The sequence below is a fragment of the Panicum virgatum genome, chromosome 9K, assembly GCF_016808335.1.
Source record: "Panicum virgatum strain AP13 chromosome 9K, P.virgatum_v5, whole genome shotgun sequence".
NCBI classification, from domain to species: Eukaryota; Viridiplantae; Streptophyta; class Magnoliopsida; order Poales; family Poaceae; genus Panicum; species Panicum virgatum.
The window spans coordinates 63,711,633-63,763,321 of record NC_053144.1 but is presented as its reverse complement, the minus strand read 5'-3'; the positions used below and the strand labels follow the sequence as shown (position 1 = coordinate 63,763,321).

Sequence of the window (51,689 nt, the reverse complement as noted above, 5' to 3'; positions counted from 1 at the left end):
TCTTGGACGCTGCCGGTCGGGATCGCCACGAGGCCATTCCCATTATTTGCGCAACATCCCTATCCGCTGCCTGCCCCCCTCCCTCCTCTCTTTTTGTTGGTTACTAGTACCTCCTGCAGCAGCGCCATGCGACGCTAGTACTAGTTCGTATCGTACGTGCCACTGGGCTGGGCGATAGGACATGTGCGGCGCCCGGGGCAAGCGGCGGCTGCCTGCCGGGAGAAGCTGGCCGGCCGAATCCGATGCCTGCCCGTGCGCGCGCGCTGCCGTCCCGCCCTACGCCCTGGGGGCCTGCGCGCCCGGGGCCGGGACCTACACCTACCTGACGGCGCGATGCCACGGCCGCCGCCGTCGCCGTCCGCTGTTGCCGAGAGGATTTTTTTTTTACCTCGCCGATCGTGGTGGCCGTGCGCTCGCGGTTCGGATAACGCGCAAGTGGAAAAGCCAGCTTTATCGAACAAGTGGAAAGGTGGCCGGTGTCCCGTAGCGCGGAGCGGGGTAGCCGCGTGGTTGGATTCAGTTTCGCGGCTGGCGGCGTGCGCAGCTTGGGATCTTTCCACGTGACGCGGACTCGGTCGGGCCCGATGATTGGGCTTGGCTTGGCTGAATGGAGCCAGAGCGATGCTGGCTGGCTGGCTGGCAGTGGCAGGCATAAAACGAACGAAAGCTGCAGAAACGGCAGAAAGAGGCGGGCGCGGCGCCGCCGGCCGCCGTTTCAGGTAACGGCCGCGCGGCGAGATGGCGGCGGGGGGATGAGGACGCGACGCGAGACGAGGCCCCGGACGGACCCGTGGTGAGCGGCTGGGCGCCAACCGTCGCGTAGCGCAGTTATGGCGGGGGCACACGTACAGGTGAGTGCGCGACAGACAGCCGACCGGAACTGATCCGGTATCGGCGCGGTGTGTGGGGGCGCCGGCTGGCGAATCTAAGCTCTGCCCTAGCGTCCGGTGAAGCGAGCAGGGGTGGCGGCTGGGGCAGGCCTTACGTGTGGCACGTTCCGACGTCGACGTGGACGCGCTCGCGCGCCCGAGGAGGACCGCGACGGTGGCGGTCGAGCCTAGGGCGGCGGCGGGCCAGAGCTCCCCCGCGTCCCCGTCCCCGGGCAGGTAGCGACCGCGGCGCACCGGGGCCGCACGCCGCGCGGCCAGATGATCACACGCCACGGCGCGCGTAGAGGGCCGTGGAGGATGCGCGGCCAGACATGTGGGCGCGCACGCCGACGGCGATCTATCGCTCGCTGGTGGCACGCGAGGGCGGCGGCGCGCCGTGGTCGTTGCCTCGCCGTACGCCGGGTTGTTACGTGCGCATTGTACCATGTGTCGCCAGGGGTGACAGAGCTCGTAATTGGATACTACTGTATACTACTAGTTATCAGTAGGTTGAACTAATTTGCTAGCAGTGGCGTCACAACTCGATCGAAGATGCTTCCGGCTGACGTGTGCGCGGTGACGAAACGCGAAGCGGGGTCTGAGACCGTGAGACGTAGCTGAGCAGTCGACCAGAACGCCCATCACGCGCGCGCGCCATGCGTGGTGCCACCTAGCTGGTGCTGGTCCCAAGCACCACCATTCCTCACGCTTGCTAGCTAGTTCAACAGCCATGCCATGCCGTGGTCACTGGTCAGACGGTCGGTGGTCACTGGTCAGGGTCACCAGTGCAACTCACCATGGACGACCGCATGCCACGCGCAGTGCCCACGACGAGCACATTGTGCAGGTGCTTGCTGCTCCAGTGGCCCGCGCGCGCGCCATGCGTGGTGCCACCTAGCTGGTGCTGGTCCCAAGCACCACCATTCCTCACGCTTGCTAGCTAGTTCAACAGCCATGCCATGCCGTGGTCACTGGTCAGACGGTCGGTGGTCACTGGTCAGGGTCACCAGTGCAACTCACCATGGACGACCGCATGCCACGCGCAGTGCCCACGACGAGCACATTGTGCAGGTGCTTGCTGCTCCAGTGGCCCAGTGCCAACTAATCGTGCGGCGCCCAGGCATGTCAAGTGTCAAAGTAAACGTCGCCGGGGACCGAGTTTACTGTCAGGCACCGTCCAACTAACTCTCGGTCCCTTCTTCTCGTCACGATCTTCAGGTGGAAGGCGTTATGCGTGCCGTGATGAGCAGAGCAGGCTGGCAAGGCGTGAGCTCAACTCGCCGGCCATTGCAACCGCCAGGACGCTTTCCAGGTCGTCACCCGCGTCACCCGTCCGTTGCAGCAACAGAACTGTATAACCGAACGCGTAGTACGAGCGTTGCTGTCGACCGTGGGGAACAACCGCGCTGCAGCATGGGGTCGACCAGCGCATTCAGTTATCTCCTTCAACTGACAGAAGCCCGGAGTCCAGAAGAGTACAGCGAACATAGGAATTCGTGGAGTCAGTCAGTCTGATTTCGTATTCCGAATTGCAAAAAAGCTGGAGGGGGCGAGGTCGTCGGTGCATGGGACCGGGAGCCCAAGTCCCGTGTGGAGAATGCCCATGTCTGCTGTGCTTACCGCACTGCTCAAGTCAATGCGCATGCAGATGGGACATGGGTGATGAGTTGTGACGTAACCGCTAAATTAAAACTCTAATTAAGTGTAATGGCCGTCATTTGAACACATCAGACGCATTAGCTTAACGGTTTAATTTGGCGATCCTTTCTCAACCCACACCCGATCGAAACAACACCGGCAGTCCCACGCGAAGGCGGACGCAGATAGTACAAGTACGATAAATACTTGAAAATACAACAACACGACATAAATACTACATAACTTTTACAATCTAAACTCCAACTACAATAGTTTTACAAAGTTTACATAAATAGAATAATTTACAACTTTACAATAGGAATGCCAAATTTAAACGAAAAAGATACCACAACACCTCTAATGTTCAGCCTTTAGACAACCGGTCAGACCGGTTCGACCAACCGATCAGACCGGTCTGCATGAAGCTCCCCACGTAGCCACCGGTCAGACCGGTCCAACAAAACAGACAGGGTGCGCGTCTAGCCCACGCATGCGCAACCCCTCAGCCTCCTGACCTACTGGTCTCGGTCCATCACTTCCCACCCCTCTGCATCTCTGCGGATAAATTTGACGCAGTAAGGGCAGAAATCGACATCTGGGTGCCCTGAAATAAAATATGGCGGTAACAAACCCTGAGCAACTAATACTCAGCAAGACTTACCTGACCAGTGGGTATAACTTAGCCCACATATCTAGACATGTGAGGCTTTTGGCTGGTGGTTATTTTGCAGAAAAGCGACTAAAGTAATTCCTTAGTTTCAGTATTTTAACCTCAGATTATATATGAATTCAATTAACTCTAATCTAATATTTGCAGGGATCAACTATAGCAAACATGGTGGTGCAATCCAAATATCTCAATGTGTCCAAGATTATATATATATATAGACACACATAAATAACTTACATTCTAACATTTTGCTACGATGCAACAAAGAGATCAAGGCCCTCATAACCGCGAGACACGGCGAATCGATTCGATTTAACCTTGCAAGGTGGACCTAACCAACACGGCACGCTAAAGCCCCGTCGGACCCCACGCACCGACCTTTCCCCTCCCTCGCCTCGAACTACAGGACCGCCCCACCATCATATGGTCAGCCGAGCTCAACGTGAGACCACCAAAAGTAATATATGCATCCCCGTTTCTCCGCGACTACTCGACCACCCTAGGAGGTGAGATGGAGTCCTGTACTTTCGAAGCAAGGCAGTACTCGGCTTACCGGTTTCGACTACCTCCTACTCCCGGCATATGGTTAGTACAATTCAATCCCCGATCAGCACTGCCGACAACGACCGGTCCTTAATCGACACAGACGGGACTAAGACACCCAGGAACCCTGTCATGTTGCCATTCCTATGTATCCTCATCATTTCCCGTCCGGTCTCAATTCTCCATTTATTCCATGTCAAATTCAACATCTCATGTACTGGAATATAATTATATCTCATATCTCGCGAGTAACCGGAAATTACTCGACTTCTAAACATCCTATATCTCGCGAGTGCAAGAGATCACTCATCTTCTACCGGAAAACCATTAAGTATAGCACTTATATCGTCCTATACATACTAGTATAACTCAGGGAATCCTATGGATCATGCAACTAGGGTTCCAAACCATTCATAAACCTAATGCACAAGTATTAGTTATGTATATAGGTGTCATAATTTAAAATAATAGGATGTGTACCGGGGCTTGCCTTGAGTCTGCGGCTCAGTGCTAGGGTGAGATGGGCCTTGGGCCGACTCCCCACGATCCTTCTGCTGCAGGGCTTGCCCCTGCGGCTCCTGTGGCTCCGCAACCACCTCGTACACAACCTTCTCTGCCGCGGCTGCTACACATATGCACATGACATGAGAAGGCATGCATGATTTACAAAAATTATGAGTAACTAATAACCCAATTAATTTCTAACCATTTGTACCAACTACCCCGTATTTCACCCACTCAGCCAATACCCCACCGGTCAGACCGGTCCATCCGACCGGTCAGACCGGTCACACTTAATTCAACCATGCCACCGGTTAGACCGGTCACTCCGACCGGTCAAACCGGTACTACCCAGAACAAAAGCTAAAATCCATATCGTGGTGAAATCCGGCCACTAATCCTAAAATCCTACTAGGAACCAGTTCAGGGATACATTGGAACGTATATGACCGGAGGGAATCACCTAATACCATCTAGAAGAGGAGATCGACCATCCCTAGCAAAATACCTTGAATGAGCCTCTTCCCCATGAAAAACTCGGATTCCACTTCACTCCGGGAAGGAGCACATGGCAGAGATGATCCCCCACGTGGATTTAGAGCTCTCCTCGGCCTTGGATCAAATGGAGAGGAAGGATTTGGGGAGTAGGGTTTGGAGAAGAAAAATGAGAGGGAGAGAGCTCAGCAGGCGACCTGAGCATGGTGAGGGTGAAGGAGTCGGTGAGAGAGAGAATGTGGTTTAAATACTGTGGGGCCCAAAACGGTTGAAACCCAGTTTAATCGGTCAGACCGGTTGTCTCGACCGGTCAGACCGTCCGGCCCAGGCTGACAGGAGAAGTTTTGGTTTTGTACTTTGTCGTGTGAGTTTGAAACTAATGACCTTAATTGAGGGTTACATGAGTCACGACCGTTCGGTACCATGCACCCTGTCTGAATCTCTGGCAATTTCGTTACAATTGCTGGGTCAACAAAGTGTGCGAGGCTGAAGTGCACGCCGGCATTTAAGGGTTTTGTTCAGACGTTTTGCGCCCTGCCTTTTTTTTTCAGCAAGCTTGCTAGAGAGAGAGAGAGACCCAGCAGTCTCGTCGTCTCTTTCGGCAAGTGGGCTGATCAAAGTCAGATATGGGCCAAGGAGGTATCTCATGATTGAAGCCGCGATTTGCAGCTCGCTAGCCTGGAAAAAACTGAGCGGCCGGCTGGCTTGCTAGAGTGAACGGCGAAAGGCTTGAACTTTTTTCTTTTTTATATTTAAAAAAAAATTAAAATTTCAAAAATATATATCCGTTTTCAAAAATTTCAAAAATATACCCCGGTCGCCCTCCCATAGGGCGACAGGCCCAATGTGTAAATTTTTTTTTTCAAATTTGCAACGAAGTCCCTGGAGAAAAAAAAACAAGCCCTGTCGCCCGTTGGGGGGCGACAGGGGCCTGTCGCCCGGCCCACGGGCGACCGCCGCTGGGCCCGGCCCACAGTCGCGACAGGGGGCCTGTCGCCCCCCCCCCCCCCCCCCCCCCGCGGGCGACCGGGGTCTCCCCCCTTATAAAAGCCCCAGCCCTCCCCTTCCCTCCTCATTTGAGCCCGAAAATTCCACCAAAAATCCAGAAAAAAAAGAGAGGAGTGAGGAGAAGGAAAGCGTCAGCACTTGTGATCTGCAGGTTAGTACATTTAGTTTAAATATTGTTATATTTAAGTACTACGTATTTAAATATGAGTAATTTAATTTAATTAGTGCTATAGTAGATCCATTTAAGTAGGAGTTCAATGATACTTTAGTTTGTAGTTACGTAGTAGTAAATTAGTTTAGAAAATTAGTTCTACGCATTTATTATTACAATTGCAGTGCTATTAGAGACATGTTTATAAATTAATTATGATTTAGAATAGAATTTGGCATATGCAGTATAGAATTCGAGAGTCATCACGTAGTTATGAATACTTATACGTTATAGTTGAATTCCATACTTAGTTTTTACGGATTATTGAATAAGGTAGTGAAGTAAAGAGTATAACTCGATAAGTATTATGTGATATACAGATATGTCGAGCAAAATGCAGTTTCAAGTATTTTATGGTGAATACAATGTTATGTATGGGCCAAATGGAGTAGATCTTTCTGCCTTTAAGCGCACATCTAGCGGCATAGATAAACCTCTGGAAAGGAGTTTTGGTTCCATATGTAAGTGGCTGCAGCGTGGGTTCCATGTTGATCCGTTGACACATGTGATCACTGTTCAGTCTCTTGTTAATTGGGAGGTAGAAAGTGAATTATGGGAATTAATGATGATACACAGCACTGATGACTGGCAGAAGTACATGCAAGCAGCTCTAGAGCGTGGGTGGCCTCTGGCCATTCTTATTCAAATCCGGGATAAGACACAAAATGAAATCCAACATTGTGCAGATCAAGGAACTCCGAGTATTCGAAGAGAGACCAATTATGTTGAGCAAGATGAGTCAGAAGAGACAGAGAACCAAAACATGAGACCACAGGGCCTTGCTGATGAGGGAGAGAGGATACATAGCATTGTGGACGAGATGGAGGCAGAAGACCAAACCGCAATAGAGATGGAAGAATATGAGGACTCATCTGATGACGAGCAGTACTCATTGCCAAAAGAGTGGAAAGAGCATGGTTTTGGCAGACATATCGCAGAAGATGTACGAAATCAGGAGTGGGAGTACAGAGGGAATGAGGTAGTGCAAGGTGCAACATATCCAAACATTGAAGCCGTAAAAGATGCTGTGAGACTATGGGCAATCTCATTGAAACGAGAATTCAGAGTCATGAAGTCTGGCAGTAAAGAATATGAGGTGAAGTGTGTGAATGCTGGATGTCCATGGCGAGTACATGCATTCAAGGGAAAATGGAAGTCAAACTGGAAATGTTCCATTGTCACAGAGCACACTTGTTTGCTGTCAGAAGTTATTCCCTCGCATCGCAATATATCATGCGACTTTGTTGCAAAGCAAATATATGGGTTTATTATGGACAACCTAAATTATGAGCCAAAAATGATTATTCGACACATTGAGCAGACTTACCAGTACACAATCAGTTATTTGAAGGCATGGCGGGCTAAACAAAGGGTGTTCGAGATGCGGTTCGGCACATACGAGGCATCATATGATAACCTATCTCGTATGTTATCCCAGGTTGCTGCTAGAAATCCTGGAAGCTTTTATGACACATACCTTTTACCAGCCGTGACTAGGGGACAAAGAATTATGCAACGAGCCTTCTTTTGCATAGGTGCTTCTGTTAGAGCATTTCAGTTTTGTCTTCCGGTGATCTGCATTGATGGCACATTTTTGACTGGAAGGTATAAAGGTCAGATACTCACCGCAATCGGTGTAGATTGTAACAACCAAATTGTTCCGCTCGCATTTGCATTTGTTGAGAATGAGAACATAGACAGTTGGTATTGGTTCCTTGAACGAGTGAAGAATCATGTTGTTGCTGCACGTCCAGATGTGTGCCTTATTAGTGATAGGCATGCAGGTATCCTGCAATCAATACTGAAATTGCAATGTGGAACTGCGACAACGCCTCCATTATGGCCTGATGTCCAAAACAGGTGGTGCATTAGGCATATGGGTGCAAACTTCTATGAACACTTCAAGAACAAGGATCTTAAGAACCTGTTTAAGAGGTTGTGCACCCAAAATCAACAGAGAAAATTCAATGCATTATGGCAGATGCTTGATCAGTTGACTGCAGAGCTAGTGAAGGTAAGGGCATCAGGAGCAGGCACGAGTCAGGCTGCAGAGGCTAGGGATTCAATTGAGAAGCCATTTTCACACTGGATTCGATGTGCACCTAAGGAGAAATGGTCATTCCTTTATGATACCAACGGAATACGGTATGGTATTCAGACAACGAACCATGCAGAGTGTTTCAATATGGTTATGCGTTCTTGTCGTGCCTTTCCACTTGTGGGAATTGTTGAGTTCATCATGTATGGGTGCATGAAGTATTTCAGAGAGCGTTACACGGCTGCAAGCATAAACATCAGCAACCCCTAAATTCAGTTTTGCAAAAGAGTGACACAATATATGCAAGAGAAGATTGAAAAGGCAAAACTGCACCGCGTCATATCCACAGGTACAATGGAGCATAGATTTGAGGTTCTATGTAAGGATAGAAGTGGTCGTGGTATCCGTAGAGATAGAGTGGTACAGGAGAGTTTGATTACAGTTGATGGCAAAGCATTCTGCTCCTGCATGAAGCCTAAGTTATTGCATATGCCATACTCCCATCTCATTGCGGCATGTGCAGAGTCTGCGTTACAGCCAGGACTATTTGTTTCACCGTACTTCAGCAAGGAAGCAGCTGTATCCACATGGGGACATGAGGTATACGGGATTGGAATTGTGGGGCCTTTCACTCAGGATAATGAGAATAAGATGTTTATTCCTGATCCAGCCACTAAGAAAGGCAAAGGCCGCCGTCAGACACGTCGTATTCGGAATGGTATGGACGAGTCGGAAGCAAGCAAGGCACAAAAACGTTGCAGCCAATGTGGATCATTGAGTCACAACTACAAGAAGTGTCCTCAGAATGCACTTCACGATGCTGCTGACGTCGGTCCTTCCGGAAATCCCAGAGATGGAGCACCTCCTACGTTCAGATGAGCATCGGCGAGAATTGCTCGTGGAAGGCATTCGGTGTCATGATCCACAATTGTATTTCATTATTTGTAATATGTAGTAATGAAATATGGCAGGTATGTAATGAAGTATTATTGTATTTATGTGTCTAGTTTGTATGAAATATATATTTAGCTATGTGTTCTCATATATTTTTGAATGCAGGTATGGAGATGGACTCCTTGCTAGACCCAGTGATCGACTCGAGCCACAGGTCTTACTTTGCAGCTGTTGAGCACCGAGCCCTAGAGGTGCTACGTCCTCGTCCACCCGGCGAGGCGATCTCTATACACAACGATTGGTGTGACCGGTATAGTAATGAAATATTATTGTTTATGACTTATGTATTCGCCGGTATTCCTTTGTTTCGACATTTTTTGTTTTTTTGCAGGTTACGTGAGGCCGGCCTACTGACTCTGAGCCGTCTTGTCGAGGTTGGGCCTATTCAGCTCGACCGATCCCTCCTGACGGCGCTCGTTGACAGATGGAGGCCGGAGACACACACGTTCCACCTCCCGTGTGGGGAGATGACTCCTACGCTGCAGGACGTGGCCTACCTCCTCGGCCTCCCTATCGTCGGGGAGGCTGTAGGTCCGCGTGTGGTGGCGGCCTCATGGAAGGATGAGCTGGAGGCCCGTTTTGCCCTGGTTGACCGCGTGGATGAAGCAGGTCCGATCAACCCGCACCCGCGAGCAGCAGGTCCTTCGAAGACCTGGTTCCTACAGTTTACAGTACGTATTCATTCCAAATATAAATTTAATTGTTACAATTCACATGTTCCATTGATAGTTGAAACTATTTATCTTAATTGTTTATGCAGCCTGCCCTTTTGGCTGCGGATGCCGGCGAGTACAGTGTGATCAGATCGCTGGAGGCGTACCTACTTTGGTTGTTTGGTTACATCATGTTCAATAACACTCATGGCAACTCGGTCGATAGGATTCTCCTTCCGTATGCACGGGAGATTGCGGATGGGGACGAGGACGTACCGCCCTACAGCTGGGGTGAGGCGGTACTTGCAGCCACTTACCGTGGACTCTGCGATGGGTGCATGAAGACACATGGGAACGCTATCCTATCAGGGTGCCCACTACTGCTACAGCTTTGGTCGTACGAGAGGCTAGCCGTTGGTCGCCCCTTGGTCAGCCACGAGCCTTACCACGGGGGCATGTACGGCGACGAGGAGGACGAGAGGCCCACTATGGGAACTATCTGGATCTGGCGTCAGGTATGTTCGCAACAAACCTAATTTTGTTATTCATTGTTACATGATGTATTAGCGCACTTTTAATTTTACTTATTCGGAATGCAGAGGTCCTGGGCACATGCGCGGGTTAAACGCGCATATCCTGAGTTTGTTTCGGAGCTCGACATGCTGACGCCCGAGGACGTTGTCTGGGAGCCTTACAGCCCAGAGGCTGTGGCTACCCGTGCACCAGCAGGCCTGTCTTCGCACTGCTCCGCGAATGCGAGCCTGTGGCTTACTTCCGCCGTCCTGGTTTATGACATCGCGGTTGAGGCATATTGCCCCTGGAGAGTCAGGAGACAGTTTGGGCAGCGCCAGGAGTTTCCGGTGCCCACCGCGTTGGAGCGTGTCAGTCGCCAGGACCACAGGTAATTATGAATGAAGTTGGCTCATACATTCGTGTCGATTCTAACGATTCTTCGTGGTCCACTTTGTAGGTTGTCAAGGAGTGGCTTGCCGTGCTCTGATGATTGGCTCACCAAGATCCAGCCGTGGGTGGACCAATGGGAACAGGCAGACGAGCACTTGGTCCATCCAACAGGACCACACACAGATAGCTCCTTTAGGGCTTACCTCACCTGGTACTTACCCCGGACTCGGGCTCGTCTGGTTTTTGTTGACACTCACCCGCAGCCACACCAGGCGAAGCCTCAGGATGGCTATGCCCGGCACCACGTGGAGGCACTAGCTGGCGCTGGTGAGTCTCTTGATCATATTTGCATATATATATAATCATATTCATAAGATAATTCATGTGTTTGTAACTTTACTGAATTGATGCAGTTTCGCCTTTGCAACATGATGGAGACGGACTGCTCGACTTACCTGACGAGGGTACGTGCCGGATCCCCAATGACCCAGTTTGAGCAGATAGAGGCATGGTCGAGGCAGCGTGATCAGTTGCGTCAGGTAACGCACAACTTCGGAAGCCGTGTGCAGTACGAAGACAGCCACGGGTCGTCTCAGGCGTCGTCGTCGTTCCCGTGTCCGTCGACCATACACGGGCCGACGTCGCAGTTCTTCCCAAGTACAGGTAACGTACATATCTCTTTAAAATTACATCAAGTGTTCCTACATATTTACTAATATCACATACAGGATACGATCCAGCTACTGCGTTCGGCCATACTGGAATGTTTAGAGGGACAGCACCAGTTGGCGGACCGTATCCAGGGATGGTACCGGGGCCACAGATACCGGCGTGCACAGGTTAATTTATGTTTCGTATTTCAGGTTTCTACATGTCATTACGAAATATACGAGCGTACGCTAACATCCATATTTTTTGCGTAGGATTCTACCCCGATGCGGGCGCCGGACCTTCTTCTTCCTCCTTTCGACCAGATAACGAGACATTCACCTTAGACGACTTCGACAGCTTGAGTCCAGAAGAGCCTGCCGCGCAAGGTGACCCCGATGTCTTGGGGTATTCACAGCTAGGAGGAGCACCACTTGGGATCTCTCAGCAGCAGACACCGCAGCCCCTTGCGCGTCCTGAGCGACAGGTGAGGTCTCCGGATGTTCTCACCTACTCCGAGGGACATGTCCGTGCCCAGCAGAGGGCTAAGAGGGTCCGACGCCCTAGGGGTGGTTAGATGTATATGATGTTTATTTGTAATGAGATAGCTGTGGACCGCTTATTTGTATCCGATGTTTATGATTGTGGTAGGTTACTTGTCATTTGTTTTTATAGATATTATTTATGTGAACTTATTATGTTTGTGGGTTCCATAATGCTCGTGAAATAAGGGAAGTTCTTGCGATTTTTTTCCGTGATTTAATGAAGGACAAGTAACGTGCGGTAGGAGTTAGCGGCCGAGATCTTGCCGACGATGATGACGAATACACGCTCGAATAGCTCAAAATAGGTCCCTGCAAAAATAAAAGTCCGAGAAAAAAAAGGGGGGGCCTGTCGCCCCCCAACGGGCGACAGGGACCTGTCGCCCAAGGGGAGGGCGACAGGCCCCTATCGCCCGTGGGGGGGGGGGGGGGGGGGCGACAGGTCCCCCGCCTTTTTTTTTCTCTCCATGGACTTCGTTGCAAATTTGAAAAAAAAAATTACACATTGGGCCTGTCGCCCTATGGGAGGGCGACCGGGGTATATTTTTGAAATATTTGAAAACAGATATATATTTTTGAAATTTTAATTTTTAAAAAATATAAAAAAAGAAAAAACTTCTTTCCCTCGGAGAATGCAGAAAAGAGAGAGTGGGCTGACGGGTGTTAGGCAAGCTCGGCAGTTCTTTGACTGGCTGAGTGCCACTGCCCACTGGCATGGCCCATGGGAGCGGTTTGAGGCTGAGGCTGAGGCTGAGGTGGCAGCATTTTTTCTTTTTTCTTTTTTTGTTTATTTTGACAGGATCTTTGAAAAGGCATAGTAAATCATAAAAAGAATATAAAATGAGAAGTCTAATTTTGTTAGACTCCACATGAGTAGATATATGCAGTGAAAATATTATATGGTATACTTTAGTACAATTTTTTGTTGTACCTTTAGATATATACTTCTCTGTAATTAATTTATAGCTACAGTTTCTGTCATCCAATATTGATGAAATTTCTGTAATATATTCACTGCATGGATCTACTCAAGTTGGAGTGCAAAAAAATTGGATTTTCTATTTTCTATTTTTTTTTATGATTTTTCAAATATTTAGTCAAAATAAACATAAAAGAAAAGGAAAAAACCACTGCCACATCAACCTCAAAACTGCTCAGGAGGTCACGTGCCCGGTTTCAGGAGTTAAGGGATTCTGATCAGACGATTTTGTTGTTGTGGGGAAAGATGGATTTTGCCCAAAGTCGAAAGAGGCAAGAGGGACTTTTTCCTCTCTCTTTTTCACAAGCCAGCAAGGCCGCTGGGCTTTTTCTAGGCCCAAACAGGCGACGAGCCAGGCCCGCGGGGAGCGGCCCGACGGAGTTTCCTCGCGCGCGGTGGTGCCCGTCCCGTCGGCGGACGGAGGCGCGACCGACGCCATGGATGTGCCTGGGTGTGGCGGCCTTGATTCACCATGTTTGTGCGCGAGCACGATGCGACGCGACGCTGCAACGGCGGCTGTCCGTGTCCTCTAGACCTCTACCAGTGTACCACCCAGTAGCAGTCTGTCTAGCGCCGCCCGCGCCCGTCGGCTCGCGTCGCTCTCGGGCGGGAGGCTGCCGATGCCTGTGTGGGTTGCCGGCAAAAGGTAACGCGGTGGCGAGTTGGTTTCGGCCGCGTCGGCTTCCAGGCGGACGATGTCACGGTGATGTGACGAGGCACCAAACGGACGCCCACTGGACCTTTCTTTCTTCACGTATTTGAATATGATGACGCCCCGTCTCTAAAACTACCGAGATGCCATTTCTAAAGAAATTTTCGAATAAGCTTCATCTTGCATCCCAACCGGATCGGCATACCACAGCACAACACGATGAAAACATCCGCAGCAACCACGGCCCTAAACTTGGGACCAACACAGCAACACAAGTCTGATGGGTCATTGCAGCAAGCAGAACCTTTACTGCGCTAAGGATATTTCCACTCACAGGTACAGGAACAGGATGCCACTGACTCGTGAGTCGTGACTCCGAGCAGCAAGTCAGGATAAACAACCTCCGTGTTAATTTTGCCATGAAAAACACCCTGTATCAAGCCAACAAAATGTCTGTCATTCACAATACAAACACTCGTCACCACTCGAGCACTCCACACGCAAGAGTAAGCACGCAAACGACAAGCTTTTTTCATATCTACAGGAAGCTTATCTTTGGGTCAAGGCTAGGGATTTCTGTATACACCAACTGCAGCGACTGCAGGTAAAGAGGGGGCCGCTTCTATGGGTTGATATGCACTCAAAAAATTACATGAATCAGCTACACTCAGGTGAGGTCGATCGAGCAGATTAGGACACGCTTCACACCCAACAAATGGTTACAGCTTTTTATTACCTGTAGCACAGTCTCCGGTGAGAAAAGGCGAGGCCGTGTGATGTTAGTGACCACCCAACGTGGTGAGGCAAACTGATCTACAACTCTGCTGGGCTCTGCTTTTGGTTTCGTTGTAGCATGTGAGCTTGCAAACTACACTTTTTGACCTGTTTTCCAAAACAAACAATTAAAAAGGCGAGCCAAATAAAATTGAGTAAGAGTAGAATTGAGCAAAAAGATCATGGAAGATCTTCCTACATGTATTGCTGCAACCGTGGACAAGAGATCCTTCGATTGGTCCAGCAACATTTGTTCTTGTGTGGCAAGTTTAGCAAGCTCAGACACTACGGAGCTTGTTCCCTCAACCTGAAGATGAATAAATATATCATTCAAAGATTTCCACAGAAAATAAACACCAAACATGTGAATGCATGTCCATGTAGGATTAAATTCTATGTGAAGTTCATGGCGCAATAAGTCAAATCGCTAACCGAATAGGCAACCAACTGAAAAGGTTCACTATGGCTTGCTACAGTTTCAATGCAAAATCTTGCATCTCTCACTAAAAACACAAGAATGCAGTCCAATATATTGCCAAAGATTTCAAGATACTGGTTGTCCAGTGGGTAGCTAACGTAAGCTAATTATTAAGACAGAAAACAATGATATCACATTTGAACGTGTCTACGCAAATGTTACTGTTTCCATTAAACCTATATGAAAACTTGTTCGCTTAGAGCAATTTCCATGTTGCTGTCCTGTTTTTTGTTTGCCGAAATTAGCAACACCACCCTTGTCTAATTTGCAATTGTTAAACTTCAGAAGGTACGGCATAGATCAGTCCGTATCAAGATAATGAAGGAATTAGAATATCAACGCAGCTCGTTACATCCATAGAGAAGAACTAACACTGGCTATTGAAAACAAAACACATCTTCAAAAATATTATCCTCGTAGTTACTTTATACAGCATAACCATGACGTGTTTAATAAATACTAATTTCTGTTTGAACACAGGCATGGAGCATACTTGTTTTATCTGGAAGCATCTTCCAATTTGGGATTGATGATTTTTTTGTTATTGGTATATCATGCTAAAATGAAGAGCCAATGGGGGAAAATATGAATTCAAGCTCCGTAGGAAGATAGGGTATATATACACACCTTAGACAGCAAATTACATATCGAGGATGTCATCGTGTGCATTACATCCACAGCTGAGTTAACAGCTTCCTTCACACCTTGCACATCAGCCTGTGCACAGATAGGTGACTATAAATTTGTGTGTATCAAATCAAGCCACATAGCAAGATCTTATGAGACATTTGCCAACCTTTGCACCATCAACAACCGGAAGACGAAGAGTACTAGCCTTCAGTGCTTTGATTGCTGCTGATAAAGCACTTGAATGGTGTTTTTCTATATGAGACCAGTCCTCTAGATATGACATCTGCACATGTCAAATGGCATAGATACATTAGCTATACAGAGGGAACCAGCAACAAGAAGTCCTAGTGCAAGCCACATAAACAGTTAAAACAGCAAATATATCATATCACTTACTTGACCCCTAAGAATAGCAAATAGCTTGAGTTTTTGTTTCTGAAGTTGGAGTCTGCATCTTTTGGAACTGACATTGTCACGTAATCTTGATATTTCTTTCCATGCGCTGTGAAGGGTTTTCTGAAGAATAGGGAAATAAGAAACTTCAGTTCAAAACGTTTGACCCTTTTCTGCTTCTCTTTCACAGCATTATTAGCACAATTTGACCAGGATTAGTTGTATATTTGATGTTTGTGTACTGCAATGAGAAAAAATCTACATATTTTAGTCGAGTTCCTTTGTACTTTAAAATATCACCATGTTTCAACTTTCAATATAAGACTTGAACAACAATTGAATCTAGCAAATATTTGAGTCATGAGCACACTGTGACCACAGAGGGGTTTGAGGTGGGTAGACTTGCATAGATTTGGTCCATGTACTGCAAAGCACTAAAGTAGGACACAGATCGTGCAAGTATTCACAAGACATGTATCACAAACAGATTGCTGGGTTGTGTCATTGATGGTGCCATTAATACCGTTATTCAGTAAATTGCTGCGTACAATCTTTTCTTTTATTCCGATACCAAGTTATCAGATAATTGCCAAATGTTTGTATCAACAAGAGCATGTGCTGGCAAATGAAATGAAACTTGCAAATTTTGATGACTCGGCATAACCTCTCCCCACCTACCGATGGCTTCCCTATCATTTCATAATCTTGTGGTAATGGGTAGCAGTGTAGCACCAAACAATATTAGGGATTGTACTAATGGCAAATCAAAGTGGCACTTATCAATGTTTGGGTTCACATAAGTAAATACAGAGGAAAAGCATGGACATGACCAGATATTGCATTTTTCATATACTTCATACAATATAAGTCTAGAGGTATATACTAAATCTATGCACATTAGATGACAGGTAATTTAAAATTTCTTGCCAAAAATTCAAAGGTGCCAAATTTTATCCCTGCTATTTTCATGAACGACAAATTACGGGAGCTTGCGCATGACAACTGGTCCATACTGCCATACATAGTTCGCAGATTCCCATTTATGATTGCTCACACCATCTACTGTTGCTAAAATCTATTCTTGCCAAATCTGTAAGCAAGCCATTGATAACACCTTTGTTCTCTTTTAGTGAAGACTTGCAACATAATTCACCCCAATTTTCCAACACAATAACTGTAAGAACTAAGCAGTATCAAGCAAGGCTCAGTCTTAGTGGTCCACAACCATCAACTTTCTTCTCAGGCTACTACAGCCTTCTCAATAAACACAGAAACTTCACATCATTTCTGTTGCCAAATTTATCCATGCGATGTATCGAATACTATATCCTAAAATACCATATCAAGAAAGCACTCAAACTAACCAAAAAGAAACAGAATGTTAGATTGCAGATCATAGATACCTTGGATGTGCCACAGATTTGCAAGATTTAACCACAAATCACACAAAACAGATTTTGTTATCTAGTACTAGAGCACTAGATGTAGGATAAATAGAGTGAAATGCATGGGTAAACTTAACACCAGCATCAAAGTTTGATTTACCTCAGCAGTGAAGCTCTGCACCAGAAGTGACGCGTCTGTCCGTGCATTGATGCATCGCCACTGCAAATGCCGATTGTCCAGCAACCGCAACCTGTGTGCCTCTTCGATTCTGTTTTCCCCCTTCTTCGCCCTTCTGACTTCTGCAGCAAAGCTGATGATAGATGGCGCATTTGCTGGAGCTTGCACCGCATGCCCATTTGGCGATGCCTCCCCACCACGTCCTCTTGATGGGCTGGCGACGCCCCTGCTTCCACGGCATGGAGATGGGGACCGCCTCGGCAGCCTCGGCGACATTGGACTGTCTGAGAACGACCTTCGACCAGACGACGGTAGTGGCAGCCCGGGCTCCGGTAGGCGGCGCAGGCGGCTGTTGGTTTCCTGCCAGAACCTCGCCGGCACGCTGATGCCACGGCGCGGGGGATCACCTGCGCCCGAGTTGCTACCAGACGAGACGCTGTCGGTGTCGGAGGACGCGGACAGGTCTGGAGCGGCTGCAGCTGCCGGGTCGGACGGGGAGAGCGATGTGGTGGAGTCGAAGGCCATGGAGCGGCGGAGCAGGTGAACGGCGGCGAGGATGGAGTCCTTGCGGTCGAGGCTGCAGTCGAGGCTGCGCGCGAGCGGGTCCGACGCCTTGGGCTTGGCCGCGGGCCATCGGCCGTGCGGCCGCGCGTTCTCGGCCTCCGGCACGGAGGACACGCTCTTCCGGCGCTCCGGCGTGGGCCCGCGCCGCGCGGCGGGTGAGGACGGCGACGAGGCCCGCGGCGCGCGCGACGTCTTGTAGAAGAAGGACTCCCCCTGGAACGACACCGAGAGGCTCCGCATCGTGGTCGCGGTAGCCGTCGCCGCCGCGGCCGCGGCCGCTGCCGACGCGGTGGTGGTGGGCGACGTGGAGTGCTGCGGCGGCGGAGTGGACGCTCGGGTGCGCTGCGCCGAGAGGGAGCGCCGGGACGAGGACGAGGAAGACGACGACGTGGAGGAAGACGTGGAGGAGGTCGGGGACGCGGCGGCGGCGGCGGACAGGTACCTGGAGGAGACGGGCTTGTTGGAGCGCGAGTTCCTCCGCGCGGCGGCGGAGTTGGGCTTGTCGAGCGCCGGCGTGAGCGGAGGTCGGGCGGGGTGGGCCGGATCTGGCGCGGTGGCCGCCGCCGCGGCAGCCACCATGCCGTGCCGGTGCCGCGGCAGGTGGGGAGGGAGATCTGGCTACGCGCGGCGGCTCCGCAGCAATGCAGGTCCCCGGGGCTCCAGATTCGCCGCCCCCGCTCCCGCTCCCGCTCGGGCCTCCGCTCCAGCAGGCGGCGGCGGGCGCCCTCCGGATCGACGCGCCTGCGAGGACGAGGGGGAGCCGCAGCGAACTGGTGAGGCAGTGTTACAGTTTGAGGCAGAGGAGAGGCAGGGGAGGAGTGAAGTGGGGGATTTTGCCCGACTTTTTTTGAGTTTTTTTTTGCAATTGTTTTACTCGTTTTTGTATCTTGCTTTGGGTTTGGGGATCTTTGCTTGTGCTGCTGATTCTTCTGGCCTTGCGCGGGTGTGTGGGTGTGGCCTCCCATCCTCCGGTGTGGCCATGAAGCCGTCCCAGCCAGGGAGGGTGAGACTGGCCGGTGTAACCTTTTCTCTCTTTTTTTTAAAAAACTTTTCCGCTTTATCAGAAAATGCTTATGAAAATATTTGTACTGGATGAGAGTGACAGTGCTAATTTTGGAAAACAGCTCCTCGGTGGGGTAGCATGTGAAAAAACATGAATTCGGTCACAGGGGTGGTTGAAGGAAGAAACAGTTCTTTCTTGAGTTGGTAGCTGTAGGAGTTGACAAAGGTTAGAAGTGAACAAAAGAAAACATGAAGAGATGTTTTTATCTAGCCAATTTATTGCTACTTAGGCTCGAAAACGACATGTGTGCAGATGTTGGAAGGAAGATAGCGAATGTAGATTCCCTTCTTCTCTATCTTATTGTTTTAGCTATTATAACAAAAGTTTTAAGATGATGCAAACATTATTGGAGATAATTGCAACTGTGAAAAATAATTTAATATACTAGAAATATCAGGGAGAATGGTATTTGAAGCTGTGGATTAAAGGAGAAAATTGGTCGAATGAAAGAGAGAAATACATAAAAAAAAGTCAAAAGGAGTCATAAATAAAATATATAGTTTGCTTTTGGCTATTAACGACAAGTATTACGGGAGCTGGGTAGGTTAGCCAAACTGTTGTCATCTACCAGTACCGTACCGGTACCCTTAGTTTAGAGCGCTATTCAAGCGTAAACGGACCCTTATCCACGTTTACATTGTTATAGTTGGTGTTTGTCTGTACCAATACCAAAATAAATTGCTACCAATTTGTTTTGCACCATGTACTCGTTCAGTTCGTTTATTGCAGTGATCTCAACCTAATTCATTAATTTTTTTGCGAGGGAACAAACGTAATTTCAGGATTTAAAATAAAGAGAAATGAAGTACCACATCATGTTCAGAATTCTTTACAAAAGAAGAAACAAAAAAGACAGCATATTCACTCTCCATTTTAAGAGTTGCTATCTCACTAGTACTATCGTGAAGAGTGACTGAAGTTGCAAAAAATTGATGCAAGCACTCCTTTTTTATATCAAAAAAAACTTTACCTAACATTTTTTGGAAAAATATATAGCACCAAAACAATGCAATATATATATATATGGAAAATTAAAATCCTTGTAAGCATCGAAAAGGCAATTTTGCCATCCACCACGCACTGCACGATTCTAACCGAATAGTGGACTGATTAGCGAGCTGGATTTATGGTTGGACGCTCCGATCGAAAGGGGATCGCGATTTGATCGATGGCGATGACACAAGTCCACCTCATGTCATGGCTTGCACCGCATGCACTATGTGGTCTGGTCCTGATGGCTACTTGCGATCTCAATGCCTGAGCCGGTCTCAGTTTACTTAGATTAAACGTCACAATTATTGAGTGTGTACATGTATTCATTAATCACAACCCGACCTTTCCTTGATGGATGAACCACCGGAACTACCCTTTTTAACAAAAAAGATATGGTGTATATCGTGTGGCGTATAAAAGCGACACGTACGAAAATTTTCTTTCCTGCAAAAAATAAAAAAGATGACCTACAACAAGACTGGCTTGGGCAGGCATGATAATTTTTAGAGTGCAGTATAACTCCCCTCTTTTTTTTTCGTAAATGATAAAAGCCGTGGATGGCATACAAAAAGCAAACATAGGAAATAAAGCTGGCCTTTAAGTTAACAAAAAAAAATAAAGCTCTCTTTTTAGGTAAGTTTTCTTGTTGGAACTTTTGTACTGATGAATCTCCAAAATTCTTAGATGGGGTGTACTGGAGGATCTTTTAAATATAGGCAGCAACTAATTTTAAACTGTCAGGTCTTTCGCAATATGATTGCTCATGTGACCCATGAGAAAGATCAATACACAAAAGTCAGCCTATTACCACACACACCACTCACCAGTTAGTTGCTTTCTTTACGATTAGAAAGTTGCTATCATCACGGCTACAAATAATTGTGATAATTCTTCTGTATGTATAAAAAGAGAATAAATTCACAAAGTTAATTGGTTTATTCTTAAACAAACCGTAAGCATCAACCATTAATTCTATGGAGTACTACTCCGTAAATAATGTAACAGAGCCCAAGCTAGAGCTTCATTTGCTGCGCATAATAACGTCATTTTCGCCTCTTTCTTGGGTTTTAGGTAAACAGTGCCTTTTAGCAACGGCTTGGGAATACGCTTTGCAGTGTTAGCTCGGTCCAATAATCCCTCTGTTATGCGTGGCCAGATCTGTGAAGCGGTGGCTCTAGTGTTCTCGCTAAGGAGTCCTGCTCAGACGGGCACTTTCTTTTCCTAATTGCATGCTTGCTTAGGATCTAACCTTCCTAATGTGGCTGCTTTTCTTGAGAGTGTCTTGTGAGGTCCAGCCGTCCAGCAGGCGCCACTAGGGGGCCTAGCAGAAGGAAGTCAATTCGTAGGAGACTGGCCTGTCGAGTAACAGTGATTCAGAAGGGTGTTTTGGTCCTTGTCTAAAAAGATGTTCATGTCATGGGGCGTGTGTGAGAGAGAGATAGTGGTCATGAAAGATCTTAAATTTAACTATCTATATCAACGAAGCTCCCTCGAACACTACTTGCGCCTAGAAGAAGGAAATGTGAGCCATTTTGACTCCCCGTGAAGTGTGTACAGATGTCGGTTGCTTTGTCCGTGACTATTTTACTTTTAAAAATTGTGACTTTTGTCCAATATAAATTGCACCCAGCTATTGGTGACACATACAAACATTGACTTGGTTTGTATATCTAAACTTGTAATGCTCACTTGCATCAAGTGGGTGCATTGAGCACACACACACAGAGCACATTGTATATCTAAACTCTGCAGCCAAAAGCAAGCCACATGGCTGAGGCCTAAACGTCAATCACATGCCAATTTCCTGACCAAACCATGAGCTCCAAGCCGATCGGGCACGATATAAAAAATGGAACATAAATACATTTATCGCACAGCCATGTGACCTGCCCGGCAGATCGACTTGTTTTTATCACACTATCATATACATAGTAACAAAAAAAAATGCACGTACTAGCACTACGCGTTATTGCGTCGTAGGAATATGGGCACAGAAGAAGCGCTATATATATAGAGGCTGCCTAGCGAAGCTAGTCATGGGCCCAATGGAATTCCTTGCGCCTCAGACATGGGCAAAAGAAAAAAAAAAGAAAAAGGAATAGCTAGTCCTAGCTATTTCGCCAAACTGTTATTTCGCCACCACTGTCTCGATGACCAAATTAAAATGTCTTTAGCAGCCAACAGCTAACCAACAGTATTTTTCTCTCACACCAAATCAGTACTAGCCAACGGCCACCAGCCACCAGCCACCAGCCAACGGTACTTCACTCTTATAGTAAATCAGCACCAGTCACCAGCCACAGTCAGCCAAACAGAATGTTTTTGGCTCGCCATTTCCATGAGACTATTCTGATGGCACTGCTAGTCTGCTGCTACATGCTACGCCCTGATGGTAACTTTTTTTTTTAAGAATCTGATTGTAACATCTGTGTACCCGACAAAAAGATGAAGGCGGCGAGCAAGTGCAGCTGGACAACACACAACTCGCCCCAACTCGTTCGGCAACACACCCATCGTCGCCCCGTCGGTCACCGTATACGTATATATTGGCAGGGTCGGGACGGGACGGCCGGTCCTGCCGCGGTGTGCCGTTGAAGCAAGCGGCCGGCCGGCCTCGCGTTGCGTTGGCACCGGCAACGCCAACGACGCGACGCGACGCGAACGGGCAGCCCGCGAGGACGGTCAGGGCCTGGCCGTTAATTAATCACTGTGTCGTCGTCGTCGTAACTAATCACGGGCATGTGTTTGTACCCAAAGCGAGGTCAGCTATTTGGTTAACAGAATTGGTTCCCGGGCCGGTTCCTCCACGCCGCCTCCTCCGGTCTCCAACCAAGAGCGAAAAGGAAGCGGCCGCCGAGCGAGGTCCTTCCGCCGGCGAGGTGGCCGTTGCCTTCTGCCTCCGAGGTCCTTGATGGCCTCGGATGCGAAGGGAACGTGCTGGCCTCTGTCCGGCGGCGTAAGGTAGGTCACTTTAGATGTAGGGTTCGTCTTCCCGGCGGCGTCCGCAGGGTGGAGGCGGCGCGGCCATGGTAGAATAAAGTCCTTCGATCCTCTCTCTGCCTCGTCTTCACTTACTCCGGTGACGACGATGGGGTCGTGAGGTTAGAGTTCGCCGGATCTGGTGACCGAGTTGGAGCTCCAGATCTGGACGTCTCTTGTACAGGAGTCCTGTGTTGCACGCTATTGGCGGCGGCGCGTCGCAGAAGGGTGGCAGATGGGTCAGTGGATGGGTGGTGGAGGGGCTGGTGCCTGATGATCCTGCCTTGCCGGCGACGGGTACTGGCCTTGGATCGTAGAAGCTTGGGGTGTGTCCCCGACCGATGTGCTTCCTCGGTGCGTTTTCTCTGCGGCTCTTGTCAAAGCCTTTGGGCGATGAAGCTTCTTCCGGTCCTGGTTTGCTTGTCGTTTGTCCCTGGCTCAGAAGGTCTCGGCGTTTGCGGAGGTGCGCCATGGCGATGGACGGCGAGCTTAGCAGCACAAAAGTTCCCATGGGCTTCATTGTAATTTTTATGTTTTCTAGGGACTTTTGTGTAAGATGGTATGGACATCTGTCCCTTCTGTACACCTCTAGAAGGTGCCTGTATCTGTGCTGGACTTGTTCACTGGTTTAATGCAGGTCACTTGCTATCAAAACAAAAAAAAACGAGGTCAGCTCAGGCCGCAGTTGCCCTCCCGTTTACCACGTGATGCTGGTGCGTGTGCCGTGGGCGCGTCCGTGCGCCCGGCCGGCTCCTACCGAACCTGCATTGGCAGGCGATCGACACGTGTCCGTGCACGCTTCGATCAGGGCAGGTGCCGGGGTAGCGTACGCATCACTGCTCCCGCCCAGGGTTCCCTACGCTTAGTTAGGGGTGTGTGCAAGTAAAAAAAAAAGGTAGCGGTACGGTACAGGTAGTCCAGGGGAGCAGTTGAGACGGCTCGAGAGGCACCACCAGCCGCGTATTTCGAACGGTCGCACGCTGCTTTGCATCCTACGCTAGCTATCCGTGACTATAAGTATCTTTAGTTCTTTACTAATAACTAATTCGGACGTGCACGCACCACGCTTGCTTCAATCAACGACTAAAGTTTGCGAGATTACTCCTTACTCCTTAGTTAAACACCACCGACGGTACTGTACGTGCCATGTACAGCGGCCAGCGGGTGTTCAAAAGTGTGGCAAGGTGGCGTGTGCGTCTCTGCACACTGTGCGAGCTTTAAAGGAAACATGGTCACCGGAAAGCTAGGTAGCGCAACGTACAGTCCCTATACGTGTTCAGCACCTACTGGCTACTGCGCGCGCGCTGATCGTGTGTCGAGCTGCTGTCGCGCTCGGGCGCGTGGGCTTGGCTGCTCGTTAGGACCCGGCCGGCCGGCACACCTAAACGCGCGCGGAGGCAGGTGGTGGCTCGGCAAGTCGGCGTCACCGAGGTCAACCGGGCCGTCCTCCAACTCGCCGTCCTCGGTGCTCCGCAACGACTGGCCCCGGCGGCGCGGCCGGCCGCCCGGCGTTGCCACCGTTGGAGCCGAAAGCTCACGCCGCCCGTGGCACCCGCGGCGAGGCTGTAAAGCGGACGCGCCAGCACGCCGCGCGCAGTGCTCGCAGCGCAGCTCTCGCACGAGCCGGCACAGCGCAAAGCGCCCACGCCGCACGGTGCCCGGCCGCCTTTTTTACGGCGATCCGGCCGGCGATCTTATCCGGAACTGTTCGCGGTAAGACTGTTCCGTCCGGCCGGCCGGGCGGGTGGTTCTACCTCCGCGACCGCGTCGTCCGCGACATGAACGGCCACGCCGCCCATGGTCCCCGCCGCGGCCGCGGCCGGGGCTCCGTTGCCAGCGCTTGCCGCTTGCCGGATGCAAAAGCTGCCGCCGCTGGCGCTGTAAAGCTACGGGGCCTCTAGATGGCATTAAGAATCCTGGCCTTTCGAGGGGAAATTTGCCAGCTCTGTGTCTGAGCTCTCCACGGATCAGGGACGATCACAGACCAACTATTGCAGCATCAGCAGCGACACTATTGCTGAGCAAGAGTGGAGACCGGCTGTCTCTCAGGTTCACAAGCGACGGGTCAACTCGGAAGGATGGGTTGGATTGGATGGAAGGTGCCGCAGCATAACGGGATCCGTCGACGGATTGGCCCATGGCTCTTTACAGTTGCAGGCCAACGAAATTGCGGTGTGGTTGGCCAGTGACGGCCATGGCCATGGGAAGAAAGGACCCGGACCGAATACTAGTACAACTACCCTACCACTGTATCTATTTTGCCTTGCCGTCCAAACCGTGCGGGGAGGCAAAAGGGCATTGGCGCGTCGCCACTCGCCATGCCACTGATGCCAGGCAGCCAGGGGACCAGACCAACGGAACGGCTAGCGGGCGCACATGCGCCGAGCCAGCAGCCGCACGGCACGCCGCGCCAACGAGGCAGCAGCCCGGGAACGGACGGGGGAACGGGGCCAAGAGCCGCGTGCCTCCCTGCTAGGGTTGAAAACAGAACGAAATATTCTCGTTCCAACTCGTTTTGTTTTTTATTTTTGTCCATCTGTTTCCGTATTTGTGGGATCCCGTTTCCGTATTTACGGAAATAGAAATGAGGTTTCTCCGTCTGTTTCCGAGAAATCCCGTTTTTACATGGAATTGATCCATATTTATTCTGTTTTTCATCCCATTTTTAATCTACATAAGATATGTCTAAAAATTGATATGTTCAAAAACATACCAATCACTAAGTATGCATGTTAACACATGGCATACTAGTAAATATTGGACTAATAACTTCGTACGTGTATATTATTTTGTGACTTTATTAATGTATACTCGATAATATTTGATCGCGTTATTCTTTCCGGCTCAACGTTCGTATTAGTTCGTTTCCGTACTTCTGCGTAACCCGATCTCGTTTCCGTACCCGTATTTTCCGAACCCGATCCCGTTTCCACCAAAAAATATAGAAACAGAAGTAGAAATAAGGGTTTTATGTCCGTTTCCGTCCGTTTTCATCGCTACTCCCTGCTCCCGGTGAGGCGCGCGCTGGACCACCGGCCCCGGCCAGGGCCCAGGGCCATGGCCGGCCGACCAGCAGGCTTGCCAGGACCGAGGACTCTAGCTATCTCGCCGTCTTCCCCGGCTCTGCCCCCCTCGCCTTCTCCTCCGTCGCGTCCATTTCATGCCGCTGCCAAGGACGTACACCTGGCGTGCCCCCCCCCCCCCCGCTGAAGCTTTGTGTCTGTATCTGTGTCTGTGACTGTGAGTGACTTCATGGGGAAATCGTGCTACGGTCGCAGACTCGCAGCTGCCTTCTAGTCCTAGCCCTCGCTCTCGATCCATCAAAATTGACCTACTGGTTGACCTAATGGGTGTTTTGGTCGGCACATCGCCGCCAACGTGGCGACAACGAACGAACTTGCCGGAAGAAACTTCCCGTGGAACGCTTCTCTATCCACCGCCGGTGATTCTTCGCAGATGATGCAATGCAAGAACAAGAACCATGTGGTCTGAATTTTTGTCCGAGGTCAGTGGATCGGCCAATGGCACACTGACAGATGAGGGCACCTCGAGGCAAAATAGTCCAGGAAAGATTCCGTCCCCTCACAAGGCCGTGCATCCAGTTCAAGTACACATACTCTGCCCGAAAGCATTGCATATCCTCCCAGATCTTGGACAGGAACAGATCCATCATCCATCCCAATGATCAGCTTCGCCCTCCCGTTTCTTCTTTTCTTAAAGGGAAAAAAAACTTTGGTTTCAGCTCGGCTTGACAGAGGATCGGACAGGGGAAGACGCCAGAGATCCATGATTGTGTTTCCCTGCGGTTCAGAATCGCTAATGCTCCCAACAGTACACATGCGTGCTCTGTGCTCATTTGCGATGTGCATGTATTGTATACAGTGCCTATAGGCACTGTAGCTGGGATAAGGTTCTAGCGCTCTAAACCATGTGCCTTGTAACTACATGTCTGGAAAAAAAAAATCATACGTGTGTCAAATTTCACTCACATGCAGACAGGCTCATGCATCACTCGCTCAGGCCACGGCAAAGAGCAAGAAGTAGCAGTGCGACAAATTCAACACTTTTTTTTTGGAGAATTCCTGCCACTCTAGGGTCAGCGTGTCAGCATCTCTACTACTACTTCTCTAGGCGTTCCTGCATCTTGCTTTCGACATAAAAACAATTCACGGAAGGACCATGCATCATCAGTGACTAAGAAGCTACGCAGGTATTCCGATGGCGATTCACAGGGGCCGTGCCAAGGAGCCCAGGATGACGACACGGGCAACGATCCCCGGCGACAAGGATGCCACAACAATCGGGAGCTCTCGCAGATGCTTCGTTCGCGTATTTTCTTTGGCTTTTGTGGCTAGGTTGATGCGCACTTGCTTCACACGCTGTTAGTATTTTGACGCGCGTTTGTAAACGTCACAAAATTGGTCATAAAGAACTACACTGCTACGGCGTGCTACCACACCCGGCCGACGTCTCTCTGAAAGCGCCAAAATACCACCCCCGCCTGACGCCGATGGCCGCAACTGCTGTATCGATCCCGACGAGCAGGAAGCATCACATGTATAGTACTCTTGTAGAATACGTGGTGGTCACCGGCCATCACTGCAAAAATTTCTTGGATGCTCTGTGAGCCAGTTAACTGCTCTTTATGCCATCGTGGTTGCTCTGAGAAACTAGCATCTACTTCAATGAAAAAAAAAAAGATCCTGAATGGTATTGGATACCAGTCTGATGATAATGTTTTTTTTTCTTGCTCTGAAAGTGTGATTTTTCTCTTCATTCTAGAACTTGCGAAACTAAGGAATGAGGTCTGGTTCTGGGCCTACGAGCGCCTTGTAAGTGGTAAGGGCCATGGATACTCGTCAACTAGGAAAAGATTGAAGAGCTGCATCTTGCTGAAAGCTTCCAGCTCAAATGCATTGCATATCCAGTTCATAAGCAAATCCATATTCAGAGATGCTCGATAAAAAGTGAGATAAAGGAGCAAGGAACATCAAAGGCAATGGCGAAAGATCACAAGATTGAGCATCTCTAGATTCCAAAGAAAACGAATCAGAGACCAATCTGCACAGGAGCAGAAAGCAAATCTGAACTTTCAGAGGCTGCAAAGGTTTCAGCAGTACCTGACTGACGACGTGGCAACGCGAACCAGGAGGAGCTCGGCAGGTGCAGCCCGGCGTCCCAAGCCCCGCCTGCTTGATCGACCCCTCCTCACAAATGAGGCTCCAAAACTCAGCAAGCATCAGCTTTAGGGCCCTTGAAGGGAGCCATTATTTGCAGATTAAGCTTTGTGAGGCCCCACACTGTTCCCTCCTCACTGTGCACTGTATACCTTTCCTTGTCCTCCTCACCCCCTTTGCTTCTAAGGAGGTTCTACTATCTTTTTAATGCCTTTAATCAATTCAGTGCTGGGGTCACATTAGTATGCATCTTTGTTAATTTACAGATTGTATGTAACAGTGTATCTACTTTCTCAAAGACATATATGTATTGGTTTGCAAATACAGAACCGCATTGGCATTTAGTAATGTGCTAGGGCATGTGCACAAAGGGACGGCATCTGCCTGCTGCTCCAGAGTCCAGACAGTAAAAGCGACAGCATCTTAGAAGAGCTGGACCATTGCACTGGAGAGAGTTCATGAAGATTTGCAGTTTTTTATGCAGTGTTAAAGTAGTTTAAACTTGAAAGGACCAAAAGTACGTATGGAATCATAACAGTGCTACTGCATGTGACTTACTGACCTCGATCGGTGTGGAGGTTCAGAACAAGAACATTGAAGAAGCCGGGCATTTCGCCACTCATCCACCCCAGCCAGCATAGTAGTAGCCGGAAAGTTCAGTTTGAGGTACGGTACTGACGAATTGCCTCTTACTACAACAAATGGTACACTGTGTTGTATTCAGGTAGCTTCACTGAACACGAGCATTTAAGTTTGATGTACTAGTATAACAGACTGTCACTCTTAACAAGCTCATAATTTCTACTATGTACTACCAAGCAGAAGTGGCATACAGGGAAAGAAAAAGAGGACTTAGTACAGTGTCTTTACATAGCTTCATACTGACTACTACAGAAAAAAAGAGCTGTGGGATATATGTGCAATCATACTCCAGTTGCTAAGCTGTGCACGGCTGGAATAATTGTTTATGCATTATGATGCGTATGCCTTTGCATCAGCACGGCGTGACTACGAAGAATGCGAGTGGCTTTCAGATGAGGAGCATCACAATTTGCAGTGGCAACAGCTACGCGCACAAACTTTCAGACGAGCGCCACAATTTGTAATCGCAATTGGCAACAGCTAAGCGTGCGCGAAGAACTTGACTTGGCCTTCTGAGTATGCGCAGTTTCTGAATACCCTTAGCAATGGAAGACGAGAGTTCTTCAGCCGCCTTCTGCGAAACCTACACCTTGCTTGCAGTTGCGTCCACTGCGTTATTCTGAAGTAGAGAAGGTCGTCTTGTGTACACATCTTTGGCATTGCTTGATGCTCTGCGTTTGCCATGCCCCATGCTTGCAAGTTACAAAGGATGGCCTCGTTTGAAGATAGAGCAAAATAAAGTTCCAAAAGCTTGAAATTCAATGATCCAATTTGTTGTTCATGTCAAGGAAGTATCCATTCTCTAGTCTTGAGTATACTGGGAACAGACCACTCAAAGAATCTAAAATGCAGTTGCTTCACAATGGCCCAAGGAAAAGTAGACCTTGTTTGCAGCGTTTGACTTGTGTTAGAATTTATTCTCATCTAGAACTTAGGAATTTGTCAAAGTGGAGTCTACTTTTCTCCTTGAAAGTTCAGCTAAGTGGAATAATGTAACCTTAACACAGCACAGAAGATCAGTGAGAAGGTGCTTCTTGTTGTATTGGGGAAGAAATATCGCTGACACATTTCTAAATTAGTAAGATAAGTATTATTAATGTCATCCAGATCTGTAATAATATTTCCTTTTTGGATAGTGGAGTTCGTAGTCTACGGCGATTTGGATGAACAAGCAACATGAACACCAGAAAGTACAAAAAGACTTCAGTTTCAAGATGCAGGATGATGCCATTTAAAATGATGCATCATGAAAAAGATCTTATGATGTTAACTATCCAAGAAACTACTTTGGATTCAAGGTCTAATATGCAATGCGACTGATGCTGTTCGAGAAATGTCTGTCACGGTACTGCAGGAGATATCAGTGGACACATCTATTTGTGAAGAAAGATAAACTGTTCATTGCAACAACACCTTCTTAATAACCTATCTGACTGGGCCTTTCGAAAATTAAAAAAAAATCTAACTGTATCTGGGTACTAGGAACACTGTTGAAAGAAACAACAGCAACACCTTCAGGCTTTCAATTCGAAAAGGGTCAGCATTAGCTGAGGTGTCGCCCAGCAGCGACTGCTGATTGCTGAGTTTTAACACTGGTGCTCAACAATCAAGTTGTCCGATAATAATGTTTGTTAGCTATTTAGTTAGTAGTAATAGATCCATCGCTGAAGGTAAGTGTCACCAATAAAGCACAATTTGGTCACTTAGCACCAGAACCCAAGGGAGCCCTTCTTCTGCATTTTTCAGTTGTGGACTCTGAGGGAGGTTGCCAGTGGAGAGGTAATTATATCTCACTCACTAGTGGTAAGCAAGGTTGGTAGTTTTTACTTGGCATGATTGCATGCTTCATGGTTTAAAGATTCGGTAATGCATGGTGTGTGTGGAGTTAACTAGAATGCTAATGGTGTTATACCTTGAAACAGAAGGAACATACATGTCATGATGGTAATCAGAGTTGTTGCAAGGATGCTTGCTTGGTGATTAGGTCTCATGTCATTCTAGCTTTATCCAAGTTGATTGAAACACCTTGATTCTTTGCTCAGCATGTGAAATTGTGAATCAAATGTGATGTTCTTCTATGATCAGGATGAAGCTACATGCTCATTCTACTTGCTTGGGGCTTGGTATACGCTTTCGTTCTACCTAAACAGAGTCTTTGTGTAGCATAACAGAAACGTATATACTTTCTGGCATAAAGTTCATTTAGGTCACATTTGCTTTTGACATGTATCATTAAATAAATCCCACTAAGATCTTTTTTGAACAAAATATGTGACATCGTGTGGCGTGTCTGTGTCAGTGGGAGTGGGACAACTGAAAAAAAGATTGAAAGGAAGAGGCCACTAATGGAAACCATCACCATTAGTTTGTTCTGCTTGTCCGAGCTTAAGTTAAAAGCAACCCTCGAAATCCTAACAACCAGCTCTAAGAAACTGGAAGATTGCATCACATAGGTGGCTAGTAACATCTATGTTTCAATATGATTTGAGGTATCATGCATGGATGCACCTAAATAACTAGTTCATAATTTCTCTGGGTAATGATGCCTTTTTATTTCCCTTTTCCGTTGTCGGTAAGATGGGCAATTGACTTTAAGATGGATCAGGGCAGACAGAAACTTGATTTTCCAAGACGTTTTTATCACGATCAAAACTGTATCCTGATGGTACTTCATTGCCACTAGAACACATGTTGCAGGTCGACAACACTATTAAAAGTAGGCTTCCTTTCTGACAAACAATCGTATTCGCAGACTGTAGGGTCTTCCTGAAACTCAACACTCGTAGTTTCTAAGGCAAATCAGCAATAAAAAGAATCAGCATGTGATCAATACAATGTAACAAGTTCCTTTGTTTAGTTGCTTGTTGGTCTATAGACAAAGCTACCTGTACCTGAGTGTGTTATTTAAGAGCACTTCCCCCTGTATCAATCATACAAGTAGTCCTCCTACCTGTTTCAGAGATGTGACCAACAAAACAAACAGAGACTGAAACAGAGTCATGGATGACTACATGAGAGACTGCAATTGCATTTTCAGTGTGTTGCATCTCCATATGATAGGTGCAGTCATAAACCTGACAGCATATAACTTGAAAACAGGAACAACAATGCAATGTGGCAAACAGCTTCTTCAGCACAAGCATTGAGACAAGCAGAGATGCCTAGTGAATATTCAATGTGCATAGATACTCGTACATAATAGCAAAGTTATTCCTGAATCCTGATCAGTCAGCAGTCATAGGGCTGCTTTATACTAACTAGAAGTATCATTCAGAGGTCAGATGACAGTAATTCTCCACAGGACCGAACTAGCCACGCACCAGTAATTACTAGCACTCTAGCAGATAACATAAGACAATCAGAAGTGCAGGAGCCATGATCGATGATTCCCACATCAGCATTGCGTGAGGAGCACCCGATCCAGACCGCTACCTGCCACGAGCTCTCATGACTGCCCGCAGGTTCGCCGGAGCAGCGAGGAACTGCAGGCATGCTTCCTTCAGCCTGTCGCAGTGATGCTGCTCCGCGAGCGCGAGCACGATCTCCACAGTGGCGACGTCAAGGAGCCTGCACAGCTTGTCCTCGCAGATCGTCTTGAGCCTCGGCAAGCCGTACCTTTCCGCCGCCATGAGCAGGTTCCGGAGGATGGCGCCTTCCTCTTCCTTGTCCATCTCCGGCAGCGAGTCGGTGTAGGCGTAGTGGAGCAGAGCCTTGAACGCCCGCGGCTCCACGCCGTCCACGCGCACGACGCCGGCTGCTGCGGCGCAGTCATTCGCCGCGCCCAGGAGGTCGGCGCTGATGACCGGCGACCGGGCCGCGAGCACGCACCGGTGCGCGGCGAACGCCTCGCCGCCGACCTCGAACACCACGTCGGTGCCCCTTCCGCTCTGGAGGAGGTCGCCGAGGTGCCTGTGCAGGTCGGACGGGGGAACGGCGGCCGACGGCGCCTCCTCCTCCTCCGTGCGGAACCCGTTGAGGACGACGATGTCGCACCGGATGCTGAACCGGTCGACGCTGCGGCGACGCACCAGCGAAGCCAGATCCTCACTTTTGCAGAACTTGGAATACCCCCAGCCGCTGCGGCTGGTGAAATCGTGCTGCACTTCGGGATGAGAGAGCAGCTCTTCCTTGTAGTGGAGGAAGAAGAGCGCCCGCCTCTCCGACAACATGCTGAGCCGGAACCTCGCCCTCACCGGCTCGGCGACGTCCTCGTCGAGGAAGGGGTAGATGGACACCCACCCCTTGGTCGCCGTGCCGTCCCCGTTGGGGTAGTACCAGACGCGCCAGCGGTGCCCTCCCACGGTGAAGGGGGAGGAAGCCAGGAGCCCCCCCTGCTCCGGCGGGTGCGGCGGCGTCGAGGGTCCCGGCATCGACCGTGAGCTCGTGGCGCCCGCGCTCTTTGTCGGCCACGATGGCGGAGGCGGACCGCGACGGCTTGCAGCGGCCGGAGGCGGACGGCATGGCGAAGATCGGCTTCGATCGCTGGTTGCAGGTTGCAGACGAGGGTTTTGCAGCAGTGGAGTGGGGAACTGGGGACGACGGGAACGAACGGGGAATTGGGGGGAACGGGAACAGCCGGCTCCTTTCCGTTTTGAGCAAGGTCAAGTCAAAAGTCATCGACCTGGATGGGCCGTAGCCCGTAGGCCCATGCAAGACATCCTACGAGCTTCCTAGTGGGCCGTACGAGGCCCTGGCCATTGCGCGTGCGGGTCGACGACCGTGTGCACCTGTGGCATGCCAGCCCGCAAATCCTATCATCTTCATAGAAAGAGGTTGAATCTTCCAATATTTGAAATTCGTGCGGACCACGAGAGCCGACGATCTCTTTCTTCTCCTCTCCCCTTGCTCGGCTCCTTCCTCCGCCGAGTGCCGCCGCCGGCGTCCGCCTGCTGCGCACCCCTGCCACCTCCTGCTGCGTGCCGCCGCTGCCGCCGCCACCGTCGCCACCTGCTGCCCACCTTTTGCTACGCACCCCGCCGCCTCCTGCTGCCCGGTGCCTCCGTCGCCTCCTGTTGCCGCCGCCTCCACCTCCTACTGCTGCCCGCCACTGCTGCCGCCTCCCTACTGCTCGCCTGCTGCCCGCCGCCACCTCCGCCTCCTGCTGCTCGCCTCTTGCTGCCCGCCACCGCCTAGCACGTCGCGCCGCCGCCTTGCCGGAGAAGATGCCTCAGTCACGTTCAACATTTCGAATTAAGTATTTTCAGCATTTTCATGCTTCCAATTTCAACATTCGTTTATACAGGTTCAACATTTTGATGTCAAATGTTAAACCTGTTTACGGAAAATGTTGTGTTAATCATATCAAAATGTTGAACATATTTGCAGCAATTAATTGGGTTAAATGAGCTTTAAAAATAAATAGCTTATCTACCTTCCACAAGATGTATAGGAGTCCCATGCCAGCCAGTCGTGCTTGCATCAATAATTTTCTGAGAATCCTCCCAAAGACAGAGAGAACATTTTGAAAACTGATAGACGCCTACTGTTTGCTGGGTAGTATAGCACGCGTTCAAATTCTTTCGACATCAAGATTCGGTTTTCTTAAGAAAATTCAGGCAATCTGGACTGGTTAGATATTTCGGCCATCCATACGAGGAGGATACAGGTAGGAACCTTCCTGCATTCTTTCTTCCTCGTTTCGCCGAACCTTCCGGCATTCATATCGCCCATCAGCATCCATCTGCTCTACAGTCTACACACATGCAGGATGCTCGCCAAATGCTACTCTCTCTCTCTCTCTCTCTCTCTCTCTCTCTCTCTCTCTCGTCAATTAGATTTCAGTTACCAGCAACAGCAACTACAGGTGAAAGGATTGGGTATCGATCCTCTGCGCTAGAACAAGTCAGGAGTTTATGATGGTGCTCGCTGTTATCACTCACACGTGTGCGCTCGATTCATCAGATTCCGAACGCCTGCTACCCGAACGTATGCGATCTCTCGTGGACAGCGGCCTAGCAGCGCGCCCGGCGCTCCGCGGCTCCTCGTCCTTGCCGTGTACCGGAGGCGGAACGTGGCCGCGTGGAGCAGGCAGCGCGCCCGTCGTAGTATGGTACGGTAGACGAGCTCTTGCTCTTCAGCGGAGCCCCACCCACGCGACCACCACCCAGAAGCAGACGAGCAAAACCCTTAGGAACATGTTGGCTTTTCCAATACGGAAATACCTATGCATGGCCACATGAGAATTCAGCACCGATTCAACTTAAATCTACCTAACATTGTCCTTAAAAAGCTTGATGTCATTTAGACAAGGCGGACACACACACGGTTCCAGTGCACTTGCCATGTCCAAGCAGTACAAAATACTCCTAGAAGCATGTACTCCGGATTTTAGCAGCTACTACCTAAATCACCACAGCAAAAATAAAACTAATTAAAAGACCAACTCCATACTAAAACTGTAATGCACAAGTTACCACTGGCACTTACTAGCTGATTCAATCATGAACAGACCAGAACATATTGCATCACTCAAGCATTAGGTAGTAAACCCAAAACACTTACATTTCAGACATATGGTAGTATGGTACGGTAGTAAACCATCATAATATCATAACAAAAGCAGATTTTGACCACATTGGGGTTATAGCAGATTTGGATGATTTCAGCGTGCATCTAAGTGGATGGGGATCCAGGGGATTCAGCAGCAGGCACATCCTTAGGGTGACCAGAAGGTGGTGGGTACCGTGGCACATAAGGAAGAATAGGTGTGCCGTGCTCAATTGGACCTGGTCTGATAGTGGCTTTGGAGCTTGGGCTCGGATCCATAGGTAGGTAATCATCCGTCCTAATATTTTCCAGCTCCCTTGTCTTTCGGATAGTAAAAGAGTATCGTTCCTGAAAATGATACAAGATGAATCATCTGTAAGAACTTGGTTTCCCTGTTATGATTAGTAATGGATAATAACTGCCTCAAGAAAAATATATCAAGAAGCACAAGTTATATTTGATTACTAATAGTATTAAATTAGCAACACTAGAAGCTGAAGAGATATGCTCTGATAAATATTCAATTCTGAAAAGAGAGTGAGAAAAGAAACATTAAGGAAAGTCATGTAAAAACTGAATGTATCAGACTGTCATTGGTGGTCTATGGTTCTGGTGATCTACTAATGCCGGACATTTTCCATGTACTGTCTGAGCACACACCTTTAGTCTCCTGCCGTTTAACTCAATGCTCCCATAACCAGGATCTGCAATGAATGCAATTAAGTGTCAGCCATAAGCCATATATGGCCTATATACAATCTCAATGATTCAGAATAAAAAAAAGATGCTGGGAGAAAAAAAACAGAGCCAACCAGTCAAAACAGCATCTAAGGCATAAATAACCAGGATTGCACCCACAACTGTCGGAAGTCCATACATTTAGTGGACGGCGAAAATTGGTTCATACTAACTAGTCCCACCTTTTCTTTTTTAAGACGCACATGCATTTCAAGACTCAAATTTAATCTTTAGTCAACAATTAGCCTAATAAGTTGTAGATTATACAATACACATATATTAACATGGATTCAAGTTGAATAATACATATTCATTAAAATGGAGTCAATTTGAGTGCACTTTCATATGATGTCGATTTCATAGTCTCGAACAGTATAATATACGAGATATTAACAATCAAAAATGACCTTTGGAGAGACAACAGGCCGAACCCTGCCTTGCATTTTGAAAGATGGGAGTAGCAAGCGTTTTTGATGGATAAGATGCATATATGCATGGAGCTTTGCAAAATATAGTTTTGGCTTCAATGGTATTGTTGCTTCATAAGAAGACCACATAAAGGGAGAATGTTAGAATCGAACTTCACATTATCATGTTGAGCTATCAATATGGTCAGATGATTCAGATCTTATTTTCTTTTCCTTTTAATTTTGAGAAAATAGCATCAGATCCCACGAACAATCTTTTCAAATATCCATCATTAAACCGTGAACTCAAGGTAAGATAATTGCTGGAGAAAGATGGAAACGAACAGGAACCGTATGGTTAAATTGACAGGAGAGAATACAGGAAGATTGCCAGAGCCAAGAATAGGATGGTTTGCTGAATGTACCTGTGGTGTTCTTGGCTCTTCTTGCGTTAGAGGAGATGGCCATGAGCAGATTTCCGCCAACAAATGCAAATATCAGTAAACTCAGCGGAGAGGGACGCCTCATCTCCTACCCCTGCGCAACCACAATCCCTTCAGAGTTTCAAATGCTTACGCGCCTGCAATTCGTTTCCTTAGGCTTCAAATGACTCCTCTTCTTAAGATAGCGAGAGGTCCATGCGTGAATCGTGATGCAGTTTCTGAATTTCGTTCGCAATACTGCTAGATGTCAGCATGGGATTAAAAAACTGATGTGATAAGACGGCAGAATTTATGTCATCGTCAACAACGAGGAGCTGAGCTGCAGAAAAATGGCCGGGAAAAGCGAGGAAGGTGGCCTACATGCATTCCTCCATGCATTGATGGCCATACTTGCAGGCGTTGTTGGTCTAGACTTTCTAATATCGGTCCTCTCTTCTATTTCTATATAAAGTACACTCCTGACTATGGCTGGGCGTTCGGGTTACCCGAAAATTTCGGGTCGGGTTTTTCGGGTTTTAGAAATTTCGGGTTTCCAAAAATACTACCCGAAATTTGGTTAGAAAAAGAAGAACACGAAAATTCGGGTACCCGAAAATTCGGGTTCGGGTCCGGGTTTACCCGAATTACCCGATTTGAGGAACTGGCGGACGAGCTGATTGCTGGCCGTCGCCGAACTGAGGCACAGCCGGACGGCGGTGGCGGTCGCCGGTGTGGCACCATGCTGTGTGTTGTCGAGGTCTTAACTCTTGAGGAAGCTGGGGTCGCCGGGGCTCTGCATGGCGGGGAGCGACGCCGGGGAGAAGGGACCTCGCCGCCTCGAGCTTGGGGGCCTACACGGCTGCTCCTGCACGCTCGGTCGCTCGGTGGCGGGCGGCGGCGCAGTCTGGATCTCGCCGCGCGTGTCCCAGAGGGTCGGGGCCCCAAGTCTGCGCCTGCCGGAGGAGGCGTCCGCGGCCTGCTCCTGCGCGGGAGTCCCGGAGACGGCGGCCGAGGCGCGCCCCTCCACCTCCGCGGGTCTCCCGGACGCGGCAGCCGGCTGCGCTTGCGCAGCCCTCCCGCGGGCGGAGGCCGACCCCTGCGGCTGCGCGGGCCTCCCGGCGGCGGAGGCGGAGCGCGCATCCCGGAGGCGAGTTCGGCGGGAGTCTGCCGGTGGCGCCGGGCGGTGGCGCGGGGCCAGCTGGGCGTCGCCCCGTGGTGTGGAGGCGGCGGCGGGGCACTGGGGTCGGGGGCGTCGTGCTGTGTGCGCGCGGTGCGGGGGCCGGGCCGCCGGGGTCTTGGAGTTGGGGCGCTAGGGTTAGTAGCCTGGTGGGCTGGTGCCGTGGCCGTGGTGGGCTGGTGGCCTGTTGGCCTGTTGGGCTGGGCTGCCTGCAAAAATGAACAAACATATTTGAGTTGGGCTGTTTTTCGGGTAGTTCGGGTACCGTGGCCCAATACCCGAATTACCCGTAATAATTTCGGGTACCGTGGGTTAGAACCCGAATTAAGGTTCGGGTTTTTCGAGTTCGGGTTTTTCGGGTTCGGGCTCGGGTTTTTCGGGTTCGGTTTTCGGGTATTTTGCCCACCCATACTCCTGACTCCTGTGATAGTATTATTATAGTATACAAAACATCAGTTCAGCTGCACAAAAATCTGTATGGACCGGTATGGTCTGGTAGATAGAAGAAGCAGACTTCAGACTAGGCAACATACACTGATACACAGAACCTAGCCAAAAATAAATGCAGGAATACGATCGGTAGCTCAAAGCAAAATTTGATTACTGTTAACATGGCAAAACTGTACGAAGTACAAATATCGCCTGATTCATATCCAACGTACTCTAATACACACCGCCAAGGATACAAAAATTCAGGTAGACGCTCTGTAATGTCGGCAACTCGGCATGGCGCCCTGAATTCTATTTCCTCGTCTCCCTGGTAGTAGTGCTCATACATTAGTTTGTTTAAGAATCCTCATCAAAGTATAGATTCCAGATAATTTCTTTTTGCGTCATCGATTTGGTAGTAGTGCTCATACATTAGTTTGTTTAAGAATCCTCATCAAAGTATAGATTCCAGAGAATTTCTTTTTGCGTCATCGATTTGGCATGATGTCGTTGGTGCCTTCTAGGTCACACGAGCGTTCAGGACAATCCAGCTTACCCCATCGTGCAGTTACTCTTTGGCAGGGAAATATTGGTTTTCCAAGGCTGCAAAAGATAACCACAAATGCTCAGATGGGAAACACATAAGAACAGTCTCAACAGTAGCATCCGGAAGGCCGGAAAATTTTGCAAAATCGTTACAATATATTAGAATGGAAGCATATACTCTTAAACTGCATACTGACATACCCCTCATGGTTGGAGAAAAAAGTGTGCCAAATAGGTATAATGCATCAATTTTCCTCCATTTGGCCCTGAGACCTTATTTTTCCTATGATTCTAGAGACAGATTCAGCACTACAATGCCTTAGATGATTTCGAAGGCAACACCAAGCAACAGCTCGGAGATGACTGAATGGACTTACCTCCGATTAACCACGTTGTGCACATAACATAACCACTGGGAGAATTCAGCCTGAGATCCTGCCTGAACAGGGTTTGCTCTATAAAATAAAACACATAATAATTAAGTCAGTTTAATGTTCAAACATAACTTTTACCACAGAACAAAAAACAAGAAAATAATGGGATAAAGAAAACAGGATAAGAACATATCCAGCTGTGATGAATGGCTCTCCTCTACTAAAACATTCAGAACACAGCCATGTTTGATATCAGCAATCATAGATATAAACACCAGTGTCACCTGTAAGATGTCAATTTAGTGAATGAACTAAAATCTATGCACATGTTAAGAGTTTAATTATCATGTGCATCATTTAAAACTGAAAGAAAAATTTTCAGCCAAATCAATAGATTTAGAGCGTCAGAATCCAAGACTCAAAACACATTTTTCATATTGCAGTACCACGGGTTCACAGTTATTATGTGATGTTTTTGGATCACATCATAAAATGACAGGCTGTCAAGCAATCAAGTGAAAATATTTTGAAAGAAATAAACCTGTAATGCACAGAACCACTTCAAGGAATAAAAAAGAACTATTAAATAGCTATTGCAATTTATCAAAGATGTTGGTGAGGACTGCTTACTTCAAAACTTCCTTGAAGTGATCAGCACATTCTTTGCAAGGATATATTCTCGAGATTATATGCATCTGAACATGCAAACCAGTAACAATGTTATATTTCTGTGTAAATCAAGTAATCAGGCAATGCAGCATAGAAACGCGCGATATGAATGTCATCTTTGCCCCTCCTAAAAAAGAATGTTTTTGATTTACTGTTCTTGATGGAAATTTAGTGGTAGTCTAGTAATACATAGCTTATGATATTTTATTTCTAAATGTGCCATCTGAATCATGCTAAACCAAAAGCGCATGTTTGTGAAAGCAAGCCTAAGCTAGGAACGAAAAGGAATAGAGCCTGGAGGATTTAGTAAATGTATACAAATCATCATCAAACTTATCCTCCAGATTTTTCAGGCTATAACTTGTTACATCATATCTTTACACCTCTTCTAAAGCAGCGGCAGAGGTTTCCTGAGTACTCCAACTCTAAAGCAAATTACTAGGATTGGCTCTTGTGCTTACCAGCTCCTTCGCATCTCGTTTTTGCTGCCTCGTTGGTTCATCAGGGAACTGAAACAAGGCAGATATTTAGTAGGAATCGAATTTGCTAGTTAATGAGATCCAAAACAAACTCATAAATCAAACAAGCTATTCCCTTCCACGTTCCTCAGGTACACAGATCAATAATTCAATATGTGTCAATGAGTATGTTATGATACATGAATAATTTCTGCCCTCCATTTACAGTTTGTCGATAATCCATAATGTCAACCAGAAAGCATCTTCAAAAGCAAACGGCAAACTGATTTTATAACTCGTTATGCTACTCACAGAGGCAAGAGATCGAGCACCTGCGCTGCAATGGTGTGGAGCAGCATCCACGTGGCCCGCCCGACCTCCTCCTTCGTCAGCGGCGCCGCCTTGGCATCCTTCTCCTGCGCATTCACTCGAAAACCTTACGACACTTCAGCGAAACGGAAAAAGGACAAATGGGCGAGCACGGAGGGAAACAACTTGCCGTCACTATCTCCGGCGGCGGCGATGGGGGCGGCGGCGGGGAGAGGGAGAGGAGCGGGCGGAGGCGGTGGTCGTCAGGGCCAGCGTCCGGGGCGATGAGGAGATGGCGGGAGAAGGCGGCGACGGTCTGGAGGACGGGCGCCAGCGGGTTCCACCCCGGCAGCGGCATCGAGGCGGCGGCCGCGGGCTCGCGTGCGCGCGGCGGCCCGGAGCTGCAAGCGGCGCAATCGCGCGAAGGCAGTGGGTGGTGGATGGGGAGAGGCGGTGCGGCGCGCAGCGTCCGCAGCCACGACGGCCACCGTCAGACGGTGCGCGAAGCAGGCAGGGGAGCGGATGAGCAGAGGGAAGCACGGCAAAATCGTGGATTTCAGGCGAAGTCCATTGGATTGGAATTTTTCGGGGGGAGTGGGGGGGGGGGGGGGGGGGGGGGGGATTTTACTGTGGGCCGCATCGGGGCCTCGGGGGGCTACCTTTGGGGCTTGGGCTGAGGGTAAAACGGGAAATGGAGGCCTGGCGCGCCGAAATCAATGGGCCTCCAACGCGGGCTGTTCCCGTGCGGCGGGGCTGGCTCGGGCAGGAAGAGGAACAGCTGGGCCACGCCCGGCGCGCCTGGTTTCCTGGTTGGCATGGCGTGAGTCGTTTCAGAATCAGCCCTTGCATAGTTGCATGGCGTACGGGGCACTGGCACAGTGGCACGTCTTTATCATTCGCACCCTCTTGTTCCAGGTTCGTACGGAGCAAGTCGTGACATGTCGCACGGTACAGCTTACACCTGACTCTCTTGCAATGTGCTTACACTTTCATGCTGCCGCTGGCCAGATGAAACCATGTGGCAGACCAAACACGAGATAATACGGAGTTATCAGGAAGCCAGACGCGGTCCCATCGGTGTGGTTGCCTGCCGTAGCGCCGTGGCCCGTGTGGAAGTCACTGTACGGGCTGGTAAGGACTCGGAGGTTGCGGGCCTACGCATGCAGGTGCGGCCACCGGCGGCCATGCCCGTGCGCCCACCGTCCGGGCCCATTTGCGTGAGGGCGCGTGGAAAGCGGCGGCGGCGCGGACGGTTTTTTTATTTTTACATTTTTTATTTCTGTTTTTTACAAAAATATATTTTCGATTTGGAAATTTACAGGAATATACCCCGGCCGCCCCGCTGCCGGGTGGCCGGGACCTGGCCACCCCGCTGCCGGGTGGCCGGGACCTGGCCGCCCGGCAGGGACTTGAACGCAAAAAAAAGAAGAAAAAAAAATTGCAGACAGGTCCCTGGGGCCGGCCGCCCGGCAGCGGGGCGGCCGGCCCCCCTGGCCGCCCGGCAGCTGGGCGGCCGGCTCTAGCACCCCTATATAAGGGTTGGCTGGTCCCCCCACTCCTCATTTGCATCACTACAATTCCAGAAACAAAGAAAAAAGAGAGAGGGAGGGAGAGAGGCGAAGCCCTGCCGGATTTTCGAGCCGGCGACTACAGGTAACCAAAAATCTTCTACGTTTTACAAATAGCATGATTGTGTGTCCAGATATGTCGAGTAATTATTTTTGTTGTAATTGTTTTTGTTGAAACAGTAGATTAGCAATCAATTTAATATCATGATTCTGTGTCCAGATATGTCGAGCAAGCTTCGTTTTCAAGTTCATTATGTTGACGGATATATTTCTCCTGATGCGTATGGAGTAGATCTATCAGCTTTTGAACGAAGAGAGTGCGGAATAGATAAACCCTTAGAGAGGAGTATTAGTTCCATACGCAAATGGTTTCACGAGATATTCAATGTGAATCCAAAGACTCATTTCCTAACCGTTCAGACTGTGACAAATTGGGAAACTGAAGGGGATTTCTGGGAGTTGATGCTTATAGCAAATACCGAAGAATGGCGGACTTACATGCAAGCAGCTCTTGACCGCGGGTGGCCTCTTGCAATGTTAATTCAGATTCACCAGAAGGCATGCCATTTTGGTGAAGGATCAACAAGTACATCATCTCATATGAACCAAGCAGTGGAACAAGAAAATGAAGATCAGAACATGTATGTCACAGAACCTGAGCCGCAAGGTATAGCTGATCAGGTAGGAGAAAAAGAAGATCAGAACGTGCATGCCATTCTACCTGAGCCGCAAGGTTTAGCTGATGAGGGTGAGCGGATACCTGGAATTGTGGAAGCTGTACAGAATGAAGACCAAGAGGCTCGAATGATGGAAGAATGTGGGGACTCATCAGACGATGAGGACTACCCGTTGCTAGGTGAATGGAGAGGCAATGGTTTTGGAAATCCAGTGATACAGGATATTAGGAGTAATGAGTACGAATACAGAGAGAATGAGGTCGTGCAGGAGGCAAAGTATCCTAGCATTGAAGCTGTGAAAGATGCTGTGAAGCTTTGGGCTATATCGTTGAGGAAGGAATTCAGAGTTGTCAAGTCTAGCAGCAAAGAATATGAGGTGAAGTGTGTCAATGGCGATTGTACATGGCGAGTACATGCCTACAAAGGCAAGTACAAGACACACTGGGAGTGTTCAATTGTTACACCACATACATATAGATTAACTGCTGTTGCTCAAACTCACCGTAACATCACATCTACTTTTGTTGCCAAGAAGATGTATGGGGTGATTCTGGACAAAATTGATTATGAGCCAAAATTGATAATGAGGGACATCGACGACCATTTTCAATACAAAATCAGCTATGCAAAGACTTGGCGGGCAAAACAAAGGGTGTTTGAGATGAGATTTGGCACATATGAGGCATCATATGATAACTTGCCTCACATGCTGTCAGCAATTGTGCCGAGAAATCCTGGAAGCGCGGCTAATACCTACATTGTACCGAGTTTAGATGGGGGACCTGGGTTTCTGCTTCGTGCTTTCTTCTGCCTTGGTGCATGTGTGAGGGCATTCATGTATTGTCTTCCTGTTCTATGTATTGACGGCACATTCTTGACAGAAAGATATAAGGGGATAATACTGACAGCAATTGGAGTTGATTGCAACAAGCAGGTGGTTCCCATCGCTTTGCTTTTGTTGAGAATGAGAGTACAGAGAGCTGGTACTGGTTCCTTGAACGTGTGAAAATTCACGTTGTTGCTGGAAGGCCTGATGTTTGCCTCATCAGTGACAGATATGCTGGTCTTCTAGCAGCAATAAGGCAACTACCTGAAGGAAGTCGAGGACAGCCTCCTCTATGGCCAGATGTTGTGAGTAGGTGGTGCATAAGGCATATGGGTGCAAATTTTTTTGAGCGCTTCAAGAATAAGGAACTTATGAATTTGTTCAAGAGATTGTGCACTCAGAATCAGCAGCGGAAGTTTGATGCATTGTGGCAGGTGCTAGATAACATGTGCGCCGAGCTGCTAAAGGAACAGACCTCAACCTCCAGCCGGAGAAGTTCCGGCGGCGGACCTTTCACACAGTGGATTAAGGATGCACCTAAGGAGAAGTGGTCAATTCTATACGACACTGGTGGTCGTCGATATGGGATCGAGACAACCAACCACACAGAGTGTTACAATATGGTAATGCGTCATGTTCGTGGATTTTCTCTTGTTGGCATAGTTGAATTCATCATATACGGATGCACAAGGTACTTCAGAGAGCGGTACCAGGCAGCTGCTGTCTTACTTAATGATCCAGGTGTGACTTTTGTAATAGGGTCACTAACTACATGAAAGAAAAGATTGAAAAGGCTCAATATCACAAAGTGGTCTCTATGGGCACAAAGGATCAAAGGTTTGAGGTTTCATGTAAGGACAGGACAGGGCAGGGTGTCCGCAGACAAAGGGTCGTTCAGAATTGCTTGATAACGCCAGAAGGCAAGGTTTTTTGCAGATGCAAGAAGCCACAGCTTCTTCACTTACCATGCTCCCATGTCATTGCGCCATGTTCAGAATCTGGGTTGGATCTTGGGGTTTTTATTTCACAATATTACAGAAAAGAAACCGATGTGCACACTTGGGGCCATGAGATATATGGCATAGGCAGTGTGGGATCATTCACTACACCAAATATCTCTCCAATGTACATTCCCAATCCAGATGCTAGAAGAGGGGTAGGTCGACGGCAGACACTTCGTATCCGTAACGGAATGGATGAGTCTGAGGCAGGAAAGAAGAAAAAAAATGCAACCTGTGTGGAGCAGATGGTCACACTTACAAGAAGTGCCCTAAAATGCAAGAAGATAATGCTGGTGCTGAAGTTGGACCTTCTGGAAATCCCACCGATGGATTGCATCTGGAGTTTGGAGCCCGTCGCGTCTAGATTTCGTTATGTGTGCATATGTATTTGAACCAGATGTATGGATATGTATTCCGACCTGTATGTGATAATTACATTTCGTTATGTATGGATATGTATTTGCACCAGATTGTAGCATGTAATATTACGAAGGTATTGTTCTGTGTTTGAATTGTTCTGTGTTTTGCTTGATTTGAATTGTTCTGTGTTTTGCTTTATTTGAATTGTTATGTGTTTTGTTTTATTTGAGTTGTTCTGTACTTTTCAACTCTCCTTGATGAATTACGAATTATTTGAGCTTGTTTTTCTCCCTGATTATATATATATGATGGTTGGAAGAACAATCCAAGAACACAGAAGAGATTGGTAACTCAAAATTCATAAATAGAAGGGTAGTTACGAATCATAAATTTTCGGTTTGCAATACAGTTTTGTAAACAAATGCTACGATTACAAAGCAGAGGCCTAAGGCGTTCGTACTACTAGATACTTGAACAATGAAAACCATGGCATGTGCAACACAATAACCTCGTGTTGTGAGTAAACCTAACATGCCTTAGGAAATGTAAAATGCCGGGATTACATGGTGGTACTTTACTGAGTGCACCGGAGATATTTTCCCTTCCTAATAGCTTCAGACCCTGCTTCCTTAGCACGGCGGGCCCTCTCTCGCTTCCTCTCCCTGTCAGCTTCACGTTCCTCTGCCTTCTGACGTTCCACTTCTGCAATCCTCTTCTGAATGTCTTCCTGGTTTTTCTTGCGCTTCTCCTCTATCTGTTCTTCATGCAGCATTCGTTGCCACCTTTGTGCAGCCCACCTTGCTTGACGCTCCACGTGGTCCTTATCCAGATGAGATTGCTCGGTGTCTAACCACTGCACGAAATCACATAGGCGGTGGAGTCTTTCCCCAAATTATGTTAGAAGTCATTACTAGATCAGAAAGTGACAAACTCTGATAGTGTTTTGTAGTACCTTTGCTCGGTCCTTGCCGTAATGATTGGGCGGGTCGTACTCGTAATTCTCGCACATGAAGAATCTCTTGCTAAAGTCGTCCCCCAAAACCCTTGATTTCATTAGTTTGCACAAGGATCCGCAAAAACACATAGGCACCTGGACTCCTTGGGGGACTGTTTCCGTCACCTTATTCCATGGAATGTACGTGGATCCTGAGGATGCCATGGTGTTGAGCCCTGGCAATCACAAGTGAGTAATCGGATTGCTAATATACTATATCAACGCTAATCAGTATCAGTAACTACACCTAAATGTACAACTAATCACTCCTAATAATAATTAATCTGATTGCTAAACTATTTTCTAACATTTTCTAAAAATATTTCTAACATGTTCTATAATTTTCTACAATTTTCTAACATTTTCTAATTGAACTGATACTAAATCTAACACTAAATGTACTATTATTTTCTAATACTAAATCTAACACTAAATGTACTATATCAACACTAATCACTATAAGTAACTGCATCTAAATGTACCACTAATCACTCCTAACAATAATTGAACTGATTGTTAATCTACTGTTTTAAAAAAATTTACAACATAATCTACTTATAAAATGTAGAAAATTTTAGTTACCTAAAGTCGCCGCCTTGAAAATCCGACAGGACTTCGCCGCTTTGCCTCTCCCTCACCCCTCCTCTCCCTCCCTCTCTCTCTTCTTTTTTTCTGGATTTTTAGTAAGCCAAATGGGGGTAACGGGGCAAACACCTTATATAGGGCTGGGCCAGCTGCTGGGAGCCGGCCGCCAGCTGCCGGGCAGCCAGTGGGAGGGGGGCCGGCCGCCCCGCTGCCGGGCGACCGGCCCCAGGGACCTGTCTGCAATTTTTTTTCTTTTTTTGCGTTCAGGTCCCGGCCGCCCGGCAGCCGGGCGGCCAGGGTATATTTCTGTAAATTTCCAAATCGAAAATATATTTTTGTAAAAAACAGAAATAAAAAATAAAAAAAATAAAAAAACCGCACGACGCGGGGCTCCGTGGCCCACGTCGGAAGGCCCGAAACAGCAATGTAACAGCCCACGGACTGGGTGGGCCGGGTCAAAATTCGCGAGCTACTGTAGCATGCTACTGTAGCGTCGGGAATTAGTCCATACTGGAAGCAGAAGTAGTGAATCCAGACCAATTTAAATACCAGGCCAAGGGAAGCTAAATAACTCCGGTTGCAACCTTTTGCGCGAAGCGAGGACGAAAGCGCAAGAGAGTTATTTAGCAGGTGTGATTTACTCAACGTGCAGAGTAGATCTTAGCCGATATACCAGATAAAGTCGATACAAGCAAGGTCCCCGGCCGGCCGGGTGGGGCTGCGCCCACGCACCGGTAGCCAGCCAGCCGGCGGTGGGAGGAACGCAACTAACCATCCCGCCCGCCGGGCGCCGGGCGCCGCTGCAAGCGTATCCCCGACTGAGAAATGGGCGCGCCTACGACCGCGCCAGTGCAACCGACACAGCACGTACGGCTACTCTCTCTCCTGCTGTCCTGCACACTTGGCCAGTGTGAAACCGGCACTGGTTCGACCCGGCGCTCTAATTTCCTATGACACGTCCCCCATATAATACAAAGCATACGCAGTTACGCACGCGTCCATGGAGCCTGCGGGATATATAGGCCACTACGGCCGCCTCGCCCTTGTCGTCTCCCTCGCAACTAGCATAACTAATCATCAGGACTAATATTTTCAATAAGCTGCCGACACACGACACAAGCATGTAGTAGGCAGACGAGACATTGGATGCCCGAGCAAGGCCGCACGCGAACAGAACGGTCGCCGGCGACGTACGCGAAGGACCGTTGTGGCGTCCCCATCAGCCTCGGCCGGCCGCAGCCTCGACGCCAGTGGTATCCGCGCGCCGCCCGCCGTTCGGCCGTTGATTGGAATGTTCGGACTGTTTGCATGCGTCAAACGATATATATATATATATATATATATATATATATATATAGATATATATATATAGATATATATAGACACACATATATATAATCAGCTAGGGACTTCCCATTAGATGATTAGAATCTTAGAAAACGATGGGCCTAATCTAATCTAACACAAGGAGAGGACGGCCTCGAGGACGCATATGAAAATCAGCAGGACCACGCACGCACGCACGCTTTAATTTCTCGAGCTAATAAATTAACCATGGCTCTGTCGACCGTCCCCAGGCATTAACAAACTTTCATGAATAATATAATCAAGCTAAAAAAGTATAATTACATGATCATTAAGCATGCATGTATTAAAGGATAATGTTGGGGTAAAATAGAAAAAAAGGCTTGATAAGTGCGAGGACCATCATCCATCATTCTGGACCCTGCTTTATAGTGCCCAATCGATTGCAGCCTCAAAACACAAAATAAAAAACAGACCTAATCATACCGTCCGTTTTATTGGAGAAAGGGCCCTGTCAGAAAAAAGGATGCGCTTTGACATGCTACTGTCCGATTTACTAATAGGTTAGGCTGACCACAGCGGAGGGAGCAAGAGCAAATTTGCTCCCTCCTCGTTTCCCACGCCCTCTCTGTCTACAGTGGCAAACAGTGCATCTACAGTGTCAAATAGTGTATTTGCTCCTTCCATTGTGGACGGTCTTACGACTTGGTACCTGACGCTGACGAGCTACTGGCTAATCCGCATCAAACTGTAGTTATCTACAGCACCACCACCACAAGTAGTATCACTGCTGGTCGGTTGCTGTACCGGCAGTTTTCACGCTACAGGAGCACCACACGGTCCACTGACAGTTCTGTGTTCTGAACATTCAGATTCAGAGCCCAATGTGAAAGTGGAATTGTACATGTACCCCAGGTATCACCTAATAACGATAGCGTCCTGTTTGCCCATAAAAAAAAGTAGGCTGCCGGTCGAAGCTGGACGTCAAAGGAAGAAAATACTTGCACAGAAGCACCTCGCTTAATCTGAGCTCGCGAGTGCTATGCGACAGCAGCGTCCGACGAGCGGATTCGAAAGAAGCTGCAGGGAACTGCCGTGGTGGCGGCCGGTGGCCATTAAAAATCAGGGGCGCCCCTGGCCGCCTGGTCCTCGTCTTTTGCAGGGACCCAAGACGACCAAGAGATGCTAAAGGCGAAAGGTCAGTCCAACGACCGAAAGCTTCTCCCGCTCCTGTCGTTTTTTAATTTTCTTTAAGAGAATACTTATGCCTGAAGTTACTGGTGCTAGAAGTAACAGGGGTGGTTGCTCCGCTGCTGATAGGGTGTGGTCTCAGGCAGTAGGTGTCATCAGCTGAGCCTAGATGAAGTGAACCTGAAGGGACGTATCGGTTGGGTGAAGAGAGGCCATCGCCCAACGTCCACTCGGCGATGGTTTGTGAGGCTGATCGCTCTTCAGCCAGGGCGCCGAGAACTACAGCACAGAGACAGAACTGAATCAGGGCGAGTGAGACGTCAGACTCAGCGCTCCTGGTGGCTTCTCTGAACGATGATGGGGTTCGCGGATGGATTGTCAATTGGTAGTCCTCATGTAACGTGGGGAAATAATCTTCTAGCAGGGACACTTGTGCGGGGAATATTCGAATTTTGGGAACCTATGTACTCTGCTAGTACTCTCTTCCTGTATTCCTGATGACCGGCGTGTTTTCTCAGCTGAAGATGCTCTGGTTTCCTCGAAACGAAGATGCTCTGGGCCCTGTAGATGACTGGTTTGCCTGAAACCTACTAAACAGATCGCATAAACTAGCAGTATTTTTACGTACTAATTTAGTAAGGCCATCCAGGATATATAAAAAAGCATCATCAAATTCTGACAAGAAAATATCGTGTGCTTTTGCGACAGAGTAGGAGAGTAGAAACACGAGCACAAAGCCACAAATCCCAAACAGCTCTGTTCATTCACATACCCCGGGCATCATCTGCAGGCGTGGCCAATCGACACACGAGGAGGAATGGAAGTACATCTCAGAGCCCATCGAGCGAGGTCGGTCGATAGATAAATACTAGATACAAGCACCGAAAACACAGAGAAGAGAAGGAAAGTCAAAGAGAGCGACCGGAAGAGCTACCCCGCGTCCTTGATCTAGAAGCCCCGGCAGAGGCGGAACCTGCCGCCCCACGGCCGCGGCTGCTGCCGGAACCGGCTGTGCCGCCTGGGCGCGGGCGCCGCCGGCGCGGTGGTGCGGCTCAGCATCTTCCACATCACGTGCACGTCCTCGTACTCGCACGTGCTCACCTCCTGCCGCAGCCTCCACAGCCCTGCAGACCAAGCAAAGCAACCGGCGCCGCCGGAGTCAGACGATTCCACCCCTGGGCCGCGCCGCCGACGGCGACGGATCGTATCACAGCCGGCGAGAGCCTCAGCCGCCGCCTCTTACCTGTCTGGCGAACCCCGAAGCGGGACGCGACGCCGAGCCAGACCCGCCGCACCGGCAGCACGACGCGCTCCCACCAGTACCCCATCGATCGATCGCCGAAGCCGCTCGCCGGACTTGCGCCGCAGGAGCCAGGAGGACCAAGCACCCTACAACCCTAGGCCTCGGTCTCCTCCTCCTCCTCCCCTGATTATTAGACCGGGGTTGGGCCGGTCGTCTCCGCGCGCCCTATTTGTACACGCGGGCGCAGAGGAGAGCCGCGAGCACCGGCCTCCACGCTCGCCCTGACACTGGCGCGCGGGCCCAGGGACGCGAGTGCCTTGTGTGGGACCGCGGCGTCAGATGGGCGGCCGCGGGTGGGTACGGTGGTTGCGGGCAGTTAGTTAACGGGGCGGCGGCGGGCACGTGCCAGGAGGCGGTAGGCAGCGGCGGACACGTCGGCGCGGGTTCCTGATAAAGCGGGGCCCAGGCGGGATTCATGTGCAGGAGCAGTAGCTGCTGGCTCCTGCCGCGGGTATGTGGCGGTTGGGTGGGGGTTGCGGGGGCGTGTCAGTGGAAGGAGTTAGGTCACCCGCGCGAGCTGCTTGGTGGGCTGGGCCCAGACGCCTGCTAACTTCGCAACAGCTGCTTCTCTCGACCCAGTTCGTGAATTTTTTTTCTCTTTCCAAAAGTCCAGTTTGTGAATTCCACCTCGACGGATAAGAGGGCGTAACGACACGACGACTACGTGGACGTGTCATTCCTGCGGGACAAGGATGCCACGACGCTACGAGTACGTCTACTCGGTCTCCAGTCTCCACCCTGACCCTGACCTCGCCTCGTGTTCCTTTTGTTTCGCCTTTGTCTACCCTTGCTTTAAGTGAAGCGAGACCAAAGGGCGAATATGATCTGTTTGTCCTGCTCATGAAGCAAGCACATCTTTATTAGGGCTATATATAGAAGATAAGAGTTGGGGTAGAAATAGGGTGCACTGTGTTCACATTGAATGATTTTACTGCGGTGCATTCACATTATTAAAGGATTTTCTCTAGATTGGTTGTATGAGCACGCTATTATTAACTAGAATCTTCCAGTACTATATATGAGAGGTGAAATGCTGTAATTCTATTGGTGTGGCTTCAATTTGTCAACTATGAATTTTTAGGTAAGGTCAATCCCAGTGCACAGTTTTATGGTACAACTACTAAGAATGAGAACTAGTTAACTGTGTCGGCTGAGTTTTATGACGACTGTTTCAATAGTGTGGCGTTGCATCCGCGAACTGGAGTACCATCAGTTTGGTGATTGACTGATTTTCTGAACTTCTTCAGCTGACAACACCGAACGCACCGGCGCTGCATACTCTGGTTAGCCTAGTTGTCAGTGGG

General features: G+C 48.8%; 5 protein-coding genes across 7 annotated transcripts; all 5 read right to left on the bottom strand.

Moving 5' to 3' along the window:
• Positions 1 to 13,691: 13,691 nt before the first annotated feature.
• On the bottom strand, positions 13,692 to 19,640 carry LOC120646933 (QWRF motif-containing protein 2-like). Its single transcript, XM_039923469.1, has 6 exons — positions 17,125 to 19,640; positions 15,583 to 15,702; positions 15,353 to 15,469; positions 15,184 to 15,273; positions 14,278 to 14,385; positions 13,692 to 14,186 (listed from the first exon to the last, which is right to left on the bottom strand). Exons 1-6 carry the CDS (start codon positions 18,283 to 18,285, stop codon positions 14,118 to 14,120), a joined length of 1,665 nt encoding a protein of 554 aa, XP_039779403.1. The 5' UTR covers positions 18,286 to 19,640; the 3' UTR covers positions 13,692 to 14,117.
• A 12,348-nt stretch (positions 19,641 to 31,988) lies between these two features.
• On the bottom strand, positions 31,989 to 32,930 carry LOC120648222 (BTB/POZ and MATH domain-containing protein 2-like). Its single transcript, XM_039924956.1, has one exon. The coding sequence runs from the start codon at positions 32,928 to 32,930 to the stop codon at positions 31,989 to 31,991; it is 942 nt and encodes a 313-aa protein (XP_039780890.1).
• Positions 32,931 to 34,990: 2,060 nt separating this feature from the next.
• Positions 34,991 to 37,092, bottom strand: LOC120648871. The gene is made up of 3 exons (XM_039925510.1): positions 36,617 to 37,092; positions 35,707 to 35,750; positions 34,991 to 35,394 (listed from the first exon to the last, which is right to left on the bottom strand). The coding sequence occupies exons 1-3, from the start codon at positions 36,717 to 36,719 to the stop codon at positions 35,173 to 35,175; spliced, it is 369 nt and encodes a 122-aa protein (XP_039781444.1). The 5' UTR covers positions 36,720 to 37,092; the 3' UTR covers positions 34,991 to 35,172.
• A 1,278-nt stretch (positions 37,093 to 38,370) lies between these two features.
• LOC120646932 (FAD-linked sulfhydryl oxidase ERV1-like) lies at positions 38,371 to 41,150 on the bottom strand. Of its 3 annotated transcripts, none has more exons than XM_039923467.1 (7): positions 40,766 to 41,150; positions 40,599 to 40,682; positions 40,270 to 40,317; positions 39,770 to 39,834; positions 39,143 to 39,220; positions 38,967 to 39,056; positions 38,371 to 38,822 (listed from the first exon to the last, which is right to left on the bottom strand). In XM_039923467.1, exons 1-6 carry the CDS (start codon positions 40,931 to 40,933, stop codon positions 39,011 to 39,013), a joined length of 489 nt encoding a protein of 162 aa, XP_039779401.1. In that variant the 5' UTR covers positions 40,934 to 41,150; the 3' UTR covers positions 38,371 to 38,822; positions 38,967 to 39,010. The 3 variants fall into 3 exon arrangements, with proteins under 3 accessions (XP_039779401.1, XP_039779400.1, XP_039779399.1); XM_039923466.1 differs by lacking the exon at positions 38,967 to 39,056 and having other exon boundaries at positions 38,371 to 38,585; positions 38,670 to 38,822; XM_039923465.1 differs by lacking the exon at positions 38,967 to 39,056.
• An 8,608-nt stretch (positions 41,151 to 49,758) lies between these two features.
• LOC120646931 lies at positions 49,759 to 50,528 on the bottom strand. The gene is made up of 2 exons (XM_039923464.1): positions 50,326 to 50,528; positions 49,759 to 50,206 (listed from the first exon to the last, which is right to left on the bottom strand). The coding sequence occupies exons 1-2, from the start codon at positions 50,408 to 50,410 to the stop codon at positions 50,031 to 50,033; spliced, it is 261 nt and encodes an 86-aa protein (XP_039779398.1). The 5' UTR covers positions 50,411 to 50,528; the 3' UTR covers positions 49,759 to 50,030.
• Between the last annotated feature and the right edge of the window lie 1,161 nt (positions 50,529 to 51,689).

Bases quoted from the DNA above. Each gene is read 5' to 3' on its own strand.
- LOC120646933 (XM_039923469.1), bottom strand. From the start codon at position 18,285: ATGGTGGCTGCCGCGGCGGCGGCCACCGCGCCAGATCCGGCCCACCCC. The intron at 15,703-17,124 runs GTAAATCAAACT...CCTATTCTTCAG, and splicing joins TGCAGAGCTTCACTGCTGAG to AAAACCCTTCACAGCGCATG. The intron at 15,274-15,352 runs GTTGGCAAATGT...ATCTGTGCACAG, and splicing joins CGGTTGTTGATGGTGCAAAG to GCTGATGTGCAAGGTGTGAA.
- LOC120648222 (XM_039924956.1), bottom strand. From the start codon at position 32,930: ATGCCGGGACCCTCGACGCCGCCGCACCCGCCGGAGCAGGGGGGGCTC.
- LOC120648871 (XM_039925510.1), bottom strand. From the start codon at position 36,719: ATGAGGCGTCCCTCTCCGCTGAGTTTACTGATATTTGCATTTGTTGGC. The intron at 35,751-36,616 runs GTACATTCAGCA...CATTCATTGCAG, and splicing joins AAGAGCCAAGAACACCACAG to ATCCTGGTTATGGGAGCATT. The intron at 35,395-35,706 runs GTGTGTGCTCAG...TATCATTTTCAG, and splicing joins TAAACGGCAGGAGACTAAAG to GAACGATACTCTTTTACTAT.
- LOC120646932 (XM_039923465.1), bottom strand. From the start codon at position 40,933: ATGCCGCTGCCGGGGTGGAACCCGCTGGCGCCCGTCCTCCAGACCGTC. The intron at 40,318-40,598 runs GTGCTCGATCTC...GCCTTGTTTCAG, and splicing joins TCCACACCATTGCAGCGCAG to TTCCCTGATGAACCAACGAG. The intron at 39,221-39,769 runs GTAAGCAGTCCT...TTTATTTTATAG, and splicing joins CACTTCAAGGAAGTTTTGAA to AGCAAACCCTGTTCAGGCAG.
- LOC120646931 (XM_039923464.1), bottom strand. From the start codon at position 50,410: ATGGGGTACTGGTGGGAGCGCGTCGTGCTGCCGGTGCGGCGGGTCTGG. The intron at 50,207-50,325 runs GTAAGAGGCGGC...CTTGGTCTGCAG, and splicing joins CTTCGGGGTTCGCCAGACAG to GGCTGTGGAGGCTGCGGCAG.